This window comes from Eulemur rufifrons, chromosome 24 (genome assembly GCF_041146395.1).
Source record: "Eulemur rufifrons isolate Redbay chromosome 24, OSU_ERuf_1, whole genome shotgun sequence".
Lineage (NCBI taxonomy): Eukaryota > Metazoa > Chordata > Mammalia > Primates > Lemuridae > Eulemur > Eulemur rufifrons.
The window spans coordinates 8,330,295-8,400,819 of record NC_091006.1 but is presented as its reverse complement, the minus strand read 5'-3'; the positions used below and the strand labels follow the sequence as shown (position 1 = coordinate 8,400,819).

At 48.9% G+C, this 70,525-nt stretch overlaps 1 protein-coding gene and 2 pseudogenes across 1 annotated transcript; 1 reads left to right on the top strand and 2 right to left on the bottom strand.

The window, feature by feature from the left end:
• LOC138374182 (carcinoembryonic antigen-related cell adhesion molecule 1-like) overlaps positions 1-7,770 on the bottom strand; it is a 9,780-nt pseudogene extending 2,010 nt beyond the window's left edge.
• A 20,410-nt stretch (positions 7,771-28,180) lies between these two features.
• On the top strand, positions 28,181-28,313 carry LOC138375231 (U4 spliceosomal RNA; annotated as a pseudogene).
• A 10,882-nt stretch (positions 28,314-39,195) lies between these two features.
• CEACAM5 (CEA cell adhesion molecule 5) lies at positions 39,196-60,242 on the bottom strand. Its single transcript, XM_069456780.1, has 13 exons — positions 60,109-60,242; positions 58,773-59,132; positions 54,613-54,891; positions 53,766-54,020; positions 51,854-52,132; positions 51,007-51,261; positions 49,072-49,350; positions 48,225-48,479; positions 46,288-46,566; positions 45,335-45,589; positions 44,063-44,073; positions 43,663-43,939; positions 39,196-39,287 (listed from the first exon to the last, which is right to left on the bottom strand). The coding sequence occupies exons 1-13, from the start codon at positions 60,170-60,172 to the stop codon at positions 39,196-39,198; spliced, it is 2,940 nt and encodes a 979-aa protein (XP_069312881.1). The 5' UTR covers positions 60,173-60,242.
• Between the last annotated feature and the right edge of the window lie 10,283 nt (positions 60,243-70,525).

The following is a 70,525-nucleotide window of genomic DNA, read 5'->3' as shown; positions in this document are numbered from 1 at the left end:
AACATTATACCTAAAATTAAAAAACTGTGAGAAAAAAATGTACAAAGAAAACTCCAAGACCTTGGGTTTGGCAATGATTTCTGGATATGACACCAAAAACACAGGTAACAAAAGTAAATACAGATGACATGGAGTATCTCCAAATTAAAAACTTCTGTTTAGCAAAGGACACAATCAACAAAGTGAAAAAGCAACTTACAGGATGGGAAAAATGTTCACAAATCATACATCTCATAAGTATAAAGTACTTGTACAATTCAACAAAAAGAGACAAAATGAATTGATTGAAAAATGGGTCAAGGACTTGAATAGACTTTTCTCCAAAGAAGATATACAAATGGAAAATAACCACATGAAAGATGTGAACATCACTAATCACTGGGGAACTGCAAATCAAAACCATAATGAGATATTCCCTCACACCCATTACGATGGCTCCTAAAAAAAAACCTAAGAAGGTAACAAGTGTTGGCGAGGATGTGGAGAAGTTAGAACTCTTGTCCAGTGTTTATGGGAATACAAAATGCTTCATGATCTGTGAAAATGGTATTGTGATTCCTTGCAAAATTTAACACAGAAGTACCACATGATTCAGTGATCACACTGTGGGTACACATCCAAAAGAAATGAAAGCAGGGTCTTGAAGAGATAGTTGCACGTCCCTGTGGATAGCAACGTCATTCACAGGTGCCGAGATGTGGAAACAACCTACGTGCCCGTAGACGGATTAGTGGATAAACACCAGGGCATACAATGGAATAGGGTTCAGTCTTTTGGAGAAAGGAGACTCTGACACATGCTACAACATGGATGAAACTGGAAAATGTTATGTTAAATGAAATAAGCCTGTCACAAAAGGAAACACACCGTGTGATTCCACTTGTATGAGGTACCTGGAGTAATCAAGTTACACAGACAGAAAGTAGAATGGTGGCTGCCAGGGGCTGGCGGGGGATGGGAAATGGGGAATTAGTGTTTAATGGGCACAGAGTGTCAGTTTGGGAAGATGAAAAGAGGTCTGTGGGTGGATGGGGGTGATGTAGCAAAACAATGTGGTTGTGCTTAATGCCACTGGACCATCCACTTAAAAATGTTTAAGATGGTAAATTTTATGTTATGTGTATTTTGCCACAACTAAAATAAAAGGCTGGTGCTCGTGCCCTCTCTGTCAACATGCATTTTTGGAACTTCCCCTTCCTCGCCATGCAGAGACTCCATGGGCAGATCTCCCTGTTTCTCCACGGGGCCATCACTTGCTATTCTCTGTGGTGTGTCTCAGGTGCGGTGTCCACAGCTTTATGTAGTTGGTGACTTCAGAGCCAGGACACAGGTCAGGAGTCTGCCCTCAGGTTCTCTCCCTTCCCATTTCCTGCAGCCTGACCCGGGAGAGGCTCTGGTGTCAACTGGTAGCACAATGTGGCCAGATTCAGGCCAGGCCACCGGGGCACCTTCTCCACATGGCCTGCCCCACCCTAGATGCAGTCAGAGCAGAGCCAGTCACCAGATGAGCCAGGAGCAGAGCAGAGAGCAGAGCTTTGAGATGTTTATCTCTCCTCTGAGGGGGTTTCCTCCTCTCATTTGGGGAAAAAATAATATGAACCTATTTTGAAACCTCCTATGTTCCTTGTAGCTCATGGAGTAGGTAAAAGAAAACAAAGGGATGACAGAGAGGGACGTGTTGGTGACAGAGAGAAGCCACTTGACCTTGAGGATCCTTCCTCCCTGACTAGATGGGGCTCTCTGGGGCTGAGGGAACCCCCTCGCCATACTCCAGACTGGACCTAAGGTCAGGTGTGCGAAATCAGAGAAGCCAGGGGAGCAGACAGTCTGCAGAGACGGGACGGAGTGGGAGAGCTTGGGGGGAAGCTGGGATTTGCTTGCACCCAGGACACAGACTGGGAAATCATTTCTTCCTGGCTCTTCTCTGAAAAGCAACAGACTCCAACCCAGAGCCCAGGGCCAACCTCCAGGGATCCGTTTACTAAAGACAGAATCTCGCTCTGTTGCCCAGGCTGGAGTGCCTTGGCGTGATCACAGCTTATTGTAAACTTGAGTTCCTAGGCTTAAGTGATGCTCCTGCTTCAGCCTCCTGCTTCATCACAGACAGGTGCACATCACCACGCCCAACAAATTAAAAAATTTTTTTTGTAGAGATGGGCTCTCACTATGTTGCCCAGGGTGGTTTTTAACTCCTGGCCTCCAGTGATTGTCCCTCCTCTGCCTCCCCAAACACTGGGATTACAGGTGTGAGCTCAGAGACTGTGATATTCTTGCCTGTGGTCCTATAGAAGCCAGTGGCAGAATTGTGGGCATGGGAAGCATAGGGCCTTCATCCCCAGTGACGTTGGGGATGAAGAGCTCTTGTGTGGGTTGCTGGAGATTCTCATTGATAAGCCAGGAATACTGTGCAGGAGGGTTAGAGGCCGTGTGGCAGGAGAGATTGAGGTTTGCACCTGGATGGTAATAGGAGTCTGGCGGGTGGGGCGGATGGTGGGGCTGTCGGGGCCATCTGGACAAAGAGTATAAAGCCACATGTGATGTCATCAGAGGGAAAGGGAAGCTCCTGGTCTGCAGAAGGGCTACAGTGTCCCTCTGAGTTGTGTCCCAATCTTGTTTTAAAATGTCTCAAGCAAGCTGGGCATGGTGGCCAGAGACTGAGGCAAGGGAATCACATGAGGCCAGGAGTTAAACCAGCCTGGGTAATGTAGTGAGACACCATCTCTTAAATAGAAAGGTCACAGCAATAACCCTGCATTCACTGAGTCTGAGCCTGAGACATTGACCTGTTTCTCTCATCACAGGTTGTTAGCCCCAAGCCTCCTAGGACAGCAGCAGCCCATCCTTCCTATTCTTGGTCAAGGCTGGGCCTGCCCAGGTTTGCCTGGGACAGGAAGTCTTGGCCAGCCTGAGTGTTCACGGGTGAGGGTCTGTGCACTTGGACCCAAGAGGGACTGAGTGGCCTGGGTCTGTCCATGTGGATTTGGGCTGGCAGCTCCTGCCACAGTGGAATAGAATATACTCACAGAGCACAATCAGGGTGACTGGGTCACTGTGGCTGGCACTGAGTTCTATGTTTCACACACAAAGGGTCCTGGGTCATCCCTTGTGACACTGAGTAAAGTGGGAGTCCTGTTGTCCTGAGACAGCTCCATCCTGAGATTGACCAGTGGTTTCTGACTATTTATCCGCTACAGGTATTTTGTGTCCTGAGTTTCTGGTTTATAGGTTGAGGCTACAGAGTGTTCATCCTCCCCGGGCTTGGAGTTATTGCTTGTGATGGAGGGTTTGGGTAACTCTGCTGTACAGATAATAGATGATTGCCCTGTGTGGTACCTTTGATTCCTCCAAAGGCATCATTCAATCAGATTTAGAGTCTCTCACCTCTCAGCCAACCTTAGTCCTCAAAGACCAAGGCAGGCATGCATGTCACGAGACAGATGCTTGATGATCTCAGGGCTCAGAGAACATGAGGCCGCCTGCTCTCTCTGGGAGACACACAGACGTTCTCAAGTGTGAATTAAGCAGCAGCTGCGTTGAGTTGTGGACAGACACAGGACCGGGAGTCAGAGATTCCCTGGCACCTCTCCTGGTCTTTCCCTGACCTGCTGACTGCCTGAGTGGCCTCGGGACATGTGGGTGCTGACCCCTTCCAGCTGCACAGTCCTACATTGCCCAGCCGAGGTGTGTTTTCTCTGAGGCCTCACCTCTCAAGGACGCCCTAGAGATGGGTGATAGTGAAGCCTGGGTGTTGAGTGGACATAACACAGGGAGACCAGGAGCAAGTCTAGGGGCCAGTTGAGTTCTCAGGCTGCAGGGCCTGGAGGTGGGGCAGTTCTGCCCAGGTGACAGTCACTGACTTGGCCAGTGACCCAATAAGTGGTGGAGGAGGTTCCAGAAATTATCTAGAAAGAGTGAGGGCTCAGGCAGGAGCAGGTCAATTTGGAGCAGAACCATGTTCCCTGTCTTTGGTCTTTAATGTCCCTTCTTCTCCTGCAGGGACAGGTGAGGACCATGTGGATCTTTGCAGAAACACACATGGACATTTGCAAATGCCGAATAGACTTGTGGAAAGAGGAGAGCATGAACGTGCTGGAAATCTGGCCCTCATGGACCATGTGTGTTGGTCAGATGGGATAGAAATTTGAGCAGCAGCTAAACTTCTTCCCTATGTGAAAATTATCATTAATACACAAGGGTCTGATACTCGTTGCTGAAAGGAATGTTACTCTAGAAGAGAGTAAAAGTCTGTGGCAGGGTCTCAGCCCTGAGGGGCAGGGAACAGGTGGGGTCAGAACCTCCTAGGATTCTGCATCCAGGATCCAGTCTCTGAAGAGGTTATGGATCATTCATTCATTCATTCCCTCCTTCATCAAAGAACTACTTGAGAGTGTTGCACGTTGGGCCCTGTGCTGGTGCAGGGTGTGAGTGGGGAGAGAGAAAGCCACGTCTTTCCTGTACCCTCCGTGGAAGTGACATGGACACACCAGGAAGCACGTGGTTTAGAGTCCAGTGGGCAGGGGGTCTGAGGGGGAGGCCTGGGCATTCCCAGCCCTGACTCTGATTGTTGGTTTAGTTCTAGAGTAAAACGGATTAATTCTCATTTGCTCCTCACTCCTCTAAGGTTTGGATGCCCAAGAAGAAAGGATTTGAACCAATGGATGACCTTGGCATCCATGGAACCTAAGAACCCCTTTCTGGAGGAGGAGAGGACATGGGTGTGGCTGCAGACAGACCTTGTGTGACTCTGAGCTGCCACTCCTGTTCGTGTGACCCTGGTTCAGTGATTGCATCACCCCATGCCTCAGTTTCCCCACAATAGGGTAAGATACATAATGTTAGGCTTCCAGGCTATCTATGAATTAACCTTAAAATAGTCACAGACCTGACCTACAGCTTGACGCAGAGGAGCTGCCCAAGCACACGACATCTGTTGTTACTGCCTCCCTGAGAGAGCAGCCCTGGGCCTGATCCCTGGTGGACAAGCAGCTGCCAGAAATATTTTGTCTCCTCAGTTACAAGCCCTGGGGACACTGAAAGCCCTAGGGCATCTCTTATTTCCCCATCCTTGGGCTGATGGCCTGGGGAGCCGGTCCTTCTGTCCTCTCCACAGCACGTCTCAGGTGAAGGACTTGGCTCTGCCCTTGCCCAGATGAGGCTCTGGGGTCAGGCCCTGGCTGATGACTGAGCTGCCCTCAGACAGCCCTGCCCAGGGGACCAAAACCAAGCCCTTCCACAGGCTCCCCAGGGTCACCTGGACTCAGGAGCCCTGGGCCTTAGCTTCTCTGTGAGGATCCCAGGGGGGCCCTCAGGCCAGGCCCTGACTGGGTCCTACAGGGTCCTTCCTAGGGCCATGTCCATGGGGAGGGCACAGGGGGCTGAACTGAGGCTGATCTCTCCCTGCTGAGGTACCGGTCACACCGGTCCTTCCTCTGCAGGGAATGTCTGCAGGGTCTGGACGCAGGAAAGGATTCTGATCTTTTGACGTTTGTCTTCCCTGTGTGTCCTGCACTAAGTGCCCAAACCCCACCATGGGACATGATGCAAAGGAGGAGGCAGGCACAGTCCATTCCATCTACCCCCACAACACCCAGAGGTCACAGAGGGATCACTCACGATATACGTGGAACTGTCCAGTCACTAGGTCATTCTTGAGACTTCCACGTACGATTAGTAGAGTGTAGTATCCTGCATCCTTCAGGGAGACGTTTCGGAACAGCAGGGTTGCATTGGGGTGTATGGTGTCACGACCACTGGATGCAGGCCCTAGCCTCTGTTCTACAGTGTCTGTTACAAAGGTTGCAAGTAGATTGTTGCTCTTAATCATTTTCCCTCTGTACCATCCATAGCCATAGACATCCAATGGCCAATTGTAGACAAATAGAAGAACATTCGTCCCCTCTGAGGCACTGAACGGCAGGGAATGAACAATAGCTTCGCCAGTGGCGGGAGGGTTCCAGAAGGTTAAAAGTGAGACTAGGAGGGAAGAGAGAGAATCAATCCATATTGGGCCCTTGGAATTGGGATGGAACGATGGGGCCTGGGTCCTGAGTAGGTCTCTTCACCCTCAGCCTTGGGGTGTGAATGTGTGTGTGTGTGTGTGTGTGTGTCCTTTGGGTCAAGGTCAGCAGTGTGATCACCATCACTCCAGCGCCTCTGGACTGGCCATGCCCCTGCTTGGAATCCTCTTCCCAGGTGTCTGTATGGCTCAGCCCCCACTGCCCTCAGATCCCGGCTCACACTGAGGGGTGTCCGTGGGAGGGACCTTCCCTGGCCACCTCCTCTAGGGACCCTGGGTCTTCCCTTCCTGACCTTTCCCTGCCTGTTCCCTCCGTGGCTCTTGTCCACAGCTGGCCTCACATTTGAGATCTCTCTGCTTGTCTGTCTTCCTCCCACTGGGACATGAGCTCCGTGATGGCAGGGACATGTCTGACCTTTGTTGTGCCCCAGAGCCTGGGACAGGCTGTGGACACCTGTGGGTGAGTGAATGACCATTCCCAGGGCCAGCCACGTCCTGGTGTTTATTTCCCAATTTCTGAGATTGGTGGCTCAGGACAATGGTTGATGCCCTGTTAATGTTTTTATGTTAAGTGTCACTCAGATATAGTTACTATGATTTTTCACAGTGTAGTAGCCAGTGGTGATTCACCAGGAACACAGAACACTTGAGATTTTCTTGACCCTTAGCAATTCTAGTTCACTGAGAACTTTTGTTGTTGAACATCCCCCTCCACCTTCAGGCTCCAACAGAAGCCCTCTGACTCTCTCAGAGCCCCATCCTCCTCAGGAGACCCCAGCCGGTGTCTGTGCTCTCTCCTTGCACCCATCCCCAGGGAATCGTCCCTCTCACCTGTGAGCAGGAGCCCCTGCCAGGGGACGCGCCCTCTGCGGGGGGCGGCTGAGGAGGGCTCCTTGGTCTCTGCTGTCTGCTCCGCCCTCTGTACAGAAGAGCTTTAGCTCCATGAATGCTCCTGAGCACGGCTGCTCTGACCCGTCAGCTCTGCTGTTCTTCCTCCCTCTGTGCTTAGCCTCCTCCCTGGGGCCCAGAGCTGGCTGGTCACATGTGCTGGGGACAGGATCTGTGCCCAGGACGCCTCCCTATTCCCTCCCCTCTAGTCCTGCTTCCTTTGTTCCTCTTTCCCCTTTTCCTCTGTTTACATTCCAGTTCCTAAACCACACTTTGAGAAGCAGGGTTGATGGGGTCCCCTGTGTCCTGAGAGGATGACCTGACATTCCAGCACTGACCCTATGAGGTCTGTCAGCACTGCACATGGAACCATGGGGGCTCCCAAACTGGGGGAATGTTTCCTTTGTGACAAAGAAACCCAGCTGTGCCCTGGGTCTTCCCATGTTCTCCAGTTCTCTGGGGAGGAGGGTGATGCCCAGCATGCAAGTGGCAGGGAAAGCTCTGGGGGCCTGAAAGGGGCAGCTGAGTGATGACTGGGAAGGGACCCGTCCTCTATCTCCAGAGTCACCATCCTGGCTTCTGACCCAGGCACAGAGCCCCAGGCCTGGAGGTGTGAGGAGAAGCTGCAGCTCCTGGGTGTGGAGGGGGCGACCTCCTCGTGTCCTGGGAAGAGAGGACAGTGGTGCAGGGAGGTTGGGGACTTCTGGACTCTACTGTCCTCCGGGGAAGGCTTCAGGGAGACCCTTCCTCTCCGTGTTTAGTGGCTGAGCCGTGGCTCAGGGCCTGTCCATGTTCTTCCTGACTGTCCTGGGTGGCCTCTGCCCTCTGCCCAGTTGACCCTCCTGTGGTCACTCCACCTTCCCCATGGGGCGTGCCAGGAGGGAGTGGGGATCTGCACAGGGACCCCTGGCAGAGCAGGGACCTCAGAGGCCCCTGGAAGGATCAGGTAGGACACAGCAGGCACGTGGCGGGGGACCAGAAGGGTCTGTTGAAGGAAAGGATGGAAATCAGGGTCCATCTCCACCTCCTCAGCCAAAGCCAGGTGCTTGCATGGGGGAATTAATTCCCTCAGTGTTGTCTGTGTCCTGTTGCCACGTGGAGGGAACAAGGAGACCTGCAGCCAATGTCAGGGGCTGCCTCAGGGAGGCTGACGAGGTTCCAAAGGGTGTGAGCTGGCCCTGACCCCTGGACAGAGGTGGGCGCTGACCCCCAGGTCAGGGTGCAGGGTCAGGTCAGCCCGAGTCCTGTTCACTGCGGGTTCCCAGGCTGCCCAACTCCATCCAGTGCAGGGTGAGCCCAGGGGGAGGATGGGAGTTGTCCAGAGGACTCCCGGTCCAGTGTCAGGAGAACTGTCCACCAGGGGGATAGGTTGTCTCTGAAGGAGCCTGTCCCTGAGGTTTCAAAGGAGGCGCCTGGGGAGATGGCTGTGGAGGCTTCATGAGGAGGACGCTGGGCTGGGAGGTGGTCCCCAGAGTGTCCTGTGTCCCCTAAATCCCAGGACTGTGGGTGCTGCCTCAATGTCACTTGCGTCCCTGTCTGTCATCTGCTCCAGGACCCCCAACAGGGCCCAGGAACTGCGGCAGCTCCACCTGGACACTCGGCCAAGAGAGGCCTGGGCTCCCTTGTTAGGGGAGGGAGGCCCCTCACACCCTCAGTTCCTCTGGATGGAGCAAAGGCAGATCCTGGACTCTCCTGTTCCATCCTACACGGGATGTTCCCCTGGTTCCCCAGGACTCCTTGGGCTGGGGACATGTCTGCAGGGGACCACAGTCAGATGTCCCCACACACCAGGGATCCTCAGGGCTGAGGAGTCCTCTCCTGACTTCCTGTAGTTGGATGGGCCTCAGTCCTCCCCTCGTGGCCACTCCTTCTGGGGTGGAGGAGCCCGAGTTTGTGGCCAGTCTGGTGTCTTTGTGAGAACAGGAAGGACACAGGCTGCCTGCCCGGGAGGTGGGATGTCACCCAGAAGTTAGAGGTGGAGAGGGGTGTCAGTGTTCTGGGAATGAGTGTGTCCTGACTCCTCACTGTTAGGAAGGCCCCTGTGCTCCCTCCTGAGGCTCCGAGAGTAAAGGCTCGTCCCTGGGACAGGCGAGGGCACTCTCTGGCCTCTTCCCGGGCTGAACCAGTGCCCTGTGTCCACCTGGGACATGCTCTGATCTGCAAGTGTCCCACGGAGGTGAGTGCTGCTGCTGTGTGGTCCCCATCCATTTAAGGAGGGTTTACTAAGCATCTGTCAGTGTCAGGGCACTGGGCTGGGCCCTGGGAATTCCACAGAGAGCAGGACAGACGTGGTCCCTGTGCTCATGGGGTTTCCCAGTACCAGGGGAGACAGGCGCTCAGGGAACAGCATGGAACTAAGCAGTTAATTAGAAGGAGAGAAGGGCTGTGAAGGGATGTGTCTGGGGCACCCGAGGGCTGAGCTACGCTGAGGATCACAGAGCGCTCCCCAGGAAAGTGCAGGTGCGGAGGGCAGGAGCCGCCTGCAGCGGGTGCGTGCGGCCTTCAAGTGGCAGACGCCTGGTGGCCGAGGAGCTGACAGAGTGGTGTGGGGAGCTTGGAGAGCCAGGAGCACCACGAACTGAGGCGCTGCCGGTGAGGGTCAGACCCTGCCCAGCTGAGGGTGGCGCGGAGGGAGGTCGGCGCCCCGGGAGGCTCCAGGATGGGGGACGTTGCCGCCCCCTGGTGGGCAGTTGGGAAAGTGAAGATGGAAAAGCATGCTAAGGAGTTTTTATTTGAAAATCAGTTTTAAAGCATTTTTTTAGGCTCTACACAAAATTTCAATGCTGTGTCATGGCCCATATCTTCTATTTTACAATATCTTGATCTAAGGTCTTTGGGTCTACCCCAATGAGATTACATTACATTCAGATTTTCCAGGTCTGTTATGCCACCATTTGGTTTATTTCATTGCAATTTTTTCCAATTTCTTTTTAAGCTGCCCCAGCCATGAGCATGCATCAAGACTGAGAATGCATCTTCCTGGGATATGCTCAAGGGAATTTTGGGAACTGTGGGGGCACAGGTGTGATTAGGGGCAGAATGTGGTGAGGCAGACAAAGAGGGAAGAGCATCTGCAGGGGTCGGGTGGGGATGGAGGCTTGCAGAAAGTGGGAGCCATCAACGTTTCCATGGGGAGAGAGGCACATTGGCCATGTCTTAATGGTCTCAGTGCTGGGATGCACCTGTTGGATCCTGGATCAGGGAAAGATCAGGGTTCAGATTAGTGCTCTGGCCACCGTCCCCTGGGCAGAGATGGACAATGACCTCACTTGCAGGGCATTTGGTGCAGGGCCCTGTTACCTTAGGACTCCAGGCCCCTGGTCCTCCTGGGGCACAGGGAGCTCAGGGGTGACTTGGACATGAAGCCTTTCTTTGCAGAGCCAAGTTGGCCACGTTCTCCTGGCCCAGAGGGAGGTCTGTTTCATCTTTGTCACATCACCTATGGGGCTCTCTGCTCTGAGGGTCTGCAGGGCATGGGGAATGGTAGGGTTGTGTCACTCCCTGTGTCTGGTGAACTTTGATCTTCTTCATCCCTGAGGTTACTCCCAAGTGTGGGCATCTAGACCTGAGGCAGGAGGGCAGGACAGGGCCAGGGTCCTGTCGTGTGACCTGTGTGGTCATGTGGGGTCCTGTGCTTGGAAGGGTCCTGCACTTAATATAGCGCCCTCTGTGGCTGTGTTGAAACTCTGAATACTGTGCTGAGATCCTGCATTTTCATTTGCACCGAATCCCCCACATTAGGTCGCTGTTCCTGTGTTGGGACAGGGAGAGGCCCTGTGGTTCAGGGGAGGCTCTAGGCTTCGGGGGACCCATGTGGTGAGCAGGTGGCTCTGGGCTGCGAGGAACCCAGAGCTTCAGGTCCAAGAGGGTTTGAGAAACAGGAGCCACAGGAGGGAAGGAGCCCTAAAGTGTGTCTGCCCAGCTGCTGGGGCTCCTGGCTCCAGACCTTGTTTGGAAAGGCCCCAGGCAAAAGAAGAAAGGTAATGTTAATAATACTTATAGTAAATGTTAAGGGTTATGGGAAAACTTGCCGTCCATTCCAGAGACGATAGGAAATGTGCTCAGAGAAAGAGGAGAGGCTGGGCTTGAATGCTGGGTGATATTTGTGGGGGCTGAAGGGAAGGTTAACAGGAAGCTTCCCCTGGAAGCCTCCAGGCCAGAGTGAGAGCAGGTGGGGTGACTTTGTTTCCACTCAGGGGAGAAGGGGCGAGGCATGAGTGAACCCCCTTTTGAGATTTGTTTGATTATTCTTTGTCTCCCAGTTTTCAAATCATCCCAGCCCGTTAGCACGTTGGAGAGTTGATTATAGCTTTGGTACCACAGAGTTTATACAGCACCCACAGGGGCCGGGCACGGTGCTGGGCAGTGGACACTGTCTTCGAGTTGAAGGCTCAGGCTTGGCCTGGGCTTGGTTTGGTACAAACCACGGGTGTGGATTCTTTCTGGAAAATTCTAAAAATGGTCTCTGTCTTCAGGAGGCTCAAGCCCAGCCAGGGAGATGAATACACTTCATAAAGCCTAGAGGTGCAAATGCAGTCAAGTTTCAGAAGTGGCAGCAGTTCCCTGGGGACCAAGAGGGACTCGGGCTTGGGTGGAACCTGAGCTGGTCTCACGGGTGGGGTAGGGCTGCGTTGGCGGAGGGCAGAGAGGGGCATGTCGTAGCACAAGGACGCTCTGGAGGTTATTGGCTGGAAGCCTTTGAGGGCAGAGGTTTTATTGTTTGTTTTTGTATTTCCTGAACTTATGTAGGGCCTGGCACTTTGGGGGTTACTCTGTAAATGTTTGTTGAACTGAGTGATAGTTTTGTGACCCTTAACTAGGCCTGATATGTTAGAGAGTGTGTGAAAGTGCCCCCCATTACCTGCAAGAAAATCTTACCCAGAACGCTCCTGTTGGGCCCCTCAGTCTTTTACCCCTCTCTTCTCCCAGACCCTGGCTCCCTTCACTCTGTCTGGTTCTCCTCCATGGACTTGGGGTGGGGGTGGCATCCTGTGGGTCACAGGAGGGGGCTTGGGTCCCTGAGGTCCGTTGATATAAAATACCTTGGAGACTAATGGACTTTTCTCTTGTTAGTATTGACAACTTCTTATGACCCATCTCGAGAACACTCTTTATCCCTCTGAGGTGCGAAGGGGCAGGGGGTGAGGGCAAGGTAGGGAGAAAAGGCCATTCTCTTCGGGTATTTGGTTTCCCCGTTCTCTAGTGTGGTAGACATTTGGAAATATTTGTTGATTGAGTCCACGACTCATGTTGCTCAAGTAATAGTTGTTTATTCACACACACATTCAGTGAACATTTCAGTGCCTGACGTGTGCCTGGTATTTGCTCGATGGGGGACACTGAGGAGATGAGGGGTGGTGCTGTCTCGGGGGAGCCCTCACTGTACACACAGACGTTGGGTGACCTGATCCACCTGCCGTGTTTTACAGAAGTGACAATCAAAGTGCAGGGAAGTTATAGGATTAATTAACATCGTACAGTCAGCCAGCCTGCAAGCCACAGGGGTAAGACAAGTTTCCTGACTTGCTAGATTTTCTGTTTGTGTGCAGCTACTGGCCGCTGCACCTGCAGGTGTGGTGAGCTCCGACAGAAGAGAGAACATTCAGAATGAAGCAGGAGCCCCGAACACCCTGGATTAGCCAGAAGGAAACCCCTGGTCCAACTGTGACTGTGCAAAGGACTGCTGGGGACATCTGCGTTCTCTTGTTTGCACTGTGAGCTTGAAATGAGGAAAACTGAGCCCAGAAAACCCAGTGGAAGATTTCTCACAGGGCATTGGTGAGGTGGGCGAAAGAAGCCTGTGTTTGTGGCTCTCGTGGTGTGTCTCACTGAGCGGAACTGGTCTGGCTGTGGGTGGGGGTCCCTCTGTGGCCTGGAGCTCTGTGAGGGCAGCGACCAGGTCTGATCATCTCTGTCTCTCCAGCACACAGTGCATAGCAGGCTCCAAGACACGTGTCTTAAAAAATCAAACTGAATAAAAAGTCTACACCTGTGCAGGTGTGGGATGGCTGAGCAGAAGCACAAGCAGGAAAAGTCAGTGTCCCCAGATCAGCTGGTGTGGGGTTTGGCTTTCTGAATGGGGTCTGGTGCCAAACTGGGGGTGGGGTCCCGTGGCTCTGCTGCTCCGGTGGGACACCCCTACAGTTCGGAGTGTCCCTGTGGTTGCTGCACTTCACTTGCCCATGGGAAAGTGGCTTGAGCATGTGGGGGCTTCAGAGTCTGCCACGTGGGAGACGGCTGAGGGAAGATGGGGCTGGCGGCGCATGTGGTTGTTTACCAAGATTTGAAGGTCGGTTGTAGGAGAAGGTATTAGACTCATTTTGGTGCCTACAGAGAGTAGGACGAGGATTGACGAGCATGTATCGGACACACTTTGGCTCAGGATGAAAAAGAATTGTTGCAGGAGAGTAAGTTTCCTTAGAAAATTACAAGTTTACTGGCGGAGTTCAGGCGGGGGCTGGGTGTCTGACAATACCTGTCAGAGTGATTTCTAAGGTTGCAAGGGCAGAGCTTGGCTTGGAACCCAGGTTTCCCCCGATACCCCATATTAGGTATTATAAAAACCGTCCTTTGAAATGTGACATCGCTGCATGATGCAGGCTGAGCTCCCTCCCTCTGACAGTTTCTTCCAGTCGTTGTGGGCGGGTGTGATTCTCTTGTCCAGTCTGTGACTTGGACTTCACCCCAGCCCCTCCTGCTCCTTCACCCGAGAGACCGAGAGTTACGTGCATTTACCGACTATGGACACACGGTGGCAGCACTGGCCCACCGGTGTTCCCTAATGCCCTACCCGGATGTGGGCGAGTCCGAGAGGGCCTGTTAGGGTTGGGAAGGAAAGGGCACAAAGGAGGTAAACAGGTAGACTTTTTTATTTTTCTTTCTCCTGTGAAATGACAGAGTTGAGGTGAGCGTGCAATAAAAGAACTGAAAGACATTTTAGAGAAGCGCTTCACAAACTCTAATGGGCTTTGCATCACCCAAAGCTTTTGCCTAAATACAAATTCTGATTGTTCTGGTTGGGCCTGAGATTCCACATTTCTGGTGGTTGTTTGAACGATGCCATTGCTGCTGGCTGGGGACCACACTTTGAGTTGCAAGACTTTAGGGTCATTTAGGTTAATTCTGTCTGCTCCTGATTTGTGGCTGAAGAGAGACTGAAGCCCAGGAAGATCATATAACTTGCCTAACACAGCCATGACCTTTGTTTGCATTTAAACCCAGGGCTATGGACTCTGAATCTAGTTCTCCCTCCACTGCATTTTGTGGCCTCCTTTGCTGTTGTGACTGGCATCTCTTTAGCTTAGGAACCCAAGACCCATTTTCACCATCCCCCTGGTCTTGCTCAAGGTGTCACATTTTTTACTCCCTTACTCAAAACCTTCAGTGGCTCTTCTGTAATCACAAGATCAAGTTCAAATGTCGCTGTCTAGTGTTCATGGCTCGACAACATATGGCCCCCTTTAGCAAGCTTACCTAACTTCCCTATTTTTTAATCCTCTCTTTCTGCCACAGCTCTCTCTCCCTGCTCCTTCCTGTCCCCTAAATGTGCTGCGTTCAGTTCTCTCTCTGGGGTGGGGGTGCTGGAACGGGCTCTGGGGCTACACTGTCCCAGTTTCTCATCCCAGACCCACCACCAGCCTTGGCAGGTTCCTTCACCTTTCTGAGGATCAGCTTCCTCCTCTGAAATAACCCAGTATGTTGGCTGGGAGGAATGAATAAAATAACATGGAAACCCACTCTCCTTCCTGAGAGCCTCTTCAAAACTAGCATCTATGGTGGTGCTGACATCTGGCTCCCTGGGCTCATATTTCTCCTTGTGTCTGCTTTCCTGAGGCTTAACCATTCGGGGCCTGACCTGAATCCTGCCTCTTTCATGGAAACTTTCCCAGCCATTCCGGACCCAGTTGATCCCACCCTTCCATAAATCATCTCACTCGTGTTTTAGCATTTAGTCACATGCCAGCCCTCTCAGTGAGACCCCATAGGGCGGCTTGAAGGATAGTGGCTGTGTGATAATTGAGGGGTAATTGAGTTAATTCTTCTGTTAGTGCTTCCTGAGTATTGAAATTACCTGCTCTTTTTCTCAGCTGTTGCCTAGCAGCAGTTCCTCCTGCACTAGCCGTCCAGACCCTGGTGGTCTTGTGAGCACCTTAGGGATTGCTGTTGTCAGGGTCCTTCCTGCCTCTGGATTTTGGTAAAATTGGTGTTTCCTTTTGCATATTATCAGATGGCCCCTCTAAGGGAGGGATTGATGAAATTGCTTTATGGAAACCCCAGGATAATGACTCTAAGGAAGCTGAGCACAGTGTCTTATTGCTTCAACAGCCTGGTAGCAGGAGATGTGTACACTCTCCTATTTCATGAAATTTACACCAGGGTCTTTAGTCTCTTACTTCAGAAGAGATTAAGGACAAAAGACCAAGTGGGGAGGACAAGGCTATCCTAAGGGACGTCACGTAGCTCTGGCCTGGATTCTGTGAATTGTTCATTGTGCATACCTGGAAGTGTGCAACTTTGCACGTGTGGTCATATGTTTATATCACTTAGTTCATAATCCCTCTCAGTCAGGGGCAATTAGGGGCTCATGCAGGCTGAAATTATTGTTGCAAAATAAATGTTTAAAAAAAGGAAAAGAAAGCTTCCAGATATTTCTAGTGAGTTGCCAAAATTGCAAAGCACTTCCCTAAGTTCTGTTGCCTAATACTGTGAGAGTAATATTCCTCAAAGTGCTTTTGTTGTCATGTGTCTGACCTTCTCAAAGCTTTCCAGTGACTCCTATCATCTATAGGATAAGGTTCATATTCCCTAGGCTGCCACTCAAAGCCCCCGTAGCACGGCCCCAATCTACTCCCTTGATCTATGCGGAAGGACCTGACCCACATTTCACTTTCAAAAGTCTGAATTTATTCTCCTTCTTTTCCTTCTTCCAGTAATACCCTTGCCTTCCCACTCCTGAACTGTTCTTCATCCTAAGGCCCATTTCAGATCCTATCTCTTCATTGATGCCTTGTATGGTTTTTTTTTCTGTCAGAAGCAGAAATGGTTCCTTTGTTTGAATTCTGGTAGTTACAATGGTGTGGACTGAAACATGAGCTTTAGATTCAGAAATATGTGGGTCTGAATCCTGGTTCCGTCTTTTACCAGTTCTGAGATAAGGGGCAAATTAATTGATGTCTCAGAATAGAAGGACAGTTGTACCCATTTCAAAGGATCACTGTGAGCATCAGATGAGATGCAAACATAAAGGTCCCCAGCACATAGCAGTTTCCTTCCTCTTCATTTTTGTGGGTCAGTTGTCCCCAAAGGTATTGTGGGTGCAAAGGCTCTTATTTCCTGCAGAGCCTTTTAAAATATTTTTGCCTGACCCATTCTGCACTTCTGTAAAAAGAAAGAAAGAAAGAAAGAAAGTGAGAGAAACAAAGAAAAAAAGAAAGAGAAAGAAAGAAAAAATATTTGTGCCTGGTTATCACTAAAATGACAGGTACTTTTTTTTTTTTTTAAGACAGGGTCTCACTCTGTCACCCAGGCTGGAGTGCAGTGGCATGATCATAGCTCACTGCAGCCTAACCTTCTGGGCTCAAGTGTTCCTCCTGTTTCAGCCTCCCAAGTAGCTGGGACTACGGGCATGTACCACCATGCCTGGATAATTTTTAAAAATCTTTTGGTAGAGATAGGATCTTGCTATGTTGCCCAGGCTGGTCTTGAACTCCTGGTCTCAAGCAATCCTCCTGCCTTGGCCTCCCAAAGTGCTGAGATTACAGGTGTGAGCCACCACACCCAGCCTGACAGACACTCTTGAACTGAACTCAATGCTTGGGACGTTAAGGAATTCGACTGAGATTTTGTTTTCTGGAACACAACTCAGTAAATAAATGACTTATGGACAGAGGAATGTAACCCAACAGAGGGAGAAGGGAGGGACAGTGGGTTTCTAAATGGGAAAAAGCTGTGATTCCTTCCACACCCACCCCTTTGCTCTTAGTCAGACAGCATCAAGGAAGTACAACTCCTTAGTACAAACAAGTCCCTAAGCTGTGAGTCCTGCATAACCCTTCACTGATCCACTCCTTGCCCAGGTGATGTGTACCTAGGAGAGTCAGGTCCTCTCTGAGTGGAACACTCATCTCTCTTTTCTGCCACCTCCACCCTCACTGCTCAGTACTAGGTGCTCTGGTCTGGCCTCAGCTCTGAGGCCTCTAGTGTTGGTCTGAGAAGGCAAGGTCAGGAGAGGTGGCTGAGAAGGAAGTCAGGTGCCAGCAGGCATGGAAAGAGACAGGTGGGGCTTTCAAAGTTCAAAGGCCATAAAACTCTGGGTGTGTTTTATGAGTGTTCTGGATTTGGAATATTCTCCCCTTTGTGGCCATTCCAGGAATTCACCCTCCTCCTACTTCCTTCTCATTATACATTCTTTCCCTGGTGCACCCCTTTTAAGGCCAGAGAATGACTGTGCAAATAGTTGACAATTCAATAAAAGTGACTTTTTATGAGACTCGGAAACTGGCAAACATTTATGGGGGGCTGTGTGTGCAGTTGTGAGTGTGGTGTTCGGGAACAGGTGCACAGGTGAACAGTGAGACAGAAAACAAAATGCTGTTTGTCACATCCTGAAAGTAGAGGGGGCAAAAATCATTCTGGAAGCTGGGTGTCATTCAGGAGACCTCAGAAACCTTAGGGCATCCTCTGCCCAGATAGGTTGGGGGATGAGGTGAAATTATGGACTTGGGCCACGTTAGGTGCATAACTTCTCTGCCTTGGTTTTTTTAATCTGTAAAAATAGGAATGATTATGCTCACAGGATTTTTGGTGAGGATTGTAAGTACAAGTAAAGCCCAAAGGATCGTGCCTGGCACACAGTGAGTGCTGAGTCAGTGTGAGCTCTCGTAGTTATGGGAATAGCGGCCACCTGGTCATCTGGGTGGGGGCTGTTTTGCAGCCCCTGACAGGCCGGCTGGAGATGAAAATGGTTAAGGGGGAGGCTTAACTTCCAGGAGTGGAAGGATTAGGGAGCAGGAGCTCATGCACAACGTTCTGGAAAATACCTTTACCCAACAGCAGGAATACCCTGAGTGGGTGTGGCTTCTGTCACAGTTATTGTCTCCTGGGGGGGTCAAGGAATGTGTCCTTGAGTCAAATGGTTTTACTGAAAACCAAGCCTAGAAACAGGATTCAGGGTGCCTTGCAAACAGCATTGATCTTGGCCAAGGAGAGCACTCATCTTGTTCAAGGGAAGCTTTCACCTTGCTAAAGGAATCCCCTCTTGTGGCCCAGGACATAATTTTTGTCTCTGTACTCTCCTTATTTACAAGGTGTAAAGAGAAAGACTGAAGAAGGATGAGAGAAGGAAACGCCTGTCTACAATAACAGGGTGGGAGTGGAATTGGTGTGTGTAAGTTGAGAGGACGCATGTATAAATTTTATGTGAACATAAAAAGGACTTCTTTTTTAAGCAGACGTCTCCCTATAAACATAGTGGCTGCCTTGAGTCGCTAGCAGACTGTGTCAGGAGAACATTCCAGCAGAATCACGAGAGAATGGGTAGGGTGGCTTCTTTGCCAACTGCCAGGTTAAAGTGAGTAAGTCCCTGAGGAGAAGGAAGACAGAGGAGAGATGGGTGAGGTGAGAGGAAAAGGATGGCAAAGGGAAAGGACCGGGAGGGATGTCCCCGAGGGATCACAGCTTGCTGACCCTGTGCCCAATGCCTCTCGCATGTTAATTTCCTCTTCCGCGGGCAGGTCCTGATGCAGTCAGCGTCACCTTGTGCTGCAGATGAGAAAAGGGGCTGAGGGAGGTGAAGTGACTGGTCAGGGTCATCCAGCCCGTTCATGGCAGAGCTGTGTGTTTCACCTCGAAGTTTGTGCTCTTGCTTGTTGTTGAGACAGGAAAGTGAGAGATACAGAAGGAAGGCAAAGCCAATTTTTGTTGTGGGTGAAGTTTATAAAAGGCACCCGTGTTAGGGAGAATAATGGCCTCCACAAATGTCCACTTCCCAGTCCCTGGAGCCCATTATGTTACTTATTTGGTAAAAACAACTTTACAGATGTGACAAAGTTAAGGATCCTGAGATGTGGAGACGATTCTGGATTGTCTGGGTGTCCCCGTGTAATCAGAAGTGTCCTTGTAAGTGGAAGAGGGAGGCAGGAGAGCCGGGTCAGGAACAGAGGAGGATCTGACCTTCAAAGCTCCAGAAGGAATCCCGTCTTGCCAATATCTTGATTTTCGTCTGGAGAGACCCATTTTGGACTTCTGACCTCCAGAACTGTAAGAACTAGGGGAAAAAAATGCATGTAGGTTCTGCATTCCTGGAGTTTATAGTCTGCTACACCGAAAAAGAGACTGGAAGAAATATGCCAAAATGTTAAACCATGATTAAATCTAGAATTTGGATGGAAAATGTAATATGAGTGACAGTTATTTTCTTTTTCATACTTTATGGCTTAATTTTTTTTTTTTTTTTTTTTTTTTTTGTTGAGACAGAGTCTCACTTTGTTGCCCAGGCTAGAGTGAGTGCCGTGGCGTCAGCTTAGCTCACAGCAACCTCAAACTCCTGGGCTTAAGCGATCCTACTGCCTCAGCCTCCCGAGTAGCTGGGACTACAGGCATGCGCCACTATGCCCGGCTAATTTTTTCTATATAGATTTTTAGGTGTCCATATAATGTCTTTCTATTTTTAGTAGAGACGGGGTCTCGCTCAGGCTGGTCTCGAACTCCTGACCTTGAGCAATCCACCCGCCTCGGCCTCCCAGAGTGCTAGGATTACAGGCGTGAGCCACCGCGCCCGGCCTATGGCTTAATTTTCAAAGATAAAAAATTAAAGATTATTACATGGTGATGTTATAATGGAGGTATGTTCAATGTTGCTGTGTGAGCCTGGTGAAGGTCTCTGAGGGGTGTGTCATTTGAGTGTAAGGACGAATTTGCTAAGCGCAGGGGTGGGAAAGAAAGGATGTCACACAGTACAGGAACAGCTCTTGCAAAAGCAGCAAGGGAGGACCCTGTCCTTTATTATAAATGCTCCATCATTTCCATGGATCAAACTCAAAGGAAGTAATCTGTAGTCATCCGGGAACGTGGTCAGCGACCTCTTAGGGGATGAGCTGAGACATTCTGGCAACCTGGCATCAGTATTAAGTGGCTTCGGACTTGTTGGCAGGGGAGAATGCGCTCTTGAAATCTTTGTTGTTTAAGGCTCAGCCTTTTCTGATTTTTTCCTCGTATTATTTCTTGCAGTACTGAGGTGGGGTGGGCCCCAGTCCTCAAACAGGTGCCCTGCACTTTGCAGGAGGGTTCATTTCCTTTGTTGGGGGTTGGGTATGTAGCTCTGAGTTTGTTGTTTGTTATTTCTTTATTAGCAATTAAGGAAATGGTAGAGTGACTCCTTTCTCTCCTAATGGCCTCATAATGGAGCCATCTGAATCTCTTCTTGATTCCCCTGCCCTCCAGGGAGCCAGGCCTTTCCCAGCCCTCCAGACACTGGGGGAATCAGAAGGCCTTGTAGAGCTGGATGTGAGCAAACCAAACAAAGCAAAACAAAACCCAGGGGTGAGAACTCTCCTAATTGCCTCTATTTCCTTAAAGTATATGTTCCTTTCACCCTTCCCCCTGTCTCCACCTTAATATTTTAGGGCCAAGTCCTCATCTCTGGGCACAAGGAAACTGGTTTGCTGACTCCTGTTATGCTTTGGTTCCACCCACCAAGACAATGGGCCTATTTTTTCCATCATCAAAGGCCCTGTGTTTGGGCTCTGTGGTTCCACCCTAAACTGGTGCCAAAGCTCGTGGCTTCCTGTTCTGTTCCTTCCAGGTCACCTCAGAATCTGCAGGCTTATGGGGTGCGGTAGGGGATCCTGAGTTGTGTTCATGGAAAGGGGAGGTTGTGGGAATCCGTGACACTTGTGCGTGAGAGAGTCCTCTAGGCCTGTTGGCAGAAGCAGCAGAACCGTGGGCCAGGATCTGGGTCCTGGTGCTGGTGACTGAGCTCTGATCTTGAATGAGTAGATTTTCCTCTCCAGGCTGTAGATGTGCCTTTTGCAAAATGAGATTTGAGGAGATGGACTCAAGCTCTACGGCTTGACTGCTCCGGCTGTGCATTTTCTTTCCTCCTCATTGAAATTTGTATCGTCCCTTCAGGGCCAAGAACCCACCCTCAGATGAAGTCAGTTTGGCCAATGTCCCTATGAGAGGAGACCAACTCTCAGGCTTCACATGCCCTTTGGCCTTTTAGGCAAGAGTGGAGGGGTGGATATTTTTGGCCTGGTCTTAATTTGGGGGCTCTGTGGTAGCAAGAAGGTAGGTTCTGCCAGATGGCAAAAGTCTCGACCACCGGCTTAAGGAGTCTGAATTCTTGTGCGTGGGGAACTAGCAGGGGCTTGAAGCGAGAAGTGACCCAGCCAGGTCCTTGTCCAGGGCCCACTCTGGCAGCTGGCTTGTCGGGAGAACTGTGCTGAGGAGAGTCCACAAGAGAGACTCAGATCCGAACTGGGAGACCAGAGGGGATGGCGGCAGTGGGCAGGCGAGAGCCGTTGGAGGAAGAGCTGGCTGGCCTCTGTGAGTGTCCAGAGAGGAGGCCTGAAGATGGTCTGAGCTGTGTCTAGTTTGGCCTTTGGGTGGATCAGATGTCATTAGCCTTGAGATAAGGATGAGGGTTGGGTTGGTTAGGGACTGAGATGCCAGGCTCAGTTCTGGGAGTGCTTAGATAGGACTCCTATGGGCCGTCCAGGGGGAACTATGGGTGAGCCCTGGGAGGTGCAGGGGCTGGAGCAGGGAGAGGTGGAGGCTGAGGATGGGGGAGGAGCCGGGGGTCTCTGCCTCTGTGGGAACCGCCTGCTCCTCTCCGTCACCTCACAAGGCCGAGGCTGTGTTCTGCTCTTTTTCACCTTTCTCTCTGTTGCTCACAGTGATTCTTCAGGGTTTTGGCTAGACAGACGTTCTTAGCCTGGGGAGTCACATATTGACTATCAAGTCTTTTGGAAAATGGGGACTGTGAGTTGATGAAGGGAGAGGCGGAAAGGGGAGAAATGAGGAAAGGACAGACTTTTGGGGCAGGATGACAGGGAGGAGCAGGCAGGTCAAACACACACTGTGCACTTTAACTTTCATTGTAAGCCATAAAAACACAGCGTGAATGTGAAGTTCTGCTGAGAAGACGTGTCCATGGGTCAGAAGCGGGAGGGTGGGACTTGGAAGGTAAAGGGGAAGAAGTCACTTCAAAGGATGAAGCTCCTAGAATCTCCTTGGGAGGCTCCCTGAAATGACTTGGCGTATTCAGTCTCTTGGGAACAATGAGTTTTACATGTTCACATGACAGTATTAAATACCAATAGCCAATAAACATTGTGAGCTTACAATTAGTCCATCTAATGCAGCCAGCACAACTCACAGTCAACAAACACTGTGTGCTCAGTACGTGCCAGGCAGGGTGCTAAGCACCCACTGGATTACCTCTTGTGGTCTCACAGCAGCACAGGAGGTGGGGACTTTTACTGGCCTCATTTTACAGATGAGGGGACTGAGGTTTAGTGGTTTGCCAGGCCCTTGCAGCTTGTGCCCTGGAGCCGTCGCAGGAAGGCAGGCTGCCTGGGGGATGTCATAGCAAGGGCCCTTGACCATCAGCAGTTCAGTTAAGTGCAGTTCAGGACGTTCTTCTTCTTCTTCTTTTTTTTTTTTTTTCAAAATATGAAGGGGAATTCAGGACATTCTATGCTTTTTTTCCCCTTAAGAGAAAGCATAGATAAATGCAGATCAGGTATAGAAAGTGCTGAATCTCAGGTCGACTCCCAGGTTGACTGACAGCAGGAAGGCTGGGGACGGTGATAGGGTCGGACTGCCCACAGCGTGGTCCTGGGACCGTCTGTATAGGACCATCTGTATGAGACTCAGCTGGGATGTTTGTTAAACACTGAGACATATAGGCCTCCCCTTGGAACGACTGAAAGCAGAATTTCTCACTGACGTTTGAGACCTACTGACTTGAGGCCGATGTCTGGGTTCTGGAAGGGAATGGAATCTTGGCTTCTCCAGTCACCGCAGTGTGGGTCTTGCTCCTCTGTGAGATTAGCAAGGTAGTTTTTGCCTCTTTCTTTCTCTGGGCTCTTGGAGCCGTAGGGAGCAGGACCGAGCATGGAGGAAACGGTGCTGCCTTTATGCCAGAGGAGGCGTTTGGAGGCAGCGACTCTTACTCACATTTGCCTCTCACCCTGCATTGCTTCTCTCCCCTCCCCTCCCCGCCAGGTATGGGTTTCACTTCTCTCCCTGTCCCCTGGGGGGTCTTCCCAGCCCCCTGGGGGGGCTTCCCAGCTGGGTAGGGACCTCTGTGTGGTTTGGTGCTGGGTGGGGGATGGGCAGAGGGGGAGAGGTGCTCCTCTGGGGCTCTGGCCTTCTGCCCTGGAGGTAGAGCGGCTTCCCCTGGGTCTGCTCAAGAGCAAGCGTGGGGACCTGCCGGGAGCAGCGGGTGGGGAGCAGTGGAGTTGCAGCCTGGGATGTGAAGGGGATCCTGCCACCGGCAGTCTTCATGCATCCCCATCTTTCCTGAAATGGAGGGTCAGGCTCCCTGAGGGTCCCGGGCGGGCAGTGCAGGTAAACAGGACGAAATACGAATCTTTCTCCTTCCACCTCACCCATGAGCACGGTTGGAGGGCTGATCCCCTGTCATGGGCGGGGACATCAGAGAGTTCCATGCAGTTTGCTTTTTGGATGCTCACACACACTCTGCCCTCAGGAAGATCCAGAAGCGGGGGAGGGGCCTGGGCTGGGAGTGAGGAGATCCGGTTCTGTGTCAGCAAAGCTACCAACTTGCTTTGTTACTGTGAGAAAGTCACTTGCCCACTCTGGACTGGAGTTTCCGTATCTGTAGCTATTGAATTTGAGTGAGATAATCTTTAGTGTTCTCAAGTTCTGATTCTGTGATTAGCAGCGGGAAGGCAGGGGCAGCTGCAGGACAGACCTGAATGCTGCTTTTTTCTGTCATACGTGCCCGCGTCCCCCAAACGAGCAGGTTGTACGTTCAATTCGTGTCTCTTCGTGAGCAGCTCTGTGTTTCCGTGGCTGAAGATGTCCACTGCGGGTGTGGTGAGGAATCTCTGGAGCCAGGAGCCCCCCTTGCCCCTGGGGAAGGAGGGCCCAGCTGCTGGTTTCCTTGCCGTTGCACGTGTTTCAGTGGTGACATGGCTTCTCTTGCTGTTGTCCCACCTCCCGCTACAACCTGTCCCGAGCATAACATTCAGTTTCCGGAGTAGGCTGTGATTGTTTAAATAAATTTCCTGGCTATTTCCTGCCTGTAGTTCCCTGAAACAAATGGCAGGGAATTCTTTCCATAGACATCAGCGTCTTTGCTTCGTATTCTCCCTTCCTACGTAGAACCTGACAGAACACACAGGGCACAAGGAGACACACGTGCATGTTCTCGCTCCAGCATTCGTAGTATGGTGAAGGGTGGGACGGGGTCACATTCTTATGGTTTGATTAAAATTGTCTGGGGAGCTCCGATAACACATATGTGAACCTGTGTGATGTCCTAATGTCTTGTATGTCGCTGCCACTTAAGAGTTCAGGGCGGGTGCTGTGACTGTGTGTGAGGGTATTACATGCGTCCCTGTGTCTGCATGTGTGTGCATGTGGCTCGGTGTGTGGGGCCAATGGCAGTTGATGCTGAGAGGAAGTGATTTAGGAGCTGAGTTTGCTGTCCCTCTGTGTCTGCCTTTTGTGCAATGTACTGGTAACTTGTCAGAGGCTGATAAGATGCTAGAAATCTCCTTAATCTAGGCTGAAATCCGCCTTGTTTTATTCTTGGGTGTGCATCAGGTGAGAGGGTGGGGCGGTGGAGGATGAAACACCCAGGCCTTCCTGAACAGTGTGAGGTCAGTTCTCAGAAATTAGATGTTGATTATTTAGCCATTGCCACCTTTGGATTTGTGGGTAGGACCCAGAGAATTTTATAGTTTCTGTGACAGAAGTATCATCCTGTTCCGGGAAGATTAGAGGCCCATTGACATGCAGGACACTGGTCAGATTTGTGGCTGGTTTCTAAGTAATATTTAAGCATTCCGACCTTTAAAAACACTTCAGTTTCACTAATATTTGTCATGTACCTACCAAGGGCCAGGTGCTGAATTTTCAAAGATAAATCATGTCTGATCTCTGCCCTCAGGAGCTATAATAGTTTGTCTTTTGTTGAGCCAGGCTTTCTGGGGCTAATGCCCCCAGTACCGGGCTCTCTCTCACTAGTGTGAGCCTCTGGGAGCTCTCAGAACCAGACAGGCGGCCTCAGATGCCGCAGCGGCTGCTGGAGGAGAGTGGGGCGGGCGTCCAGCCCCTTGCCGCTTTCTGACTCTCCCTTTCAGGGCACGGTGACCATGGCAGGTAGGACACTGGGCTCCTTGGGAAACGCTGTCACAGGGAATGTGGTGGGGATGGCAACCGTGATTGTCCCTCAGCCGCTCAAGGTACAAAAGCATGGCCTCAGACACACCCAGAGGTGGAGAAGGAGTGCGTGTTCTCTGGGGGACCTGAAATGGGAGCTGTTGTCTGTTCCTGAGAACACTAGCAGCAGTGAGATGGCATTAGCAGGGACGTGGCAGGGCAGTTTGGGCCCTGCAGAGTTGTCTCCGGGGAACTACCATGACTTCCGTCCACTCAGACCAGGGTGTTGGGCAGTAGTTAAGGGGGTGGGGTCGGGAGAAAGATGCACAAGAAGTGCTCAGACCGGTGGGTGCCGCACTTTCATCTGAGGCTGGTACACTAGTCTCATGTCCCCTCTGCCACACAGAGGCACCAAAGCTGCGCAGCTCCCCTCCTCCCCCCATTCTTAAGGCTTCATGATGCCCCTTTGTGACTTCTTTCTGCCTTCAATACTGCCCTTGATATTCATTTTAGCCTGATGTCGCTTGTGTTAAATCACTGGGAGTAGAGTGAGTGAGAATTTCCCAGTCTCCACATTTTTTTATTTTTTTGAGACAGAGTCTTGCTTTGTTGACCTGGGTAGGGTGCAGTGGCGTCACCATAGGTCACTGCAACTTCAGACTCCTGGGCTCAAGTGATCCTCCTGCCTCAGCCTCCTGAGTAGTTTGGACTACAGGTGTGTGCCATGACACCTGGCTAATTTTCTATTTTTCATAGAGATGTGTCTCGCTGTTGGTCAGGCTGGTCTTGAACCAGACTCCACATTCTTTTTTTTTTTTTGAGGCAGAGTCCTGCTCTGTCACCCTGGATAGAGTACCGTGGTGTCAGCCTAGCTCACAGCAACCTCAAACTCCTGGGCTCAAGCAATCCTTCTGCCTCAGCCTGCCAAGTAGCTGGAACTACAAGCATGTGCCACCATGCCCGGCTAATTTTTTTCTATATATTTTTAGTTGTCCAGCTAATTTCTTTCTTTTTTTTAGTAGAGACAGGGTCTCACTCTTACTCAGGCTGGTTTCGAACTCCTGAGCTCAAACGATCCTCCCACCTCGGCCTCCCAGAGTGCTAGGATTACAGGCATGAGCCACTGCACCCGGCCCAGACTCCACATTCTTAACAGAAGCTCTGGGCCTTACACATTTCCACTTCTACAAGATGACCCTGGGAACTTAATTCTGCCATCTAAGTACTAACCAGGCCCGACCCTGCTTAGCTTCTGAGATCAGATGGGATCAGGCGCATTCAGGGTGGTATGGCCGTAGACATGGGAACTTAATTCTAACCTGGGTCCTACTGTAGCTCTTTGACCAGCCCAGCTGCTCCCAAAGTACAGTTCAGCCTGAGACAGAGGGAGAGTTTGTGGGGAGAGAGGGAGGATGGAGGAAGGAGGGAGGAAGGGAGAGGGGCTTCAGGCACTAGGTGTTCAGCGCCTTTGGAGTCAGACTGGCTGGACCTGGATTTAAATCCACACTTAGCTGTGTGACCTTGGGCAATTGACTTAAGCTCTCTAAGACTCAACTGTTATGTCTGTAGGATGGAGATGATAGTTGTAACATCTAATAATTATAACAGCTAATGTAGTGAGCACTTCACACATCAGCGCAGTTAATCCTCATACATCTTTAGAGATTAGGCACTATTATAGTTGTCATTTTTCAGATGAGGAAATGGAGGCACAGAGAAGCGAAGCAGCATGCCCTTGTTAATGGAATTCTTAAGTGGTGGAGCTGAGATTCTGAACGTGGACAGTTCGACCTCAGTCAGGTGTCCTTACCTACTGCACTGGACCGTGGAGTCCACAGAATGTTAACAAGGATTAATTGAGAAAAAACATTTAAAGCAGCAGGTATAGTGCCTGGCAAACAGTAGGCACTCAGTAAGTGGTAGCTGTTGCCACCAGAGTAGAGAAGCCCACTTTCTGAGACGTGCGTCCACCTGGGCATGTGGGGGATGTGGCCCTGGGTCAGGGTGAGTCAGCACAGAGACAGGTCCTCCTGCTGACCTGGGGTTTGCAAGGTGTCAGGGCTTCTTCCAGTGTGGCTCTGTTCAACAGGGTTTATTGGCAAAAGTCTTGTCCCCGCAACCCCAAAGTTGCCTGACAGGCCCTGAAAGGAAAACACGGGAGCTGAAACTGGGTGGCCACAGGGAGGGGCTCCTTCCCAGAGAGTCAGTTGCTCAAGAATCACTTTTCTGACTCTGCTTCAGAGGAATCTGGCCCTTTGTTTCCTGATGTCTCACCCATTTATTTGGTCAGGGCTCCCAGATAAGCACCCGTGGAAAAGAGTGGGGCTACTGCCTAAATTGGCACCAGGTGAAGTGTCAATGCCAGGAAGCCAAGAAGACCTTGCAGTAACCCAGGGAAACCGAAATGTACGTTTCAGAGGAAGGGAGCATCAGGTTTGCTCTGTTCCGTTGTCATGTGTACCTTGGCCCTCTGCCTGGCCCTGGGAGTGGCTCGATAAGTCTGTGTGCAGTTCTGGCACCTGCCCCTTGCAAGGCACCAGCTGGGCCAGAGGCAGCATGGCTTATGGCTCTAGGTGTATTGGAGGCTGAGGGACCTGGATTCTGTCATGGCTCAGCCAGTTTTTACTTGTGTGACCTCCATGGTTTATTCATCTTTTCTGAGCCTCAGTTTTCTCATTTGTGAGAAAGTTAAGAGGATCAAATGAAATAACATAGGCACAACCCCTAGAACAGCGACTTACATACTGGAGGTGCTCAGTAAACGTCCACAGTCACGCTTAGGTCCAGCTGGGGGCTGTGGAGAAATATAAACAGAACCTCTTGCCTTTAAGTAGGTTAAAGTCTAGGTGGGGTGAGAGGTAATAAGATCGATAAACATGTAAATCATGTATGTAACGTAATGCATGTAACGTAACACTGGCCAGTTTTGCACAGTGGCAGTGTCATAGCCAATGAGATTTATCCAAGGTACAACTGTTGCTAATTGAAAAATTTCCCTATAACACCAGCCATCAAGTGTCATGGACAGTGAGGGCTTTGGGAGTTTGGAGGCAGGAGAGCTGCCCTATGGGCTAGGCTGGCCAGGGAAGGCTTTCTGAACAAGTGAATGTGCAAAGGTTGGAGAGGAAGGTGCAGGGGCACTCCGGGAAAACACCAGAGTGAGGCCAAGTAGCCTAAGTGCAGGAGATAGAGAAGAAACCATTCGGATTGGAATCTACCTGATAGCACTCTAATTTTGAGACCCTGGATTTCTTCTGTTGCTTGAAACTCACCTTTTTTCTGTCTTTTTGACCTTGCTGGAATATATGCTTTAGCCTGACCTTTGTCTGGGATGGTCCTACTCTTCAGGGTATTGTAATAGTTTTCACCAAGGGTAAAATCTGAAACTGGCTCCAACAGCAGGTTCCGTCCTCCTGAGGTCTTCCCAAGGTCCACCCTTGCCAAAGGAAGGGTTTTGCAAGGGGTTTCAGGGGAGACTAGAAGAGATGAGGTTCAATAGGTAGGTCGAGGCCAGGTTGTGAAGGGCTTTGAATGCCATGCTAAGGAGTTGGGAATTTATCTGAAGGTTTTTGAGGAGAGGAATGACATTAATATGATTTGGTCACTTATTCTTTTAACCTCTCTTGGCCTTAGGTCCCTCATCTATAAAGTAAGAGTTTGGACCATGTGATTGTAGAGGAGTTTCTTTAACTAGAGAGTCTATGATTCTTATGATACAGGAAGATTATTTCAATGATAAAATACAGCGTTAGTTTGAAAGGGAGAAACTGTAGGTGGAGGTATTATTTAGGAAGTCACTGCAATATCAGGCACAATGCCTCTTACTGCCACTTGTAAGAGACTCCATGTGTAGGTGAGGAAGACCTTTACTGTATGTTGTAGGTGCTTAGACATTATAACTCTGTAACAGTTTGAGTTCTGTAAGATACCTCTTCAGGAGACATCTACTGTTGGGGCACCTGGAGACGTGGGGAAATTGGTAAACTGTTTTAGGAAAGGAGTGATTATTTGGTGGGCTTTGTGTTTATATTATTCCTCTTCTGCAGTAGGCCTTTTTTCTTTGCCCGTTTTTCTACCTATTAAGATCATACTATGTGTATAACTTTGTATACTTATTTTTTCACTAGTTGTGATATTTTCTTACATTATTAAAATTATATCAAACATTTAAAAATGACTATTACATTATATTAATGGTCAACTCATAACTTATTTAATAATTTCCCTACTTTTGGACATCTGGATTGTTTCTGTTTTTTCTCCCTTGTAAATGTTGCTATAATAAACATTCTTTTGCATTATTTGTTTTTCATCTGTACTATTTCCCTGGGCTGTATTTCTGAAAGTGAATAGATAATTTGGTTAATGGAGTTACTTGGGCTCTTGATAAATATTGCTAAATTCCTTTCCCAAACTTAGTTGTTATTATCTATACTTCCCCTGGCACTATATGAGATGGGTAAGGGACTTTGAAATGGGAAAAGAAGCTGTTTTCTTTTGTTTTGGCAAGGGTGGACCTTAGGAAGACCTCAGGAAGATGGAACCTGCTGTTGGAGCCAGTCCCAGATGTGACCCTTGGTGAAAACCATTACAATACCCTGAGGGGTAGAACCATCCCAGACAAAGGTCAGGCTAAAGCATATATTCCAGCAAGGTCAAAAAAGACAGAGGAAAAAAAAAAAAAAAAAAAAAGAAAGGGTAAGTGTCAGGCAGCGGAAGAAATCCAGGGTCTCAAAATTAGAGTGCTCTCTAGGTAGGGCCAAAGCTGCTGCTGTAGATCAGGCTAAAGTTCGGCAGGGAAGCAGGAAGGCGCAAAGAGAAAGGCTCTCCTCCCTCAGTGAGGGGGCTAGGGGGGTCTAGTGAGTGGGAATGAAAAGCAGATGAGGCCACACCTGTCTGTTAATGCGGGTGAGTGGCCTGAGGACCGGGATCCCTTGTCCAAAGAAGTTCAGACCTAGGCATATGGTATCCAGCAAGAATTCTCTGGTTAGGCTTCAGTTATTGTTGGTTGAAAATTTCTGTCTTTTAAAAAAATTCTTTTGCATTTTTTCTTTTCTTGTTCTTGTTGTTAGTTCCTACTAAAAAATTACAGCCATCTTGGCTGAACTAAGTAGAAAAGGTTCGTTCTTACCTAGGTCAGCATAAATAAAGTAGTTGGAAGAGCAAGTCTAGAAACCAGGTGATGATGGCTGTGGCCATCTCATAGCCCTTTTAATAACTTTAGTAGCACCTATTGCATTGTCTCTGTGCCTTGTTCTCTGGATACATATATAATTTCTCATACTCCTCTGAAAGCAACTTAAAGATAGAAACTGTGTCTTCATTTTTTATTTTTCTGGCAAGATACACATTATAGGCACCTAATAAATTGATTAAACACTTCTCCATGTGTCTTGCACACAAATTTTAGTAAATGCTTGATACTATTCATTCATTTAGTCAATCCCTTAATAAACATTTAGTTTCCTGAATGCCTACTAGATACTAAGCTCTGTGTTAGGTTCTGGGTATATTAATGGGAGTAAAAACACGGTGGCCTTTAAGCAGCTCCTGGTTTTGTGAGCTCCTTTTCTTTACCCTGAAGGAGCTTCTTGAGGGCAGAAGCAGCGTTATGTGGCGCTGTGGTAGCAGAATCCTAAAATGGGCCGTAATCCCTGGAACTGTGAATGTGATGTGATGTCACACCCGTGGTTTTGTAACCTTGTGTGGTAACAGGATTTTGAAGATGTAATGAAGGTTACAAATAAGTTGATTTTGAGTTAATCAAAAGAGAGATGATCTGAGTGGACCTAATCTCATCACATGAGACCTTTAACAGTGAAAGTGGAGAGTTTTCTCAGGCTGGTCTCAGAAGGGAAAACCAGAGATGGAAGCATGAGAGGGATTCCACTGGAGGAGGCGTCGCTTGCTGAGACAGAGGGGTCGTGGCCGAGGGCCTGGGAAGGTCCTGTAGGACCTGAGAGCAACTGGCCAACAGCAGGACAATTGGGACTTCAACCTATGACTGCAAGGAACCTACCTCCGCAAACTAATGAGTGAGTGTTGTTTTAAGCTGCTAAATTTGTGTTAATTTATTATGCAGCAATAGAAAATGAACACAGCTGCTTTGTACTTGAGACATTGAATCAGCGGCTGCTTTCCTTATTTTATCTTTAAAAATTGAGGTAAAAATTGTAAAGTTAAAATACACTGAAATGTGCACAGATCTTAATTGTACAATTTGATTTTTGGAAAATGTATGCCCAAAATGTCATCGCCACCTGAATTGAGATGCAGAATATTTCCATCAGCTCCAAAGCCCCCTTGAGCACCTTTGCAGTGAATCCTACCCCGTAGGATGAATTCTTAACACCATTAATTAGAATTGCCAATTCTCGAGCTTCATTTAAATGGCATGTTGTAGCACGTGCTCCTTTGTGTGTGGCTTCTTTTGCACAACATGATGTTTTCGACATTCATCCCTTTTGTTTTATCAGTAGTTTGTGCCCTTTTATTGCTGATCAGTATTCTATTGTATGGGTAGTCCACAGTTTTTTTAAACCATTCATCTGCTGATACACATTGGGTTATTTTCACTTTTTGACTATTATGAATACTGCTATGAGCATTCATGTACAACTCTTTGTGCGGATATATATTTTCATTTCTCTTGGGTAAATATCTAGGAGTGGGATTGTTGGGTTGTATAAATGTATATTTACCTTTATAAGAAACTGTCACACTGTTTTCCAGAGTGGTTGTGTCATTTTATATTTCCACCAGCAACATATGAGAGTACCAGTCGCTCCCCATCCTCCCAACACTTGGTGTTGTCAGTCTGTTAAAGTTCAGCCATTTGTCAACAGTTTCTTCTTGAGTACCTCTCTGTGCCCTGCAGAAAGATTATTCATCTCATGTTCATCGTGTAGAATGTTCTTCCAACTCTTCTTCATCATTTCTATGCTAGCTATGCTTCGGATCACTGTTTCCTAACATGGAATATATGTGAGAATCACTTGGGAGTTTTTCAAAATATATAAGCCCAAGTCTCACTCTGGACACACTGCATCAGCTTCCCAGGGATGGTATATGGGCTTATGCTTGTTGAAAAAGTTCCCTAGGTAATTCTGATGTATACTCCTAGCTAAAAAAACACTGATTCAGGCCCAAGTCCTACCTATTATAACAAGGGTTCTCCATCCTAGCTACATGTTAGTAGCATCTGGGAAGGATTAAAAATTACTAATGCCTGGGTCCCCCTGCAGACCAATTAAATCAGAATTTGTGGGTGGGGCGTGAACCTCAGTTGTTCTTTTAAAAAATTTCCCAGTGATTTCAGTATGTAGCCATATTTCCCTTTAAATTTCTCTGACTTCTTTTGGCCTTTACCCCTTTCTATTTTTGTATTATAATTATTTTTCATGCCTTATCTTCTGTTTTGGAGTTTATGTTCCTTGGGGTAGGGACCTTGACTTCCTCATTTCTGTATCTGTCATGAACACGTGTATTAGTTATTAGGGAAAGATTCTCAACCTCAGGTAGTTTGTGTCCTGAGTCTCAGTCTTTGTCCCCCGTGAGGTCAGAGATGGCTTGTGATGAAGGGTGTGGGTAACTCTGCAGTGAAGGTAGTGGAGGGGAGATCGCCCTGTTTGGAATGTTTTTAGCCATAGCGTTGGGACTTAGAATTATATGTGCGTATGGGGCAGGGGGGCAGGGCTGTGTAGAGAGACAGATCTGATTAGGATTGGGGGTGGAGGTGGGGATGGTGGCTCATGCCTATAGTCCCTGCTACTCAGGAGGCTGAGACAGGAAGCTCACTTGAGCCCAGGAGTTTCAGGTTGCAGTGAGCTATGATGATGCTAATTCTCTCTAGTTCAGGCAACAGACAAAAGGAAAAAAAAATTAAGATGGAGTATTACACTAGGGAGTAGGGGTAAAGAAGTAAGAAGGATTAGTAAAGAGAAGAAATTTGAACCTATTGAATAGACCAGAGTAGGCCACTAGGGATTCTTGAGTAGGAGGGTGAACTACTCTCAGGAAGGCAGTGAGGCAGCGGGATGCAGGAGGGTTCAGAGAGACTGGAGGCAGGAAGTCATGCAGTGCTGGCAGCAGCTGTTGAGGGCCTGGGTTAACTGGGTTTATGGAAATGGAGAGAATGACATAAGTGGGAGATGTTACAAAAGGATTGAGAGGCTCTGAGGATGTGCTGAATCTGGGGAACAAATGAGCAGGGGCTGGGGAAACTGTGGGGTGTCACTGGGGGAAGTGAGTGAGCCGGGGCAGGGCTGGTTTAAATGGGGGATTTCAGACGGCCCTTGGATGCGGGTGTCAGGAGCGCTGGGAAGTAGCAGGGGTTGGAGATGTAAATGTGGGAGCCTCTGCAGAGAGGTCACTGAAGCTGAGGAAGGAGGGGGACAAGAAGGGCCTGAGTACTAAATTTGGTGTTGGGGTGCAATCCGTAGGTGGGGGAATGCCCCAGAAGGACAAAGTTGTCTGTGGTCTTAGATGTTGTCAAAGTGAAAAGTGTGAGGATGGTGAAAATACCTTGGCATTTGGCCAAGAGAGGGTTACTGGTTTTCTGCTGCTTCCGTGGTCTTGGGTATGGAGGCCCCACTGCAGGGGCAGGAGGAACTGGGTGATGAGGAAAGGGAAAGGCAGCACTGGGATGTCAATTGCTCGGAAGCGAAGGAAATGAGGTAAGAGGTTAATACTTAGTGGAATTGATAAATGAAGGTTATTCATGTTAGAAGAGATCTGACCCTCTGGGAGGGCAGCAAAAAGGAACTGGGAACAGGGAGGAGACAGGAGGTCTAGGGAAGTTTCTGTGCGACTGAACCTGTGGAGACCCTCGTATTGCTACACCCGAATCACTGGATCCACCTGTGTGGGAACTGTTGGCCCCTAATGAAGAGGCCTGGAGATCTTTTGCTCATGAAATTATCTTCTCTCCTAGAGGAAGATAGGCAGGTTGGAGCTGTCTGTTGCTTCCAGATATACCCAGTTTGTTAGCAGGTGTGTGAATGAATTTAGCTAATTCTCTGATCACTAGATCAAATATCTGTAGACTTAGAAATAGGTTTACTCTGACTCCCCATAGAACAATTTCTTTCTTCTGCCTGTAAAGATGACATTGTCTAAAGTAGTATCAACCATGATACAGCATGTTGATGTCTGATATATTATTTTTATTAGAAATATAGAGCAAATTTTACAAATAATTGGGAAGTGGCTTTAGCTAGACAAAATTAAATAACAGCATAGCATGGATGAGGGAAAGTATGTACAATCATGTCAGGGTTAGAAAACCCTGAAAGAGATACCTGAGTTCATAGAATTTCCAACTAATTCTCCTGGAGAAGGCCTCTTAGGCATAGCATGAGATCAAGTAGGCAACAGTGAATAAAACCTTTCTCTGAGCCCCAAAGAGATTCCATCTGTGTAGAAGAAGGCTGGGTGAGAAGCACGTTTGCCTCTCCTCCCACGCTTCCTTTTTATTCTAAGACATGTCCATGGACCCCATGGGAAAAAAGACAGATCCCAGAGGCTGTTCAAAATGCCTAGGGCCGAGTTATAACAAGCCCCCCCATGTCCTAACACCCTCTCACAGCCCTGTTTCCCAAGGTATTAACACCAGTACAGCCCCCTAGTTGTAAACAATGCCACCAGCATGGGTGATAGTGTCCCTGTAGGGTGCTCCCACTTCTCAAGGACCAAATGCACCTTAGCGGAGGCAAGGTTTCCTGAGACAGTGAGTGGGGCAGACAGAAGATGCACAGGGAGAGACGTGGAATAGAATGGTCGTTGATGACTGGTGTGAGGTGCCTAGAAACTGAGTTAGATCCATTTCTAGCCATGAACGAGGAAGCCTCTTCTTATTTTCTATTTGGAACCTCTGACAAAAAGCCTTGAGAGGCTCTTGACCAAGAGACCTGAGGTTTTTTGGTGGCTTCTTTCACCTAAGGCAGTCAGATTGGCTTAACAGCTAATCTAAGTAAAAATAACCCTTTTCACATAAATAAACTGTTACAAAAATTAAAATGGCAGAATGTCTCAGAGAAAAGGAGAAAAACCCAATACCTCAAATTGTGCATTTTTAAACAATAATTTAAATAATCTCTGAAGGGTAGCTCTCTGATTCATTTCCCAAGTTCCCAGCAGATTATGTCTATTAAAGGCTTGTTTCCCGCATAATATGCTGAAATAAAAAAAAATAATAATAATAAAAAAATAAAGGCTGTTTCCCCCACAGCTGTAACTCCTCCCTTTTTCAGCACTTGCTTGAATAAAGCCCATAAAGATTTTAAAACATGTGCACTTTTGCATTTTCCATCAGGAATTGCCTGTGGACCTTGGCAAATAGTTTTCCTAGTTGATTCTAGTGGGTTCTCTGGAGAGAGGTTTTTCAAAGGGCTTAGGTAAGCAGCAAGATGCCTAGACCTTGATCCCGTAGGTAGACCACCCTGACAGTGGGCAAAGGTATAGAATTTCCAAGGTCACTATTAGTTATATACTTGATTTTCTGGTATGGTGGGTTCACACCAGGCTTTGGAGAGCGAGGAGAGGCCATTACTGCCTTTACTTTCTCTGTCTCTCCTTTTTTCTGGCACGTGTACTTCAGTGGAGAAGGGCGTAACCTCAAGGTTATGGCAAATTCAAGTTAGACTCTGGTAGGACAGGACTGGGGTGGGTGCTAAATAGATAAGTTTAAAGCAAGTCCAGGTTGGGGAAAGGGGGAGGGGTGGGGAGGTTCTGGAAACTCTGTTGCAAGTTGGCTTTGCCAAATTTCACTGCCAAGGGAGGTTGGGTTTCCTACAGACTCCCAGATTCCCGGATGTCCCTTTTCATGTATTGACACTGAAGGGAAGGGCTGTGACCAGGCAGGCAGGAGGTGCCCATTAGGGAAGAAAGGGTGGGGGAGACTTCTTCCCTTCTCCCCTGAGGGTAATGGGATCTCCTAGAGATGAGGGTGAGAGACTTGGAAGACATCAGCAGTGCAGTGAGCTGGACAGGTCGCATTATTTCTTTTTCACTTCTGAATAAACTGTTCTGTGGCTGTTGAGGATGGGAAGGCTGAAGTTTCTTGTGTTGGTTCCTGGGCTTTGAAGGTCAGGGCAGTATATGCAACTTCATCGATCTGAAAAGCACAAGTAGTGATCAGTTAAGTCTGTGTCATGAGTCAGGGCCTCACTTGCTTAGTGAGATTCAGCACCAGGGCCTGTCACCTGTCACCACTTGCAACTTTGAGCTTTGGAGAAGGGCTCTTATTACCCATCCTCTGCTTGCTGACATTCTGCTGAATGATCGTTTCAAGACCTAGATTCCGGTGGTGTTTGTGCAGTGGAATACGATAGCACAGCACCGGCAATGAGCAAACCACAAATACTGTGACAATATGGAGGAAACTCACAACACAATGTTGAATGAAAGAAGCCACAGATCAGGATATGCTGCATTTCTCATTTGTGCAAGAGCAAAACCAGGCAAAACTGATCTGCAGCCCTGGAAGTCAGGATAGTGGTTCCTCTCTGGACGGAAGTGCCGAGAAGGGGGTCAGGTAGTGTTTCTTGATTTGGGTGCTGTTTACATGGGTGTGTTGAGCTTGTGAAAGCTCATACATCAGGAAAGTATAATTATGATTTAGCACTTTTCAGTATGTACGTGTGCTCTATTGAAAGGTTAAAATGAGAAAAATTCTGTAAAATTATCATGAAATAAAGGAAGCAGGGCCGGGCGCGGTGGCTCACGCCTGTAATCCTAGCACTCTGGGAGGCCGAGGTGGGCGGATCGTTTGAGCTCAGGAGTTCGAGACCAGCCTGAGCAAGAGCGAGACCCCACCTCTACTAAAAATAGAAAGAAATTATATGGACAGCTAAAAATATATATAGAAAAAATTAGCCGGGCATGGTGGCGCATGCCTGTAGTCCCAGCTACTCGGGAGGCTGAGGCAGTAGGATCGCTTGAGCCCAGGAGTTTGAGGTTGCTGTGAGCTGGGCTGACGCCACGGCACTCACTCTAGCCTGGGCAACAGAGTGAGACTCTGTCTCAAAAAAAAAAAAAAAAAAAAAAAAGGAAGCAGGATCTGAGATCCATTAGAATGGAAATTATCCTTTTCACAGAAGAGCAGGGTCAGGTTGAAGGTAGAGGAGGGAGAATGACTTAGTGTCTTCCTTATTCTGGCCGTGGTGCTGGGTGCTCTACACACGGTAACTTGTTTAATCCCATCAGCTTCTCTTTGACGCAGGCAGAAAGCCCATTTTACAGATGGCGAAGCTGAGGGTCAAAGAGGGTAAGTTACTTGGCCAGAGTCACAGAGCTACTGAGAGTCACAGCCAGTATTCAACACAGGATGGGGATGATTCCATGGTGCACATTCTTGCCGTGAGGTAGACTCATGGGTGTGATTAGCAATACTTCTTTGTTGTTACACTGAAGAACTCTAGCCCAAATTTGTCTCACATTTATGTCTTCAAGAGTAACCAGCTCTACCCAGAGTCATTTCCATGAGAAAATGAGCCAGTGAAAGTGGCTGTGCTTACCTTGTCAGGTGAGTCATCAGAGTGATCCTGACCTGGGGAAACAAAAGAAGAGTTACCAATCCGTGGAAGTGCAAAGCTGACTGAAGTCCTGGTGATTTCTAGCTGAAGGGGTGGCGGGTGCTGGCAGTGGTAGTGGTTAGGTGTGGGCAGGTGGCCCATCGTCAGCAAAGAAATTCGCTTCCCTCAGAGCCTGTGGTGCAGACTCGGTGCAGTAGTATTAAAGGAGGGCAGGGGTAGAGCCACGGGAGGCCGCCATCCACTTCTGAAGATTTCTACCAGTTCACGAGGCCTTGCTTTTTGCCCAGATGTGTTTCTCAGCAACATGCTCCAGTGGCAAGGAGGGGCATTGAGGCGCAGAGTGCCCAGACCACCCAAAAGACAAGGAAAGTCTCACCAAGGAGAGCACCCACATCCATAATAGAGGCAGGAGGCGGAGGAGTAAGGATGAGGAAATGGCTCCTGGGATCATGGGATCTTGCTCAGGCCGGCCTGGCCTAGGTGGAGTGAGCCTTTCTGGTGTGGCTGTGTCTCAGGGGACTCCTGTGGCTAGGAAGGGTGAGGACCTGTGCCAACTCAAGATTGGGAAATGGTGATCCCCTCTGTCAAAATTCAGAAGGAGGCTGGGTGTGGTGGCGCACATCTGTAGTCTCAGCTGCTTCAGAGGCTGAGGCAGGAGGATCACTTGAGCCCAGGAGTTGGAGGTTGCAGTGAGCTATGATGATGCCACTGCACTGCAGCCTGGGTGACAGAGTGAGATTCTGTCTCAAAAAAAAAAAAAAAAAAAAATCATAAGGGCCATTTCCTGTTAGGGCCTCTTTAATCTAAGCATGATCCCTTCTAGGGTTTACTCTTCCTGGTTGCTGGATGTTCACTTTTAGGTCCATTCTCTATTGACTGCTTCTGTGCCTGCTTCTACCCTAAGAGCGTTCCTGCTTTGTTTTCCAGGAGCAGATTCTTGTTTTTTTCCTATTGTCTGAAAGGACTTTGCTTGTTTGTGCTTTCTCTTAGATTCTCTTCCTGTCCTGTTTCTCCCTCATCCTGTTACTGTGGTCAGTGGAGTGCATGACTTGCTTTCTCCTGCTGCTTCTTTCGTTTTCTCATTTGTTTTCCTTCTTGGACCTTGGCTTCCCTGACTGGGGAACAGAGGAACATAATTGCGTCTGTTCCTCTAGACTATCTGGGGATTGGAATAGCCATGTCCAGGAGACAGTGGGGTGCAGGGAGCATGAAGACCAGGGAAGAAGAGGCCCGCAGGAATTAGTGCTGAGAAGCAGGAGTTTAGGGGGAGGAGGAGGAGCTCCAGGCCCAGAGACAGGTGAAGAACTTCTTTTCCTCTCCCGAGCATGGCAGTTAGCCTTGGATGGACCTAACAGAGGAAAGGCTATCATACCTGCCAGTCTTCCTGAAGATCCACCAGGGCTGCTAAATCAAAGCTACCCAAGCCAGGACTCCAATCACGATGCCAGCAATGGCTCCAGTGGAGAGGCTCAGAGAATTTCCGTGTGATGAACCATCTGCAAGGGAAGAAAAGAGGAGAAGGAATGAAGGTGGAATTGTTTTACAGTGGGGGTGCCCTGGGAAATAACTCTGAGAATGAAGTAGTCTCTACTGGTTTCTTCAAGGAATACTTTTTGAGTGTGTGGGAAGGTTGCTGGGAGGTGATCAGCCAACCGTATCCTTTCAATTATTTTTCCCTCTCACCGTGTTTCTAGGTTGGTGATCAGCCTATGGTCAATTCCATCCTGCTCTTTCTTCACTCAGATAATTTTGAAGGCTTTGAAATGTAAGAAAGGCTCGTTGCAATTTGTGTATGTTATTACAACTTTCCACCTCTTTGTGGTTGTATCTTTTTCTCAGTGTCCCAGAGCCATGAATATGAGCCTGTCAGGTCTCTGTGACAGGGACTGAGTTTACAGAAGGCCCAGGCCAGTGCATTCTGGGTTCACCACCTCCTTTGCACAGAGACCTTGCTTTCCAGGGGCTCCCAGCGGTGGTATGAAATGAAGCCCAATTCTGCCAGGCTCTGGTTTCCTCTGATGGGTGACTGGCTTGAGGACTCCCCATCAGCCTTGCAGAAACTCCCTTAGAGCTGTATTGCAGCCTGAAACGCCCTTCTCTTTGTCCCTGACAGGCATCAGATCTGCAGTGTGGTCTGAGGGCTCTCCCAGGCTCCTCCCACCCCTGCCCCACTCTCCCTCACAGGCATTTTGCCCAATAAATTATCTTGCATGTGTGTAATCCCATCGTGGCTATATCTCAGTGGATGAAAATGAATGTACCAGGCTTGAGACTTTGCATTTAGCTCCTTTCCCCCCCCTCCCATATTTGGTCAGTAACCATGTCCCAGTGGGTTTTTTTTGTGTAATGCGTCTTCCCTCCCATATTTATATGTGTGTGTATGTAAATATCTATATATCCATCTATATCTATATCTACATAAAATACTTGTTGCACCTGTTTCTTCTTTTTTTCTGTTGCAAACATGTGGGCCTTAGCTTTTCCCTGTCAACTCAAGCCAGAGGATTAATGCTAATGTTAGGTACTATTGTGGGGTACTTACTATGTGCCAGGCCCTGTGCTAAACACTTTACATGTAACTCATTTGATCTATACAGTGACCCTCTTAGGGATATATTATTTCCATTTTAAAAATGAAAAATAGAGGCTTAGAGTGGTGAAAAAACTTACCCAAAGTCGTATGGCTGGTGAGAAGTGCGTCTGGGATTTAACTCTAGCTAGGACTATCTAACTTCAAGGCTAGTGATGACAGTAGTAATAATGGCAGCTAACATTTATGAAACATTTCATCTGTGTGTGGCATTTTGCTGAAGGTTTAATTGACTATTTAAGTCTTTAAAACAATACCATGAAGCAGGTTCTTTTTGCAATTTTTGGTTGAGGAATCTGAGGCTCAGAGAAGAATCTTGTGCAAGAAATTTATAACTGTAAACACATTAAAAGAGAAGAAAGATGTCAAATCAATCTAACTTTGCAACTTAAGGATAAAGAAAAAGAACAAATTAAACTGACAGATAGTGGATAAAGGAAATAAGAAAGATTAGAGTGGAGATAAATACAATGGAGAATAGGAAAACAGTGGAGAAAAATCAATGAAACTGCAACTTGGTTTTTCAAACAAGATCAGCATAATTGACAACCTTTAACTAGATTGACTAAGAAAGAAAGAGAGAAGATTCCAATTACTACAACCAGAAATGAAAGTGAAGCCATTACTACCAATTTTGCAAAAATAGTGATTATTAGAGTACTAGGAATAATGGTGTGCCAACAAACTGGATAACTAAGTGAAATGGACAAATTTCTAGAAACACAAAACCTGTTAAGGTGGAATAATAAAGAAGTAGAAAATCTTAATAGACCTACAACCAGTCATGAAATTCAATCAGTAGAAGCATTGGACAAAACTCAGCATTCTTTCATGATAAAAACACTCAAACTAGGAATAGAAGTAATAATCTCAACCTAATAAAAACCATATATGAAAAGCCCACAGCTAACATTATACTCAATTGTGAAAGACTGAAAACTTTTCCTTAAGGTCAAGAACAGGATGAGGATGCCTGCTTTTGCCACTTCTATTCAATGGAGTATTGGAAGTTCTGGCCAGAGGAATTAGGCAAGAAGAAAAAAAAGCATCCAAATTGGACAGAAGCAAAATTATCTCTGTTTGCAGATGACATGAACTTTTAAGTAGAAAACCCTAAAGATTCCACAAAAACACTGTTAGAGCTAATAAACAAATTCAGCAAAGTTGCAGGATACAAAATCAACATGCAAAAATCAGTTGTATTTTTGTACAGTAGCAATGAACAATCCAAAAGGAAATTAAGAACAAAATTCTATTTCTAAGAACTCCAAAAAATACTTAGGAATATTAACAACTTAATGAAGAATATGAAAGACTTATACACTGAAAACTACAAAACACTGCTGAAAGAGATTAAGGAAGACATAAAGAAATGGAAAAGATGCCCTGTTTTCATGAACTGGAAGATGTAATATAATTAAGATGGCAGCACTACCCAAAGTGAACTGCAGATTCAATGCAATCCCATCAAAATCCCAGTGAGATTTTTTACAGAAATAGAAAAACCCATTCTAAAATTCACATGGAATCTCAAGGGACCCTGAACAGCCAAAACAATCTTGAAAAAGAAGAGCAAAGTTGAAGGGCTCACACTTCCTTATTTCAAAGTTTACTAGAAAGCTGTGGGATTCAAAACAGTGTGGTATTGGCATGAAACAAGATATAGAAACCAATGGAGTAGACTAGAGATCCCAGAAATAAACGCTTGCATATACGGCCAAATGGCTTTTGACAAGGGTGCCAAGACCATTCCACGGGGAAAGGATCGTCTTTTCAGCAAATGGTGTTGAGAAAACTGGATGTCCATGTGAAAGATGAAGTTGAACCTTTTCCTAATACCATATACAAAAATTAACTAAAAATTGATCATAGACCTAAATGTAGAGCTAAAACTATAAAAATCTTAGAAGAAAACAAAGGGTGAAAACTTTATGTCATTGGATTTGGCAATGATTTCTTGTCTATGACACCAAAAGCCTGGGCAACAAAAGAAAAAATAGATAAATTGGACTTCATGGGAGTTAAAAACTTTTGTGCATTAAAAACATTATCAAGAAAGTGAAAAGACCACCTATATAATGGGAGAAAATATTTGAAAATCATGCATCTGATAAGGGATTAATATCTAGAGTATATAAAGAGCTACTACAACTCAACAACCACCAAAAAACCCTAAACATCCCAATTGAAAAAATGGGCAAAGGACTTACATAGACATTTCTCCAAAGAAGATAAACAAATGGCCCATAAGCACATGAAAATATGCTAAACATTGCTAATCATTAGGGAAATGCAAATCAAAACTCCCATGATATACCACCTCACACCCATTAAGATGGCTAAAAAACCAAAAACAGAAAACAAGTGTTTTTGAGGATGTAGAGAAATTGGAACTCTTGGGCATTGCTGGTGGGAATGTAAAGTGGTACAGCCATGGTGGAAAATATACAGTGGTTCCTCAAAAAACTAAACAGAGAATCACCATTTGGTCCAGCAATTCCACTCCTGGGTATGTACCTAAAAGAACTGAAAGCAGGGATTAGAACAGATGTTTATATACCCAGGTTCATAGCAGTATTGTTCATAACAAGCAAAAGAAGGAAGCAACCTAAGTGTTCATAGATGGAAGAATGGATAAGCAAAATGTGGTATATCTATACAGTGGAGTATTATTCAGTCTTAAGAAGGGATGAAATTGTGATACGCTACAACATGGATGGACCTTGAAGACATTATGCTAAGTGAAGTAAGCCAGACAAAAAGAGACAAATATTGTATGTTTCCACTTATATGAGAGGTATTTAGAATAGTCAAATACATAGAGACAGAAAGTAGAATGGTGGTTATTGGGGACTCGGGGGAGTGGGAGTGGGCAGTTATTGCTTAAGGGGTACACAGGCTTAGTATGGTAGGATGAAAAAGTTCCAGAAATGGATAGTGGTGACGGTTGTACGATGCAAATGTACTTAATGCCACTGAACTGTACACTGAAAATGGCTAAAATGTAGGTCTTATGTATTGTATATTTTACCACACACACACAAATGTTAACAGAAAAACAAGAACACAATGTTATGCAAAGTCACACAATAAATGCGAGACCCAGGATTAAAAACTAAGTATATCTGATTCAGAGCCCGAGCTCTTAACCACTTTGCAATTCTGTTTACTATAATGGTCTCTCAATTGATATTCTGCCCCCTGGACTTTTATCCATTTTGCACACCTTTGGCAGAGTAATCCTCCCAGGAAGAAGTAGGAAGGGGTGAGGGGTCACTCACATTCCACGGTCAGCCTGAAGATGTCACTTCGGTTGTAACTGACTGGGTTGGAGACCTCACACTGATACTCCCCGGCATCCCCCCTCTTGACAGGGTTTATGCTGAAAGTGCTGTTGTCCTGGGACAGCTGCATCCTCTCTGTCACCTGCAGACTTTGGTTATTGAAGATCCACTGGATGGAGATTCCAGTGTCACTTGTGAGGCAGGTCAGGACCACAGAGTCCTTGTCTTCCGTGACTGTGGTGCTGCTGGCTTGGATGGAGGGCTGTGCCACTGGCTCTGTGGACAAACAGAGAAGGTGACCAACTGAGAGTGGCCTGGGGCCTGGGGCCATGGTCCTTCCTCAGAGATCTCAGCCAGCTGTCAGGTCCCACAGTGAGCTGTGCAAAGGTGACCACACAGGGGACAGCTCTGACCCTCTGTAGAAGGTCTGCTGTCTTTGTTCAGGTGATGCTCTGTAAGGAGAGGGCGGCACCTCCCCTATGACCCCAGACTGACCCCTGACTACTGCCCTGGACATCTCTGTAGCATCCGCACCAGGACCCTTTTCTCAGCCCACATGTCCTGCAACCTCATCGTCACGTGCAATGTTTTTCCCATTGACTTTTGTGTGACCTCGTAGAGCTTCCTGTGATCAGGCCCCCTTCCTAGTACTGTCCCTTTACACACAAAAGAGGTGCTTTCTTCCACTAAATAATTTGTTAGGAAATGAAGATGGCCCAGCCAGTCTTCCCAACGTGTCTGAACAAGTTCTGATCTAAAGGATTTCTCAATGTGAAGAGGACTTTTACTTCCTGGTCTGTGGACTGGTGTTAATCAAAGGCTGAGACTCTTACATTCTCTACAGACATAAACTTTTTGGAGCTGCCACTTATCTCCCTGCAGAGACTCTACAGGTGGATCTTTCTATTTCTCTATGGGGACATCACTTGCTGTTCTCTGTGGTGTGTCACAGGTGCTGTGTCCACAGCTGCACGCAGCCGGGGACTTCAGAGACAGGACAGAGCTCAGGAGTCTGCCCTGAGGCTCTCTCTTCCCATTTCACTGCAGGTTGACCAGGGGAAGGCTCCGGCAGCACAACGTAGCCAGATTCAAGCCAGGCAACCCGGGCACCTTCTCCACATGACCTGTCCCACCCCCAATGCACTGAGAGCAGGGCCGGTCACCAGATGAGCCAGGCAGGGAGCACAGTGACAAGATGCTCATCTCTCCTCCGAGGGGGTTTCCTCGTCTCATTTGGGGAAGAAATAATGCAAGCCTATTTTAAAACCTCCTATGTTCCTTGTAGCTCATGGAATAGGTAAAAAAAAAAAAAAAAAAAAAAAAAAAGTGACAGAAAAAGATGTGTTAGTGAAAGAAAGAGGCCACTTGACCTTGAGGACCCTTCCTCCTTCTCCCTCTGTGAAGTCCCTCCCACTAGATGGGGCTCTCTGGGGCTGAGGGAACCCCCTCCCCACACTCCAGGCTGGTCCCAAGGTCAAGTGTGTGAAATCAGAGAAGCCAGGGAAGCAGACAGTCTGCATGGATGGAGTGGGAGGGCTCAGGGGGGAACCAGGGACACATTTGTGCCCAGGACACAGGCTGGGAAAGAAAACTTCTTTATGGCTCTTCTCTGGACAGCAGACATAGTCCATGCCAAAACTTAATGCCAATCCTCCAGGGATTCACTTACCGAAGACTGTGATAGTCTTGACTGTGGTCCTGTTGTGGCCAGTGGCAGAGTTGTGGGCGATACAGGTATAGGATCCGCTATTATTCACAGTGACGTTGGGGATGAAGAGCTCTTGTGTGGATTGCTGGAAACTCCCATTGAAAAGCCAGGAATACTGTGCAGGCGGGTTAGAGGCCGCGTGGCAGGAGAGGTTGAGGTTTGCACCTAGACGGTAATAGGAGTCTGGGGGGGAAATGGTGGGGACGTCGGGTCCATCTGGACAAAGAGAACAAAGCCACATGTGATGTCATCAGAGGAAAGGGGAAGCTCCTGGTCTGTAGAAGGACCACAGTGTCCCTCTGAACCCTATCACAATCTTGTTTAAAAAGCTACAACCCAGCCAGATGTGGCAGCTCACACCTGTAATCCCAGTGCTTTTTGAGGCCAAGGTGGGAGGCCAGGAGCTGAGACAAGCCTGGGTAACATAGCCAGACCCCGTCTTTCCAAAAAATTAAAAAAACCTAACTGGGCTTGGTTGTGCCTGCCTGTAGTCCTACCTACTCAAGAGGCTGAGGCATGAGGATTGCTAGAGCCCAGGAGTTCAAGGTTACAATGAGCCATGATCCCACCAGTGCATTTTAGCCTGGGTAACAGAGTGAGACCCTGTCTCTCAAAGAAAAAAAAAAAAAAAACCCAAAATAACTCCCTACCATAACCAGTGTCTGAGACATTAACCTTTTTTTCTCATCACAGGTTGTTGACCATAAGCATCTCAGGAAGGGAGCAGCCACTCCCTCTGATTCTTATCAAGGCTGGACCAGCCTGGGTTTGCCTGGGGCAGGAAGCCATAGCGAGCCTGGGTGTCCACAGTTGAGGGTCTGCGCACTTGGACCTGAGAAGGACTGAGTGGTATGGTCTCAGACTGTGTGAATTTGGGCTGCAGCCTGAGCCACAGAGGAACAGAAAATACTGACAGTGCACATTCAGGGTGAGTGGGTCGCTGAGGCTGGCACTCTCTGGGTTCCAGTTTCCACACTCATAGGTTCCTGTGTCATTCCTTGTGATATTGAGTAAAATGAAGGTCCTGCTGTTCAGGGACATCACTAGCCTGTCACTGTCTTGGATCCTCTGACCGTTTATCCACCATAGATAGGTTGTGTCCTGAGTCTCAGGTTCACAGGTTAAGGCTACAGAGTCCTCATCCTCCACGGGGCTGGAGTTGTTGCTTGTGATGGAGGGTTTGGGTAACTCCGCTGTGCAGGTAACAGAGAGAAGTTTGCCGTGTGTGGTACCATCGATTCCTCCAAAGGCATCATTCAGCCACAGTTAGTATCTCTTACTTCTCAGCCAACATTATTCCTTACTAGACTAAAGCAGGCGTGCATGTCACAAGACAGATGCTGAATGATCTCAGGGCTCAGAGAATGTGAAGTTGCCTGCTCTGTCTGGGAGACGCACAGATGTTCTCAAGCCTGAATTAAGCCACAGCCTTGGGTTGTGGACAGACACAGGACCAGGAGTCAGAGGTTCCCTGGCACCTCTCCTGGTCTTTCCCTGACCTGCTGACTGCCTGAGTGACCTCAGGACATGTGGGTGCTGACCCCTTCCAGCTGCACAGTCCTACATTGCCCAGCCGAGGTGTGTTTTCTCCGAGGCCTCACCTCTCAAGGACGCCCTAGAGATGGGTGATGGCTGGGCCTGGGTGTTGAGTGGACATAACACAGGGAGACCAGGAGCAAGTCTAGGGGCCAGTTGAGTTCTCAGGCTGCAGGGCCTGGAGGTGGGGCAGTTCTGCCCAGGTGTTCAGTGGGCACAGAGATTCAGTTTGGAAGGAAAAAAGAGGTCTATGAGTGGATGATGGTGATGATAGCAGAGCAATGTGAATGTACTTAATGGTACTGGACTGTCCACTGAAGAAGGATTACTATGGTAAAATGTATGTTACACACTATATGAATAATATAGATGCATATAGAGGGGCGTATATTGTATGTTTTATAGTGTGTACGTGCGTGTGTGTGTGTGTGTGTGTGTGTGTATGTGTGTGTCTACGTACACTATATGGTGGCTGGAACTCTTGCCCTCTCTATAAATGTAGATTTTTGGCACTGGCCCTTCCCTGCCATGCAGAGATTCCATGGGTGGATCTCCCTGTTTCTCCACGTGGGTATCACTCACTGTTCTCTGTGGTGTGTGGCATGTGCTGTGTCCATAGCCTCAAAAAGTTGGTGACTTTGGAGCCAGAACACAGCTCAGGAGTCTGCCCCCAGGCTCTCTCTCTTCCTGTTTCCCTGCAGCTTCACCAGGGGAAGGCTCTGGCATTGATTGGCAGTACAGTGTGGCCAGATTTAGTCCAGGCCATCCGGGCACCTTCCCCGCATGGCCCGTCCCACCCCAGATGGAATCAGAGCAGAGCTGGTCACCAGGCGAGCCGGGAGCAGAGCAGGGAGCAGAGCTCTGAGATGCTCATCCCTCCTCCGAGGGGGTTTCCTCCTCTCATTTGGGGAAAAATAATGTGAGCCTATTTCAAAACCTCATATGTTCCTTGCAGCTCATGGAGTAGGTAAAAGAAAACAAAAGCTGACAGAAAGGGACAAGTTTATGACACAGAGAAGCCATTTACCTTTCCTCCTCTGACCTCTGTGAAGTCCCTCCCAGTAGATGGGGCTCTCTGGGGCTGAGGGAACCCCCTCCCCACACTCCAGGCTGGACCCAAGGTCAAGTGTGTGAAATCAGAGAAGCCAGGGGAGCAGACAGTCTGCAGAGATGGAGTGGGAGGGCTCGGGGGGAAGTTAGGTCTTGTTTGTGCCCAGGACTCAGGCTTGGAAAGAAAACCCTTTATGGCTCTTCTCTGGACAGCAGACATAGTCCCTGCCAAAACTTAATGTCAATCCTCCAGGGATTCACTTACCGAAGACTGTGATAGTCTTGACTGTGGTCCTGTTGTGGCCAGTGGCAGAGTTGTGGGCGATACAGATATAGGATCCGCTGTTATCCACAGTGACGTTGGGGATGAAGAGCTCTTGTGTGGATTGCTGGAGACTCCCATTGAAAAGCCAGGAATACTGTGCAGGCGGGTTAGAGGCCGCGTGGCAGGAGAGGTTGAGGTTTGCACCTAGACGGTAATAGGAGTCTGGGGGGGAAATGGTGGGGACGTCGGGTCCATCTGGACAAAGAGAACAAAGCCACATGTGATGTCATTAGAGGAAAGGGGAAGCTCCTGGTCTGTAGAAGGGTCACAGTGTCCCTCTGAATCCTATGACAACAGTGTTTAAAAAGTTACAATTTGGCCAGGTCTGGTGGCTCATTCCTATAATCCAGTGGTTTGGGAGGCCAAAGTAGGAGGATTGCCTAAGGCTGGGTGTTCAAGACCAGTCTGGGCAACATAGCCAGACCCTGTCTCTCCAAAAAATTGAAAAACCTAACTGGGCTTGGTTGTGTATACCTGTAGACCTAGCTACCTACTCAGGAGGATGAAGCAGGAGGATTGATCACTTCAGCCCGAGAGTTCAAGGTTACAGTGAGCTATATGATCACATCAGTGAACTTCTGCCTGGGGAACAGGAGCAGCCCTTCCCTCCTATTCTTGCTCAAGGCTGGGCTGGCCTGGGTTTTCCTGGGGCAGGAAGTCTTGGCCAGCGTGGGTGTCCAGGGCTCAGGGTCTGTGTACTTGGACCCGAGAGGGACTGAATGGCCTGGTCTCTGGCTGTGTTGATTTGGGCTGCAGCCTGGGCCGTGGAGGAACAGAAAATACTCACAGAGCACATCCAGGGTGACCGGGTCACTGCGGTTGCCACTCACTGGGTTCCAGTTTTCACACTCATAGGGTCCTGTGTCATTCCTTGTGATATTGAGTAAAATAATGGTCCTGTTGTTCTGGGACAACACCAGCCTGTCAGTATCTTGTAGCCTCTGACCGTTTATCCACCATAGATAGGTTGTGTCCTGAGTCTCAGGTTCACAGGTTAAGGCTACAGAGTCCTCGTCCTCCACGGGGCTGGAGTTGTTGCTTGTGATGGAGGGTTTGGGTAACTCCGCTGTGCAGGTAACAGAGAGAAGTTTGCCTTGTGTGGTACCATCGATTCCTCCAAAGGCATCATTCAGCCACAGTTAGTATCTCTTACTTCTCAGCCAACATTATTCCTTACTAGACTAAAGCAGGCGTGCATGTCACAAGACAGATGCTGAATGATCTCAGGGCTCAGAGAATGTGAAGTTGCCTGCTCTGTCTGGGAGACGCACAGATGTTCTCAAGCCTGAATTAAGCCACAGCCTTGGGTTGTGGACAGACACAGGACCAGGAGTCAGAGGTTCCCTGGCACCTCTCCTGGTCTTTCCCTGACCTGCTGACTGCCTGAGTGACCTCAGGACATGTGGGTGCTGACCCCTTCCAGCTGCACAGTCCTACATTGCCCAGCCGAGGTGTGTTTTCTCCGAGGCCTCACCTCTCAAGGACGCCCTAGAGATGGGTGATGGCTGGGCCTGGGTGTTGAGTGGACATAACACAGGGAGACCAGGAGCAAGTCTAGGGGCCAGTTGAGTTCTCAGGCTGCAGGGCCTGGAGGTGGGGCAGTTCTGCCCAGGTGTTCAGTGGGCACAGAGATTCAGTTTGGAAGGAAAAAAGAGGTCTATGAGTGGATGATGGTGATGATAGCAGAGCAATGTGAATGTACTTAATGGTACTGGACTGTCCACTGAAGAAGGATTACTATGGTAAAATGTATGTTACACACTATATGAATAATATAGATGCATATAGAGGGGCGTATATTGTATGTTTTATAGTGTGTACGTGCGTGTGTGTGTGTGTGTGTGTGTGTATGTGTGTGTCTACGTACACTATATGGTGGCTGGAACTCTTGCCCTCTCTATAAATGTAGATTTTTGGCACTGGCCCTTCCCTGCCATGCAGAGATTCCATGGGTGGATCTCCCTGTTTCTCCACGTGGGTATCACTCACTGTTCTCTGTGGTGTGTGGCATGTGCTGTGTCCATAGCCTCAAAAAGTTGGTGACTTTGGAGCCAGAACACAGCTCAGGAGTCTGCCCCCAGGCTCTCTCTCTTCCTGTTTCCCTGCAGCTTCACCAGGGGAAGGCTCTGGCATTGATTGGCAGTACAGTGTGGCCAGATTTAGTCCAGGCCATCCGGGCACCTTCCCCGCATGGCCCGTCCCACCCCAGATGGAATCAGAGCAGAGCTGGTCACCAGGCGAGCCGGGAGCAGAGCAGGGAGCAGAGCTCTGAGATGCTCATCCCTCCTCCGAGGGGGTTTCCTCCTCTCATTTGGGGAAAAATAATGTGAGCCTATTTCAAAACCTCATATGTTCCTTGCAGCTCATGGAGTAGGTAAAAGAAAACAAAAGCTGACAGAAAGGGACAAGTTTATGACACAGAGAAGCCATTTACCTTTCCTCCTCTGACCTCTGTGAAGTCCCTCCCAGTAGATGGGGCTCTCTGGGGCTGAGGGAACCCCCTCCCCACACTCCAGGCTGGACCCAAGGTCAAGTGTGTGAAATCAGAGAAGCCAGGGGAGCAGACAGTCTGCAGAGATGGAGTGGGAGGGCTCGGGGGGAAGTTAGGTCTTGTTTGTGCCCAGGACTCAGGCTTGGAAAGAAAACCCTTTATGGCTCTTCTCTGGACAGCAGACATAGTCCCTGCCAAAACTTAATGTCAATCCTCCAGGGATTCACTTACCGAAGACTGTGATAGTCTTGACTGTGGTCCTGTTGTGGCCAGTGGCAGAGTTGTGGGCGATACAGATATAGGATCCGCTGTTATCCACAGTGACGTTGGGGATGAAGAGCTCTTGTGTGGATTGCTGGAGACTCCCATTGAAAAGCCAGGAATACTGTGCAGGCGGGTTAGAGGCCGCGTGGCAGGAGAGGTTGAGGTTTGCACCTAGACGGTAATAGGAGTCTGGGGGGGAAATGGTGGGGACGTCGGGTCCATCTGGACAAAGAGAACAAAGCCACATGTGATGTCATTAGAGGAAAGGGGAAGCTCCTGGTCTGTAGAAGGGTCACAGTGTCCCTCTGAATCCTATGACAACAGTGTTTAAAAAGTTACAATTTGGCCAGGTCTGGTGGCTCATTCCTATAATCCAGTGGTTTGGGAGGCCAAAGTAGGAGGATTGCCTAAGGCTGGGTGTTCAAGACCAGTCTGGGCAACATAGCCAGACCCTGTCTCTCCAAAAAATTGAAAAACCTAACTGGGCTTGGTTGTGTATACCTGTAGACCTAGCTACCTACTCAGGAGGATGAAGCAGGAGGATTGATCACTTCAGCCCGAGAGTTCAAGGTTACAGTGAGCTATATGATCACATCAGTGAACTTCTGCCTGGGGAACAGGAGCAGCCCTTCCCTCCTATTCTTGCTCAAGGCTGGGCTGGCCTGGGTTTTCCTGGGGCAGGAAGTCTTGGCCAGCGTGGGTGTCCAGGGCTCAGGGTCTGTGTACTTGGACCCGAGAGGGACTGAATGGCCTGGTCTCTGGCTGTGTTGATTTGGGCTGCAGCCTGGGCCGTGGAGGAACAGAAAATACTCACAGAGCACATCCAGGGTGACCGGGTCACTGCGGTTGCCACTCACTGGGTTCCAGTTTTCACACTCATAGGGTCCTGTGTCATTCCTTGTGATATTGAGTAAAATAATGGTCCTGTTGTTCTGGGACAACACCAGCCTGTCAGTATCTTGTAGCCTCTGACCGTTTATCCACCATAGATAGGTTGTGTCCTGAGTCTCAGGTTCACAGGTTAAGGCTACAGAGTCCTCGTCCTCCACGGGGCTGGAGTTGTTGCTTGTGATGGAGGGTTTGGGTAACTCCGCTGTGCAGGTAACAGAGAGAAGTTTGCCGTGTGTGGTACCATCGATTCCTCCAAAGGCATCATTCAGCCACAGTTAGTATCTCTTACTTCTCAGCCAACATTATTCCTTACTAGACTAAAGCAGGCGTGCATGTCACAAGACAGATGCTGAATGATCTCAGGGCTCAGAGAATGTGAAGTTGCCTGCTCTGTCTGGGAGACGCACAGATGTTCTCAAGCCTGAATTAAGCCACAGCCTTGGGTTGTGGACAGACACAGGACCAGGAGTCAGAGATTCCCTGGCACCTCTCCTGGTCTTTCCCTGACCTGCTGACTGCCTGAGTGACCTCAGGACATGTGGGTGCTGACCCCTTCCAGCTGCACGGTCCTACATTGCCCAGCCGAGGTGTGTTTTCTCCGAGGCCTCACCTCTCAAGGACGCCCTAGAGATGGGTGATGGCTGGGCCTGGGTGTTGAGTGGACATAACACAGGGAGACCAGGAGCAAGTCTAGGGGCCAGTTGAGTTCTCAGGCTGCAGGGCCTGGAGGTGGGGCAGTTCTGCCCAGGTGTTCAATGGGCACAGAGATTCAGTTTCGAAGGAAAAAAAGAGGTCTATGAGTGGATGATGGTGATGATAGCAGAGCAGTGTGAATGTACTTAATGGTACTGGACTGTCCACTGAAGAAGGATTACTATGGTAAAATGTATGTTACACACTATATGCATAATATAGATGTATATACAGGGGCGTATATTGTATGTTTTATAGTGTATGTGTGTGTGTGTATGTGTGTGTGTCTACGTACACTATATGGTGGCTGGAACTCTTGCCCTCTCTATAAATGTAGATTTTTGGCGCTGGCCCTTCCCTGCCATGCAGAGATTCCACGGGTGGATCTCCCGGTTTCTCCACGTGGGTATCACTCGCTGTTCTCTGTGATGTGTGCCATGTGTTGTGTCCACAGCCTCACAAAGTTGGTGACTTGGGAGCTAGGACATAGCTCAGGAGTCTGCCCCCAGGTTCTCTCTGTTCCCATTTCCCTGCAGCTTCACCAGGGGAAGGCTCTGGCATTGATTGGCAGCACAGTGTGGCCAGATTCAGGCCAGGCACCTTCTCACATGACCTGTCCCTCCCCAGATGGAATCAGAGCAGAGCTGGTCACCAGGCGAGCCGGGAGCAGAGCAGGGAGCAGAGCTCTGAGATGCTCATCCCTCCTCCGAGGGGGTTTCCTCCTCTCATTTGGGGAAAAATAATGTGAGCCTATTTCAAAACCTCGTATGTTCCTTGCAGCTCATGGAGTAGGTAAAAGAAAACAAAAGCTGACAGAAAGGGACAAGTTTATGACACAGAGAAGCCATTTACCTTTCCTCCTCTGACCTCTGTGAAGTCCCTCCCAGTAGATGGGGCTCTCTGGGGCTGAGGGAACCCCCTCCCCACACTCCAGGCTGGACCCAAGGTCAAGTGTGTGAAATCAGAGAAGCCAGGGGAACAGACAGTCTGCAGAGATGGAGTTGGCGGGCTCCGGGGAGAAGTTGGGACTTGTTTGTGCCCAGGACTCAGGCTTGGAAAGAAAACCCTTTTATGGCTCTTCTCTGGACAGCAGACATAGTCCCTGCCAAAACTTAATGCCAATCCTCCAGGGATTCACTTACCGAAGACTGTGATAGTCTTGACTGTGGTCCTGTTGTGGCCAGTGGCAGAGTTGTGGGCGATACAGATATAGGATCCGCTGTTATCCACAGTGACGTTGGGGATGAAGAGCTCTTGTGTGGATTGCTGGAGACTCCCATTGAAAAGCCAGGAATACTGTGCAGGCGGGTTAGAGGCCGCGTGGCAGGAGAGGTTGAGGTTTGCACCTAGACGGTAATAGGAGTCTGGGGGGGAAATGGTGGGGACGTCGGGTCCATCTGGACAAAGAGAACAAAGCCACATGTGATGTCATCAGAGGAAAGGGGAAGCTCCTGGTCTGTAGAAGGGTCACAGTGTCCCTCTGAATCCTATGACAACAGTGTTTAAAAAGTTACAATTTGGCCAGGTCTGGTGGCTCATTCCTATAATTCAGTGGTTTGGGAGGCCAAAGTAGGAGGATTGCCTAAGGCTGGGTGTTCAAGACCAGTCTGGGCAACATAGCCAGACCCCGTCTCTCCAAAAAATTAAAAAACCTAACTGGGCTTGGTTGTGTATGCCTGTAGTCCTAGCTACCTACTCAGGAGGATGAGGCAGGAGGATTGATCACTTCAGCCCGAGAGTTCAAGGTTACAGTGAGCTATATGATCACATCAGTGAACTTCTGCCTGGGGAACAGGAGCAGCCCTTCCCTCCTATTCTTGCTCAAGGCTGGGCTGGCCTGGGTTTTCCTGGGGCAGGAAGTCTTGGCCAGCGTGGGTGTCCAGGGCTCAGGGTCTGTGTACTTGGACCCGAGAGGGACTGAATGGCCTGGTCTCTGGCTGTGTTGATTTGGGCTGCAGCCTGGGCCGTGGAGGAACAGAAAATACTCACAGAGCACATCCAGGGTGACCGGGTCACTGCGGTTGCCACTCACTGGGTTCCAGTTTTCACACTCATAGGGTCCTGTGTCATTCCTTGTGATATTGAGTAAAATAATGGTCCTGTTGTTCTGGGACAACACCAGCCTGTCAGTATCTTGTAGCCTCTGACCGTTTATCCACCATAGATAGGTTGTGTCCTGAGTCTCAGGTTCACAGGTTAAGGCTACAGAGTCCTCATCCTCCACGGGGCTGGAGTTGTTGCTTGTGATGGAGGGTTTGGGTAACTCCGCTGTGCAGATAACAGAGAGAAGGTTGCCGTGTGTGGTACCTTTGATTCCTCTAAAGTCATCTTTCAATCAGAGTTGGCATCTCTAACCTCTCAGCCAACCTTCGTGATTAAAGGACCAAGGCAGGAGTGTGTGTCACAAGACACATGCATGATGATCTGAGGGCTCAGAGAACGTGAGGCCACCTGCTCTGTTTGTGGGAGATGCACAGACTTTCTCAGCTGAGCAGCAGCATTGAGTGGTGGACGGACACAGCACCTGGAGCCAGAGTGCCCCTGCACCCCAACCCTGGTGCCTTTCCTGGTCCTTCCCTGACTGCCTGACTGACCCTGTGGTCCCCACCTGGAATGTGCGGGCGTTAGGTCCCTCCTAGCTTCATAGTCCTACTTTGTCCCTGCTAGGTGTGTTTCTCTGAGGCTGTCCTCAGATATCCCAGAGATGAGTACTAATGGGACTTCCCATTGTCCTTAGACCCTGAGGTTACTGGGCAGCCTGGCCTGGGCTGGGTGTTTGAGCACAAATAACGCAGGGAGAGCAGGAGCCAGCCTGGAGATCAGCTCAGCAGTCAGGCTGTGGGGCCACAGGTGGGGGTTGTTTTTCCCAGTTGCTTGATGATGACTGACATGAGCCAGTGAGTCCTAAAAGGTAGAGTGGAGTCCAAGGAATGATCTAGAAAAGAGTAAGGGGACAGGTAGGTAGGTCTTGGTGGGTTTGGAACAGAGCCATGTTCCTTGCCCTTGGTACTTAATGTCCCTTCTCCCCCTGCAGAGGGCAGGTGAGGACTGTGTATGGATCATTCTGGAAACACACATGGACATTTGGAAATGCAGACCTGCCTGGTGCAAAGGAGGGAGCACGAACGTGCTGGAATCTGGCCTCATGGACCTCGTGTGTTGGGCGGATGGGGTAGGAATAGGAGAAGTTAAATTTCTTCCATGTCTGAAAAGTGTTATTAATACTCAGGATCTAAGACCAATTGCTGGGAGGAATATTTCTCTAGAGAGCACGATGAGGTCTTGGACCAAGCTCTGCAGTCCAGCAGGTCACATTACGCCCAAAGGAAGATGCTGCAGTTGATTTGGAATCATGACTCCCTGGGTCAGGAGACACTCGAGTGCCGTTAGGAGGACAGAAGTGGTCAGAGGGAAGTCTGAGGTGTCTTAATAATAAAAAGAAAAGAATGGGCCGGGCGCGGTGGCTCACGCCTGTAATCCTAGCACTCTGGGAGGCCGAGGCGGGTGGATCGCTTGAGGTCAGGAGTTCGAGACCAGCCTGAGCAAGAGCGAGACCCCGTCTCTACTAAAAATAGAAAGAAATTATATGGACAAATAAAAACATATATAGAAAAAATTAGCCGGGCATGGTGGCGCATGCCTGTAGTCCCAGCTACTCGGGAGGCTGAGGCAGTAGGATCACTTAAGCCCAGGAGTTTGAGGTTGCTGTGAGCTAGGCTGATGCCACGGCACTCACTCTAGCCCGGGCAACAGAGCGAGACTCTGACTCAAAAAAAAAAAAAAAGAAAAGAAAAGAAAAGAATGATACCAGGTTAGGAGAAGTGATAAGTGTGATGGTAATAAATTTAGAAAGAGTTTCACGACCATCATTCCCGTGGAGAGTTAGGCAAAACGGGGAGGAACCCGACAAGGCATGTGAAATGCTTTCTTCCTTTCTCTTGACCGCAGGAAACACAACTAGGGTTTGATCAAATTTCTGCAAACTGGGCAGATTGTAAGTGAGACGTCCTGACTCGTGCATCTCACCAGCTGAGGGATCCCACTTCTGATATCAGTGTCATCATGGGGGATGCAGGTGCTTGTGGAGCAGGCTGTCACCCCTCAGAGAGCACTGGTCTGGCCAGCTCCACCTGGAAAGGTCCCAGGAACCATGGAAGATGTGAGCCCCACGCCAGGACGAGGCTGGAGTCAGGAGTCCGTGGGTGAAATGAGCCTGTGGCTTTGGGGGCTGCAGACCTGTCCTTCTCCTCTGACCCCTGGTCAGGCAGTGTAGAGAGTAGATGGAGGCATCACCCGTCCTTGTCCCATGGCCTGTCCCACTTGTAGGCCTCACTGAAGGAAAGAACCCTGGGTGGGGACACAGTGGAAGGTTGAAGCCTTTACTATTGCCCAGGAGGTAAGTCTGGCCAAACTGTTAGCAGCAAGGGACCAGGACAGGCATCTGTTGGTAGTGGGAGTGTCAGGGGAAAGCTGGAGGGTGGAGGAAGCTGTGCAGGGAAGGCACAGTCCCAGCTGGAATCAAGGGGGAGGAAGATGAGAGACACAGAGGAGCAGAAAGAGCTAGACACACCATGGCAGTGAACAGGGGGGTTCCAGGGACTTCAGAGACCCCAGGACCAGGACCAGGGAGCCCTGAAACCACCCACAGCTGGGAAGCCCCAGAGTCACATGAGACAGGTTCCTGGTGGCTTTAGGGGTAGGGGTAAGAAGGATGGAGCTTGGGTCTCAGCCCCTAAGGGGACGGGGAACAGGCGTGGTCAGAACTTCCTAGGATTCTGCATCCAGGATCCTGTCTCTGAAGAGGTTATGGATCATTCATTCATTCATTCCCTCCCTCCTTCATCAGAGAACTGAGAGTGTCGCACGTTGGCCCTGTGCTGGTACAGGGTGTGAGTGCAGAGAAAGAAAGCCACGTCCTTTCCTGTACCCTCCGTGGGAGTGACACGGACACACCAGGAACCACCTGGTTTAGAGTCCAGTGGGGGAAGTGTCTGAGGGGGAGGCCTGGGCATTCCTGACACTGACTCTGCTTGTTGAGGCAGGTGATTTAGTTCTAGAGTGAAAATGACTAATGCTCCATTTGCTCCTCACTCCCGAGACCAGGATCTCCCCCTCTGAGCTGCAGATGCAGCTGAACCCACCACCAGCGTTGGGGTCCCCGGATGCCGAATAAGGCCCCTGGAGTTGAGGGAGGCTGAGGCTGGGGCTGCAAATAGGCCTCCTGTGACTCTGATCTTCAGTCATGTTCTGAGTGACCCTAATTCAATGACTGTATTGCCTTGTGCCTCAGTTTCCCCTCAGTAAAATAGGATACATGGTAAATGGTCTCTGGCTTATCTTGTCTGTGAATTAACCTTAAAATAGTCACAATTACCTGACCTAAAGCTTCGTACACAGGAGCTGCCCAAATAAACAGCATCGATTGTTGTTGGATCCATGAGAACCTCTCGGCCTGATCCCTGGTGGACAGGCAGCTTCCAGGAGCATCCTCTGTCCTCTGTTCCTCCCCGTGGGGACAGTGACTTTCCTGAAGTCTCTAATGTCCCCCAGGGCAGTGAGCTGATGGCCTGAGGAAACTGTCGGTCTGTACCATCCACACTGAGTCTCAGATGACTTTCTGGGCATTGTGATTGCCCAGATGAGGCTGTGGGGTCAGGCCCTGGCTGGTCACCAGCTCCTGGAGCCATGGCCCTTGGACAGCTGGTAAACTGTGGCCTCCAGTCAGGAGGCCAAAACGCAGCCCTGGCCAAGGTCTCCCCAGGGTCACCTGGACTCAGGAGCCCTGGGCCTGAGCTTCTCTGTGAGGATCCCAGGGGACCCCTCAGGCCAGGCCCTGACTGACCCTATAGGGACCTTCTCAGGGTCATGTCCATGGGGAGGTCCCGGGGGCTGCACTGAGGCTGATGCCTGCTGAGTTACCCGTCACACTGGTCCTTCCTCTGCAGGGAGTGTCTGCAGGGTCTGGATGCAGGAAAGGATTCTGATCTTCTGAAGTTTGTCTCCCCTGTGTGTGTCCTGCCCTAAATGCCCAAACCCCACCATGGGACATGATGCAGAGGGGGAGGCAGGCACAGTCCAGGCCTCATAATTCCGTGTGTGTGAAGTAGAACTAACCCCCCAACACCCAGAGGTCACAGGGAATCACTCACGGTACACGCGGAACTGTCCAGTTACTTCTTCATTCTGAAGATCTGTGTTTACGAGTTGTAGGGTGTAGTATCCTGAGTCATTCAGGGTGACGTTCTGGAACAGCAGGGATCCATTGGGGTAAATTGTCTCTCGACCACTGTATGCAGGCCCTATGACGTTTACTTGAGTGCCTGTTACATATGATACAATTCGATAGCTGCTGTCCACCTTGTCCCCTCTGTACCACACGTAGCCAAAAGCATCCTGTGGCAGATTGTGGACGAGTAGAAGAACGTCGTTCCCCTCCACAGCACTGGGCGGCACGGATTCCATAGTGAGTTGGGCAGTGGCGGGCGGGTTCCAGAAGGTTACAAGTGAGACTAGGAGGGAGGAGAGAGAATCAATCCATATTGGGACCTTGGAATTGGGATGGAAAGATGAGGCCTGGGTCCGGAGCAGGTCTCTTCACCCTCAGCCTTGGGGCATGTGTGTGAGTGTGTGTGTGTGTGTGTGTGTGAGTGTATGACTGTGTGAGTGTGTGGGGGACTGTGTGTCTGTGTGTGAGTCTGTGAGTGTGTGAGTGTGTCCTCTAGGCCAAGGTCAGCAGTGTGACCACCATCACTCCAGCGCCTCTGGACTGACCATGTCCCTGCTTTGAATCCTCTTCCCAGGTGTCTGCACAGCTCACCCCCCACTGCCCTCAGATCCCTGCTCACACTCAGGGCTGTCCTTGGGAGGGACCTTCCCTGGCCACCTGCTCTAGGGACCCTGGGTCTTCCCTTCCCGACCTTTCCCTGCCTGTTCCCTCTATGGCTCTTGTCCACAGCTGGCCTCACATTTGAGATCTCTCTGCTTGTCTGTCTTCCTCCCACTGGGACGTGAGCTCCGTGAGGGCAGGGACGTGTCTGACCTGTGTTGTGCCCCAGAGCCTGGGACAGGCTGCGGACACCTGTGGGTGAGTGAATGAGCGTTCCCAGGGCCCTCCACGTCCTGGTGTTTATTTCACAATGAACAAAAGATAATATCTGACACTGGCGGGTAAGGGCCATGTTTAGTGCCCCTCGTTATGTTTACTTGAAGCGTCACCCTGACATAGTTATTACCATTTTCAAAATGTAGTGACCATTGATGATTAACCTGGAGAACAGAGAACAATTGAGACTGTCCCGCTTCTTTCCAATTCCAGTTCAAGATGACTTTCCTGTTGTGACCTCCTCTCCCCTTTTGTTGTCCCCTCCCCTCTTCAGGCTCCAACAGAAGCCCTCTGTCTGTCTCAGAGCCCCGTCCTCCCCAGGAGACCCCAACCAATGCCTTTGCTTCCTCCTCTGCCCAGCCCCAAGGCATCCTCCCTCTCACCTGTGAGCAGGAGCCCCTGCCAGGGGACGCGCCCTCTGCGGGGGGCAGCTGAGGGGGGCTCCATGGTCTCTGCTGCCTGCTCTGTCCTCTGTGCAGAAGAGCTTGGGCTCCAGGAACGCTCCCGAGCACAGCTGTTCCGACAAGTCAGCTCTGCTATCCTTCCTTCCTCTGTGCTGAGCCTCCTCCTGGGGCAGGAGCACTTTCCTGGGTCATGGGACTGGGGCGGGGTCTGTGCCGAGGACACCTCCCTGTCCCCTCCCCTGTCAGTCCTACCTCCTTGTCCCTCTTTCCCCTTTCCCTCTATTCTCATCAGGCCCCTGAAAACTCCTCGGGACTTTGCCTTTTTCAGCAATGATTCTCTCACCCCAACCTACACACACACACACACACACAGAGACACACACAGGTACAACAAAAACAGACTCAGATATACACACAGACACAGAGGTGGTGCATCGGGCAAGCTGAGTGATGACTAGTGACAGGGACCCTCCCTCTCTCATTGGGTCTAGCTTGGCCACAGCTTCCAGGACGCAGGTGTCCCAGGGGGAACTGTCCTTCCTGGAGGTGTGCAGTGTGAGGCTCTCATTCGTCCTTTGAGGAGAGGCCTGTGCTGGTGGGTCAGTTGGGGGCTGTGGGCCCTGTGGTCACCAAGGACAGGTCTCAGGCACTGTCTGGCTCCCTGGGGTCTGGTAGCTGATTTGTGACTCAGGGCCCATCCAGGTTGTCCCTGACCGTCCTGTGTGGCCTCTGTCTTTTGTGCTGCTGACTGTCCTGTGGTGAACCTGCCTTCCCATGGGTGGTGCAGGGGGTGGGCAGCTGCACAGGGACCCTATAGGATGTACCTCTCAGAGACCCAGGAGGGGGCAGGTGGGGCAGAGCAGGGGCTCAGACCTGGAGAGACTCCTGCTGGCTCCTGATGGCCTCTGTGGCCAGGAGGGGCTCAGCCTCCCACTGATGACTCACCTGGGGTCTGGCCTGGAGGGTTTTAGGGCCTGGTCGAGCCCCTCTGTGCAGAGGAAGGACAGGCAGTGGCCAGAGAGCCCGTGGGTGTGAGGGGGGTCAAGTTGCTCACAACTCAGGGGGTGGTGGGTGTGGGCTGAGCCTGGGAGCTGAAGGGGCTCCTCCCTCACCCCTGTCCACCTGTCGAGCTGTGTCCTCCCTCCCCAGTCATGAGGGGTTGAGGCCCCACATCTGCCAGAGAGCAGGGGCCAGGTGGTCACACCCTGCAGGGTGCCTGTGCCCTGTCTTCGCACACTGCGGGGCAGGTCACCATGTGTCTGGTCCATTGGCTTCCACCGTCAAGGAGCCCCTCTTCCGTGTCAGCTCCGGGCTGGGCCCTGATTCCCCAGGGACCAGGACAGGCGCAGCCAGGCGGCATTTGGTGAGCAGGTGCAGAGATAGATGGTGACGCTGGAGAGAAGGTCATGAAGGAAAGTGCCCTTTTTGGGAGGACGCAGGTGTGCAGTGCAGGAGCCACCTGCAGGGGCAGCGGCCTTCAGGTGGCGGACACCTGGTGGCGGAGGAGTTGACAGGGGTGTGGGGAGCTTGGAGAGCCAGGAGCACCATGGGCTGAGGTGCCAGTGCTGAGGGCGGAGCTGAGGGATGCTCCAGGCTGGGCGACGTGTGGAACAGCAGGTCTTTCAGGGAAGAGGCTGTTTATTGTTTGTTTTTGTATTTCCTGGACTTATGCAGGGTCTGGCACTTGGGGAGTACTCGGCAAGTCTTTGTCAAATTGAGGGATAGTTTCCTGAGCCCTTAACTAGGCTCCTTCCCTCACGACACTGAGAGTTACATGCATTTACCTACCGTGGCCACACGGTGGCAGCACAGACCCACTTGATGTTCCCTAAAGCTCTACCTGGATGTGGGCAAGTTGGAGAGGACCTGTTAGGGTTAGGAAAAGGCACAAAGGAGGTGTAAACTTTTTTTCCTTCTTTTTCCTGTGAAGTGGCAGAGTTTAGGTGAGTGTGAAATAAAAGAACTGAAAGACATTTTAGAGAAGCGCTTCACAAACTTTAATGTGCTTATGCATCACCCAAAGCTTTTGCTTAAATACAGATTCTGATTGTTCTGGTGGGGCCTGAGATTCCACATTTCTGGTGGGTGTTTGGACCATGTCATTGCTGCTGGCTGGGGACCACACTTTGAGTTGCAAGACTTTAGGGTCATTTAGGTTAATTCTCTCTGCTCCTGATTTGTGGCTGAAGAGAGACTGAAGCCCAGGGAGAGCATATAACTTGCCTAACACAGCCATGACCTTAGTTTGCATTTAAACCCAGAACTATGACCTCTTCATCCAGTTCTCGCTGCACTGCATCATGTGGCCTCCTTTGCTGTTGTGAGTGACATCTCTTTAGCTTAATAACCCAGGATCCCGTGTTCACCATCCCCCTGGTCTTGCTCAAGGTGTTACATTTTTTACTCCTTTACTCAAAACCTTCAGTGGCTCTTCTGTAATCACAAGATCAAGTTCAAATGTCGCTGTCTAGTGTTCATGGCTCAACAACATATGGCCCCCTTTAGCACGCTTACCTATCTTCCCTATTTTTTAATCCTCTCTTTCTGCCACAGCTCTCTCTCCCTGCTCCTTCCTGTCCCCTAAATGTGCTGCGTTCAGTTCTCTCTCTGGGGTGAGGGTGGGGCTACGGGCTCTGTGGCTACACTGTCCCAGTTTCTCATCCCAGACTCACCACCAGCCTTGGCAGGTTCCTTCACCTTTCTGAGGATCAGCTTCCTCCTCTGAAATAATCCCATATGTTGGTTGAGAGGAATGAATAAAATAACATGGAAACCCACTCTCCTTCCTGAGGGCCTCTTTGAAACTATCATCTATGGTGGTGCTGACATCTGGCTCCCTGGGCTCATATTTCTCCTTGTGTCTGCTTTCCTGAGGCTTAACCATTCGGGGCCTGACCTGAATCCTGCCTCTTTCATGGAAACTTTCCCAGCCATTCCGGACCCAGTTGATCCCACCCTTCCATAAATCATCTTACTCGTGTGTTAGCATTTAGTCATGTGCCAGCCCTCTCAGTGAGACCCCATAGGGCGGCTTGAATGTTATTGGTTGTGTGATAATTGAGGGGTAATTCAGTTAATTCTTCTGTTAGTGCTTCCTGAATGTGGAAACTACCTTCTCTTTTTCTCAGCTGTTGCCTAGCAGCAGTTCCTCCTGCACCAGCTGTCCAAACCCTGGTGGTCTTGTGAGCATCTTAGGGATTGCTGTTGTCAGGGTCCTTCCTGCCTCTGGATTTTGGTAAAATTGGTGTTTCCTTTTGCATATTATCAGATGGCCCCTCTAAGGGAGGGATTGATGAAATTGCTTTATGGAAACCCCAGGATAATGACTCTAAGGAAGCTGAGCACAGCGTCTTATTGCTTCAACAGCCTGGTAGCAGGAGATGTGTACACTTTCCTATTTCAGGAAATTTACACCAAGGTCTTTTGTCTCTTACTTCTGAAGAGATTAAGGACGAAAGACCAAGTGCAGAGAACAAGATTATTTAAGGGGGGGTGGGGTGGTCACGTACCTCTGGCCTGGATGCTGTGAATTGTTCATTCAGTGTACCTGGAACTGTGCAACTTTCCAGGTGTGGTCATGTGCTTGTATCACATAGTTCATCATCCCTCTAGGCCAGGGCAATTGGGACTCATGTGTGGCTTATGATAGTAAAATTACATGGTGTGTGTTTTCCCTGCAGCAAAAGTTTCTCTAATGTGTGGAGAGAAAATAGGCCAGGAGAGCTGGAGAATTCATTTAGTCTCCTGCCTTCTTTTGTTATTGGATAGCAGTCTACTCACCCATCACTTTCTCAATCAGGGGATTTTGGCCTTCCCTTTCCCCGGTCATGAGTCCATGACAAAGTCCAGATATATTTATCTGTGCCTGGAATTGGATGTTCTCTTAAAAAGAGAGGCCCAAGGAATGGCCTCCTAGTTGGTTTCCGGAATTGTAATCTTCACTGTCTGAGCTATTGATTTCCAACCCTGGATGTCGGTTAGAGTGACCTGTAGGGCATACACACACACACACATACACACACACACACGTTTTTTTTAGACAGGGTCTCCTTCTGTTGCCCAGGCTAGAGTTCCATGGCATCAACCTAGTTCACAGCAACCTCAAACTCCTGGGCTGAAGCAGTTCTCCTGCCTCAGCCTCCGGAGTAGCTGGGACTACAGGCATGTGCCACTATGTCCAGGTATATTTTTAAAATTTTTTGTAGAGACAGGGTCTCACTATTGCCCAGGCTAGTCTTGAGCTTCTATGCTCAAGTGATTCTCCTGCCTCGGCCTCCCAAAGTGCTCGGATTACAGGTGTGAGCCACAGAGCCCAGCCCCTTAGGGCATTTAAAACCTACCAATGCCTGTGCCGTACCCCAAGACAGTGTGATTTGATTGGTCTATGGTGTGGCCCAGACATTGGTAGTTTGGGAATGCTTCCCAGTGAAACAGTCATTTCACAGTGGAGGGACTTTAGCCTAGTGCTCAAAGTTAACATCCTAGTGATCAGAGGTATCCACATCCTGGCCCTCCCAATATGATGGACTGAGAAGGTGCAGCATCTCTTCTATGGTTCCTGCCCAAACCGTGCAACCCGAGTTTAACCATGATGAAATATTAGATAAGCCCAAACTGAGGGTCATGCTACAAAATGACTGGCCAATATGCTTCAGAAGTATTAGGGTCATGAAGGCAAAAGAAATTCTGAGGAACTGTCCCAGGTTAGAGGAGACTAAGGAGACAAAACAACTAAATGCAATGTGTGATCCTAGATTGGGTCCTGGTCCAGAAAAAGGACATCAGTGGGAAGATAGATAGAATTTGAACACGCTCTGTATATTAATTAGTTGTGCGATGCCCACGATAATTTATTGATTTTGATGGTTGTACTGTGGTTATCTAAAATGTGAATACTTGGAGAAGTTGAGTAAAAAGCATATGGGGACTCTCACTGTTTTTGGAACATTTTTGAAAGTCTGAAATTATTTCAAAAAGAAAAGTTAAAAAAAAGAAGAAAAAAGCAAGCTTCCAGGTGTTTCTAGTGAGTTGCCAATGTTCAGAACCGGTTCCTTAGTTCTCTTGCCTAATACTGTGAGAGTAATCTTCCTGCAAATGCTTTTTTGTCATTTTTCTGACCTCCTCAAAGCTTTCCAGTGAGTCCTGTCATCTACAGGATAAAGTGCAAATTCCTTAGGCTGCCACTCAAAGCCCGCATAGCACGGCCCAATCTACTCCCTTGATCTACATAGAATGACCTGACCCACATTTCACTTTCTCAAGTCTGAACTTACTCTCATTCTTTTCCTTCTTTTAATAATACCCTTGCCTTCCCACTCCTGAACTGTTCTTCATCCTAAGGCCCATTTCAGATCCTCTTCATTGAAGCCGTGCATGATTTTTTTTTTTTTTTTTGTTAGAAGCAGAAATGTTTCCTGTCTTTGAATTCTGGTAGTTACAACGGAGTGGACTGAAACATGAGCATTAGATTTAGAAATATGTGGGTCTGAATCCTGGTTCCATCTTTTACCAGTTCTGAGAAAAGTGACAGGTTGTTTGATATCTCGGAATAGAGGGATAGTCGTATCTACTTCAAAAAAGGCCATTGTGAATATTAGAGGAAGTGCAAACACAAAGGTCCCCAGCACATAGCAGGTAACTTCTACTTCAATTTTATGGCTCGGTGGTTCACAGAGGTATTGTGGGTGGTGCAAAGGCTCTTATCAGAAGTTCCTGCAGAGCCTTTTAAAAATATTTGTACCTGGTTATCACTAAGATGATAGACATTCTTGAACTGAACTGAATGCTTGGGACTTTAAGGAATTCAACTGAAAATTCTTTTCATTTGGAACACAACTCAGCAAATAAGTGGACGGAGAAAGGTAACCCAACAGAGGGAGATGGGAGGGACAGTGGGTTTCTAAATGGGAGAAAGTTCTGATGCCTTCCACACCCACCCCTTTGTTCTCAGGCAGCACCAAGGAAGTAGAACTCCTTAGTACAAGTCCCTAAGCTGTGAGTCCTGCATAACCCTTCACTGATCCATTCCCTGCCCAGGTGATGTGTACCTAGGTGAGCCAGATCCTCTATGAGTGGAACCCTTGTCTACCTTTTCTGCCTCCTCCACCCCCACAGCTCAGCACTGGGTGCTCTGGTCTGGCCCCAGCTCCCAGGCCTCCAGTGTTGGTCTGAGAAGGCAAGGCCAGGAGAGGCGGCTGAGAAGGAAGTCAGATGGGAGCAGGTATGGAAAGAGACAGGTGGGACTGCAGTTGTTCCAAGGCCACAAACTCTGGGTGTCTTTTACGACTATTTCTGGATTTAGAATCTTCTCCCCTTTGTGGCCATTCCAGGGACTCGCACTCCTCATAATTCCTTCTCATTATACATTCTTTCCCTGGTGCACCCCATTTATGGGCAGAGAACGGCTATGCAAATAGTTCACAATTCAGTAAAAGTGACTTTTTATGAGACTGAATAGCTGGTCCTGCTTTTCCCCCAGACACCAAGATTCATAAAATGAAGCTTTTATGGAGGGCTGTGCAGTTGTGAGTGTGGTGTTAGGGAACAGGTGCACAGGTGAACAGCGAGACAGAAAACAAAATGCTGTTTGTCACATCCTGAAAGTAGAGGGGGCAAAAATCATTCTGGAAGGTGGATGCCATTCAGGAGACCTCAGAAACCTTAGGGCATCCTCTGCCCAGATAGGTTGGGGGATGAGGTGAAATTATGGACTTGGGCCATGTTAGGTGCATTACTTAACTTCTCTGCCTCAGTTTTTTTAATGTGTAAAAACGGGGGTGATTATGCTCACAGGATTTTTGGTGAGGATTGTAAGTACAAGTAAAGCCCACAGGATCGTGCCTGGCACACAGTGAGTGCTGAGTCAGTGTGAGCTCTCGTAGTTATGGGAATAGGGGCCACCTGGTCATCTAGGGTGGGGGCTGTTTTGCAGCCCCTGGCAGGCCGGCTGGAGATGAAAATGGTTAAGGGGGAGGCTTAACTTCCAGGAGTGGAAGGATTAGGGAGCAGGAGCTCACGCACAACGTTCTGGAAAATACCTTTACCCAGCAGCAGGAATACCCTGAGTGGGTGTGGCTTCTGTCACAGTTATTGTCTCCTGGGGGGTCAAGGAATATGTCCTTAAGTCAAATGGTTTTGCTGAAAGCCAAGCCTAGAAACAGGATTCAGGGTGCCTTGCAAACAGCATTGATCTTGGCCAAGGAGAGCACTCATCTTGTTCAAGGGAAGCTTTCATCTTGCTAAAGGAATCTCATCTTGCTAAAGGAATCCCCTCTTGTGGCCCAGGACATAATTTTTGTCTCTGTACTCTCCTTATTTACAAGGTGTAAAGAGAAAGACTGAAGAAGGATGAGATAAGGAAGAAAGTGTTTCACATGCCTTGTCGGGCTCCTCCCCATTTTGCATAACTCTCCACAGGAATCAGGGATGTGGAGCTCTTTCTAAATTTACTAACATCACACATATCACTTTTCCTAATTTGGTATCTTTCTCTTCTTATTACTGTTGAGACACCTCAGACTTCCCTTCCTTTCTTCCTTTCTGTCCTCCTAACCGCACTCATGCATCTCTCTCTACCCAGGGAGTCACCGAGTCCAAACCAACTGCAGCATCTTGCTGTGAGTGTAATGTGACCTGCTGGACTGCAGAGCTTGGTCCAAGACCTCATCGTGCTCTCTAGAGAAATATTCCTCCCAGCAATTGGTCTTAGATCCTTAGTATTAATAATACTCTTGAGATATGGAAGAGACTTAACCTCTCGTATTCCTATCCCATCTTCCCAACACACGAGGTCCATGAGGCCAGATTCCAGCACGTTCGTGCTCCCCGTATTTCACCAGTCAGGTCTGCATTTGCAAACGTCCACATCCTTGGAGGTCTTTGATGTTACTTTATTTGGTAAAAACAACTTTAACGATGTGAGTAAGTTAAAGATCCTGAGATGGGGAGATGATTCTGGATTGTCTGGGTGGCCCTGTGTAATCAGAAGGGTCCTGGTAAGTGAAAGAGGAGGCAGGGGAACCAGGGGCAGGATCACATGGAGTGAGAAGGACTCCACTTGGCCATGGCTGGCTTTGAAGATGTGTCTAAAGAAAAAATTACAACACATTTAGTTATCGATATGATTGGCTTTTATTTGTGATTCATGAATGGGGCAGCTTCTATGCCAGAAGATACAGTCATAGCTCCCACTGGGCAACACGATAGCAGAGCAGCAGGTTTTATGAAATGAGAAGGAGGAAACAGAACAATAGAAAACTGATTGTTAAAATCAAGGTACTTCAGGTTACTTATTCATAAGAGTGAAAGCAAAGGGAACTTCCCTATTACGCTGACTCAGACTGGAATCTCCTCTTTTCAGGAAAAACTGCTCTTCTTTTTTCTGGGTTCTTTCTGTTTCCTTAAGTTTCAGTTTGAGTATATGGCATTTAGCATGAGTGACTCCGTTGTGGAGCCAGTAGGCTCTCACCTAGGAGAGATTGTGACCAAAACTTAAGGCAGTGGCGCTACTCTCAGTTATCCTCATTTTGGGCTTCCAGTTGCAAGGCATCATTCATGGTTACGGTGTCCTCCCAGTCGCACATTTCTTTGGGTTTCTGTCGTTCCAGTCGAAGAGAGACCACTTGATGTTTGGGCTGCATGCAAACATTTAAAATGTTTAGTGAATACAATACACCAGGGAGAAGACTATTACAACCATCAGGAGGGTGACGCCAAGAGTTTGGAGGATGCTCCTTAGGCAGGGTCCCTGTGAGCCAAACCAACTAAAAGACCATAGATCAAAGAACCGTCCAGATAAGGAGTCTACCCATTTTAACCAAGTAGCACGTTTGTTAATTTTTGCAATTGAGTCTCTATAATATCTGATGTGCATCAAGAAGTGTCAGCAAATGCACAGACCCCTCTCCGTTTCGCTAGCAGGTAGCAGCTCTATTATGTATCATCTCATGGCTGGGTTAAGTTAAAACAGGGATAACAAGTAGGCCTAGAAGTCTAACTGCAAAAGAGACCCCTAGTTCAATTTGAATAAGCAGTTGTGTTAGGGATGCTGCTAATGTTGCTTGCCAAGCGGAATAGAGGATCCCTTAGGTCATGTAAAGATTTGGGTTTGACATGATGACGTGACAGATCCAAGACTCTCCCAAGTGACCTGCACAAGCTACTGATTATGAAATTATACTTATAGGCCAGGCGCGGTGGCTCACACCTATAATCCTAGCACTCTGGGAGGCCGAGGCTGGTGGATTGCTCAAGGTCAGGAGTTCGAGACCAGCCTGAGCAAGAGTGAGACCCCGTCTCTACTAAAAATAGAAAGAAATTATCTGGCCAACTAAAATATATATGTGCAAAAAATTAGCCAGGCATGGTGGCACATGCCTGTAGTCCCAGCTACTCGGGAGGCTGAGGCAGTAGGATCGCTTAAGCCGAGGAGTTTGAGGTTGCTGTGAGCTAGGCTGACACCACGGCACTCACTGTAGCCCAGGCAACAAAGCGAGACTCTGTCTCAAAAAAAAAAAAAAAAAATTATACTTACAGCGTTATCTTGCCTAATGAAATAGGTGGGCATGAGCAGGGAAATATTAAGAGGGGTAAGAGTATCATTATCACGGGGAGTCTTGTGTCCACAGTGTGAAGTCATTGGCTTCTTGTCCTGGTTTGCAGTTTGCGTGTCTCTAGTTATGGTATTGGACATTCTGTGACCTTTCTGAGTGGCCAACACACCAGGCACAAAAGTTGTGCCTGGAAATTTACACTGAGCTGTCCAGCTCTGACTTCTAGGGCTTCAGGAACACAGTTTTTGTTCTTACTGATTCCGTGGGAGAAAATTGAATTGGAGGAACTAGAAGAGTTCAGGATCCAGTGTACAGGTAGATAATAAAATCTCAAAAACAATGAACAGAGCTACAATGGAATAACAGGTGTAGTGTAATTTTTCTTTTAAAACATAATTTTTCTCTCTATGGTCATCCCTATTTCTACCAGAGGTAATCAGAGTAAGACTAATTTGTTTGCAAAATAGGTTTAGTCTCATCAAACTTGGCCTGGTTATTTACGTAAGTGCAGCAAGAAGAGCAATTGACCACTTACGTTCTTTTTAAATTCATTTTGCTGGAACTTTTGATAAGATATCTCAGATTAAACTTTTGAAAACCTCTCAAGACTAGGAAGCCAAACTAGGCAGACTTCAGACTTTGCGTGCAGTCCCTATGGGTGCATTCTAGGTACATTCTCAAGTACGGCATCCCAGTGAAAGCCTTGGTAACTTAACCAATATTTTCAAATGTATCCTGTTACTAGAAGAGCAGATTCATATTGAATTTATGCAAATAGTTCTATTACCATACAAATATGAATACTTCTAAATAGTTTCCCAATTCTGGCGAGGCACCAGGTAGGG

What these genes read in the sequence shown, in the direction of transcription:
- CEACAM5 (XM_069456780.1), bottom strand. Translation starts at nt 60,172, where the DNA reads ATGGAGCCCCCCTCAGCTGCCCCCCGCAGAGGGCGCGTCCCCTGGCAG. An exon ending in TGGACAGTTCCGCGTGTACC is followed by an intron (nt 54,892 to 58,772) that starts GTGAGTGATTCC and finishes TTATCTGCACAG; the next exon opens with CGGAGTTACCCAAACCCTCC. An exon ending in CAAGACTATCACAGTCTTCG is followed by an intron (nt 52,133 to 53,765) that starts GTAAGTGAATCC and finishes TTACCTGCACAG; the next exon opens with CGGAGTTACCCAAACCCTCC.